We start from the raw sequence: 72,089 nt of genomic DNA, 5'->3' as shown, positions 1-72,089 counted from the left end.
AACAATGGTAGGAACCAACCAAATGCCAAAGAAGACATCAACACCAATCTGTCCTTTTTTTTGTTTTGCCTTTCTGGTTAATTATAGTGTGAAATTGGAACCAATGGAAAAATTATTCATAACTTTTGTAGTATTTTCTTCATTACACCTCTCTAATAAAGAGTGACCCTTCTTGTCAACCATATTCTCAGCAACATTATCCTTGAAGCTTATGTGTAGCAGGCGAGAGCAAGTGTGTCACGATCAGATCCGGGGAGACCAAGTGCGTTGTGGTCAAATCTGGCAAGATGGAATGTATTTCAGTTAGATCTGATGAGTTGGACTACAGATCCGATGATATCGAGCTAAGTTATGGTCAGATTCAACAAGATCCACCTGTGCTGTAGCAGATCGGTGTTTAAGAGATGGTGAAACGAAGTTAGAGGAAGAAAGAGAGAGAGAGAGGGGGGGGGAGAATAAGGCTATGGAGAACGAAACCCATAGATCTGACCACAGAGAATGGCAGATCTAAACTACAACTGTAATCAACAGATAGTATCGGTCAACGACGATGGTGGACAACGTGGAGTTGATACGTGCGACAGTGGGAGGTTTAACGAGTGAGAGAGAGATCTGCGTGGGTCGTTGTGTGAGAATGAGTTGAAGTAAGAGAGGGACTATGAAGATGAGGTTGGCGGCTGAAATTTGAGAAAGAAGAAAAAAAATGACACCTTTACTTCCTTTCAAACACTAAAAATTGAGTAAGTTAGTGGATAAAATACGAATCTTTAATGTCGGTTTTTAACCACATTATAGGTATGCCTACAATGTTGGTTTAAAACCGACTTTAAAGATCCGCTGTTTTTTTTAGAAACCAACATTATACATCCGTTTTTAGTTTTTACAAGCGATATCAAAGCCCAAACTTTTTGCAATGTGCATTCCTTTTCTTACTTTCTTCTTAATTTTTCCAACCCTTTCACATTTTTTTGTTATTGGTGTTGTCTATTTAATTTTTTTTTCATATGAGATTTATGTTGAGATCTTACTTTGAAATTGGATGTCTCAGTGTCTCTCATTTAGTATAGAGAGCACTTTAGATTGGGTTTATGTATTTTTTTTTTATTGCATTCATTGTTGAGACTAGATCATAACTAAGGTTAATTTGTGTTTGTGTGTATTTTTTTGGAAAAAAAATCTTTATCGTATTTTTTTGTTGAGTCCATAGCACAATTTAGAGTTATGTGTATTTTTTTAAAAAAAAAAAAAAAAAAATTGTACTCCTTGTTAAGACTTGAGTCTAGACCTTATTATTATGTTATGATTTTTATTTTATCAAACTTTGATCTTAGAAATGTATATTAGTTCTCTTAAACTTTTGATTGTTTTCTTTAAACTTTTAAAAATTTCTAATAAGTTCTTAAGCTCTTAATTAAAATGGAGTATCATTGGATTCTCAATTTAAGTCAAAACCTCGTTCCACTATAAAAGACAAAAAAAAAAAAAAAAAAAAAAATTCTACAACTATTTTGACCAAAAGTCCAACAATGGAATGAAAATAAAAGATTTCATTTTTTTCTTTGTTAAAATATTAGATTTTGTATTCAAGTTTGTTTCAAAATATAAAATATCTACATTTTTTGTTTTGACAAAAAGTCCAATGAAATGAAGAAAAAAGATTTGATTTTCTCTTTTTGTTAAAAGATGAGATTTTTATTCAAGTTTGTTTCAAAATATATAAAATCTACAAATGTTTTGGTAAAAAGTCCAACTATAGAATGAAGATAGAAAAATTGATTTTTTTATTAGAAAATTAGATTTTGTATTCAAGTTTGTTTAAACTAGATTAGGTTTTTTTCCCCTTCAAATTAGATTGTGTATTTTAATTTTTGAAAATTAATTTTTTATTTTCTATTTCCTACTAATTAGAATATATATATATATATATATATATTCTGCCAATTAGATTATCTATTTTATTTTGTTGTGTAATATAGATTCTACATAAATTTGTTGTGAACTAATGTATGTATTTTTTAAATTTAGATTTATTATTGAAAAAGTATTGGTAGGACAATTTTTAACTAAAATTCTCTGAGACATTTACAAGGTAAATTTAGTATTTATATTATTAATGTTTTGAAGCTTATTTATGAAAAAATATTTGTATTATTTGCCTATATGGATCATCGTACTTTGAGATGGATGGATTATATTGTGACAATGTTAATTTGTGATATAGAATAAAATATTAAATTAATAAAGATTAATTGGTTGAAAAAATAACATATAAAAATAAATTTAAACTAATAAAAAACAAATATGTTATATAAATTCGAATTATATTAAATTAATGAGAAAATTACATGAATAATCGTGTGGACATTATTGGAATACTAGTAAATTTGAGAGATTCCATGTATAAATCCTGCAAAAACAAATACAGTTATCAAATTTTCAGGCATTCATAAAACATAATCTACAAAACAAACATGACTTTCTAAAGATTCGGGACATCTGTAATTTCAGTTACCTATAATTAGATTCCAATAATTTACGTTCCAAAAAAACAAACCGCCTCTAAAGATTTTTCTTTTCTTTTGGGATAATCATCTCTCAATTATTTCTTCAAAACTAGTAATTTTTAAATGGTTAAATTACTATTTTTTTTTTTCATTACTATTATTTTTGTCTCTTTTTTTTTCTGCTCCGTTTAATATAATTAGTTAGTTAGATTGAAGTTAACTTTTGTTTAACTTTGTAAAATAATAATAATAACTCTTATATGAAAAGACATAATATGAGTACAATTTTCCAAGTTTTATATGTGAAAGACTGATGGAGACTAGATTATTTTTTAAAAAAAATAACAATAAACTAACATAAGGATATAGGCTAACTTTAAGATATATATAATATAGTCTAAATATAGACATCTGAAAATGATGAAACTAAAATAGAACCAGTTCTAAAGTAACCAAAATGCTATTTTAGCATTTTTAAAATTTTCAATATTTAAAGTTATTTCTATTTTAAAGATTTTTTTAGAGAACATTTTAGTCATTTGTAACTTAATATATAGTCTAAATATAGGCATCTGAAAATTATGAAACTAAAACAGAACGGGTTCAAAAGTAACCAAATGGTATTTTAACATTTTAAAATTAATTCAATATTTAAAATTATTCTTACTTTTTAAGATTTTGTTAGAGAACACTTTAATAATTTGTAACTTAAAAATCACTCTAAGTAGTAATTGTTATGGATTTGAATTAAAGGGTCTAATCGACATCTAACAATAACAAAAATAACAAAGAAGAAGATGACATAATTTAGACTAAAAATTGCAATATAGAATGAAAGTGGGCCTAGAAAAGAAGACTGGCTTGGGCCAAACCCAAGCCTAGCATACTCGACTGAAGTCGAGCCTCACAAAACATCAAATGGGACATGATTTATACATGCTCTGATCCAAGGGATCATCTTAGGTCCAAGATATGGCTAAGAGAAGGTGTTCGGCCATGATTGAGATTGATCTTAGCAAAATACCAAACTGGGCACGTCCCTTGCACACCCCCAACTCAATAAGTTGAAGGATAATCTTAACTCTAAAATCCTAGGAAAAGGTCCTAGGTCAAGTACATCCTTAAATATATCATAATAGTTTCATGAAGAAGTAAATCTATTCTAATACTCAAACTCTCTTCTTGTTATACAGTTACAATTTCTTACTTAAGTATATTGAAATCTCTATTGCAAGCACCATGACAATGTATAAATCTTTCCATCTTGTAAGTCACGTTGATCTTCTCCAAATTATAAATTTAACATTATTACATAAAATATAGTTAAGTGTATTTGATTTGTATCCAGATTTTGGCTTCAACAATGATCAATTAGAATCGATATAATTTCTTAATTCATGAAAGGAATAATATTGTTTGCGGATTTTTTCTGGAGGAAAAAAAAAAAGATAATTACAGGGAAGGGTTATTTGAACATAGACAATAAGGTCAAGCTAAATTATGGTGAGTTAGAGCAATAAGATTTTTGCTGAAAACAAGTAACTCTTCAACATTAATAAGCTTTGCTTGGAAACAATCCCTCTTAACTAAATCCATGCAAGCAATTGAGAATTGCAGAAGTTAGTAAATGTTGCATTGAATTTTATTGCAAATCAGAAAAGTAAGAACACCACATAAAGAGACTTTCATAATTTTAGTACTATGAAACTACAAAGTACCCAAACATTTGTACTATTCCTTCATGGACTTCAATATCCTATTCAATGATTTCTCCATTATTTTTCATCTCCCAAATAATCGATATATAAAAAAATTTTCTTAAAGAAAAAAAAGATATTATAGAAAGTAATTGATAGGGAAAAAAATGCATTTTCCATCCTGTTTCAATGAGGGGTTTCATATATTTATCAATAAAGAAAGAAACTATTGATCATAAAATGTAGTAAATAAATCTGTTTTTATTCGTGATGTAATATTAGGTAAATTATTCTATTAAGTTCATTTGTAATAAATATGAAATATGAAAAGAGTTATGTATAAAAATTAAAATAAGTTGATAAAAAGGAAAGGAAAAGAAAAGAAAAAGATAGGCACGTGATTGTCATTTTGCATTAAATTAAATACAACTGGCCTCTCCAATAATGTAAAAAATTTCTAGAATTGGATATGCATCCTATTCCTATATATAGCACTTAGCTGTTGTCCATTTGAAAAGACCCATATTTTATCATCCAACAACACCAACAAATATACTCCATCTCCCAATGAAAATATTTCACTAAACCAAATAATATTCATCATTAATTTTCCACATTTTGTTTCAAACATGGGAAAATTTTACCATATATTTTACTCCAATCATACTCTCTTATTTCTTATCCCTTTCGTATGTATTTTCACAAACCCTACAGGTTTTTTTAAATTCGTTAAAATCATTTTTTTTTCTAAAATTAAATATACTTTTAATCATTCCACATTCATTTTGATAATATATTAAATTTATATTTAAAAGTGTAAATTTGAATAATTAAATATATTTTTCAAAGTAATGTTAAGCAAGTTGCATTTTGGGTCCATGAACTTTAAACCTTAACAATTTTACAGTAGCATTATTGGATCTTCAGTAAATTTTTCTATTAATTACTAATGAAAAGCTTATGTGATACATATTTTTATATTAAAATAATATTTTTTAATTTTCAATTCTTAAAATTAAAAAATATAATGTCTTCATTTTTATTTCTTTTTAAAACTAAAATTAAGAAATTAGAAAAAAAAATTATTCATACAATATGTGTCACGTCAACTTTATTGTCAGTAATTAACCAGAAAAATGATAAAGTAATTAAAAGTGTGATCAAATGCAAACTTTCAAAAATAAAATTGTTGTGTTTGAAAACACAACTGCTAAAATGTAATAGATAAAAAAAATATTTTCAAATAAATAAAATAAATTCACTTATTTACAAATATAGTAAAATATTATTATTTATTAATGAAAGAAGTCTATCGTGATCTACCACGGATAAACAAACAATATTTTGTCATACTTGAAATTTTTTTCAACAATTTTACCATTTAAAACAATCCATCATAAAAAAGTAATTTTCATTAAAAATAATAACTATTTAAACTATTTTAAATGATAATCAGTGTCAAATGGTACTCGATTATTAAAAACTATTTGGATCGGGTTAATAAACATTTGGGACCCACCTAACTCTTTGAATTGGTTATTCGTCCAACCTTAATTTCCCCCACCCACCAAGACAATAGAGGAAAAAAAAAGAAAAAGAAAAAAACTTATGTTGCAATAGTTTAAAGATTTACCTTAATCCCTTTATTTAGGTGTGAAATTGAGTTATAACTCAATTAATATATGAGTGTATCAGTAACTTCGAGACATGTGGTATCAATCTCTCTATTCTCATTGTACTAAAAAAATCTCTTTATTTAAGTAACATAATTTTCTTTATTTACTAAAAAAAAATCAAATGCTATTCTTTTATAAATTTTTAGTAAAATGGAAAAATAAATGTGGAGCTAAATAAATTAAAAGAGACATGTACGTAATTGAGTTTTTCACATCTAAATGAGACGGCCTTTAGGGGGAAAAAGTTGATATTAGAGATGTTAACAACGTATTATATTTCTAACCAATGGAGAAAAATATTTGATTTATAAATAAGAAGAGTATTATTGACCAAAGACCTTTTGAATATTAACCAATGGAGAAAAATATATTTTTCCCACACGTTCATATAAATTATAATACTCTAATTTAGCTAAGAGTGGGCAAAGAGAAGAAAAAACAGTAGCATGGTTTAATTTATTTCCTGCATAATTAAGAAAAACTATTAATGTTGATAAGTTTTTTATCTGAATCGTTATAAAATAATCACTTTCAAAGAAAACCTAACACCATTGAATAGGATCTAAGCAATAAACCCCATATCTAAATCTAAATTTGAATTTCTTAAAATTTTATAATCGTCAAAAAGAGAGAAAAAAACGAATCTAAATGTTAAACCAAAAAAAAATCCAAAGAAAACAGAATAACTAATTATCCAAAATGAGGTTGACTGAAATCTAGGTTTCTTTTTTATATTCGAAAATGAGGACAAGTGTCATTATTGCAAAGGTTGCGTTCTTATCCTCAAAACTTTTTTTTTTTTTTTTTTCTTTTATGAGTTTTTGAGAGGTCACACATGAAAGACGCCTCTCTTATTCTTCTGAGTTTGAAAACAAAAGAATTGTCGTTTTCTTTCACATAATATTAATAAATTAAATCCATCTTTATTATTAATCTTCAATCTTTCATATATATATATATATATATATTTTTGGGTTGGTGGATTTGAATCACAAGCTTCAAATTTCTCCTTTCTTTCCCCTTCATTTTCTCCTTTGCAATGCGATCACTCCTTTTTATTCTCAATTTTACTTAAATGTAAAACAAGAAGTAACTATAAAGTTAGACTCAAAAATTAGTATATCACAATTGTAGTAATTTTATTCTCAATTTTACATCTACAATTCAATGTTTCATTATATTAAAAATCAACTACACTATTTGTTTTCTTTTTTTCTTTTTGGGTTTGATTACAAAACTACATTTATTTATTACTTTTAAATCTTCTTTTAGTTTTTGAAATTTCATTGTCATTTTTAAATTAATTTTAAATTAGGTTACAAAATGAGGAGATCGTGAAGGACAAAAAAAAAAAAAAAACTTAAAAGCCGGATATTAATTTCAAATAATATAGTATGTGTTAAGAATTAATTGATAACTTGTCTTAATCAATTAAACTATTTTCAATTTGAAAATAACTTTTTATTCCTAAAAAAAAAGACTCATTAATAACTAGAATTAGTTGTATGGAAGAAAATGTTTGATTAAATTTTTTTTTTAAGTAACTAATGATTAACTTAAATGTTAATCAAGACAATCAACAATAACCATTGATTGATTGTGTGTTTTTCTACATTATTTTACAACTTATTGTATTTCTAACTGTTTTTAGTTGTTATATCTATAATATCAAAAACTTTATTAGCCGGCTCCACTAATTAATTTTAGAATAATTATGAACGTTTTTTTTTTTTTTTTTTTTAATGAAGCAAAGTAATTTGTATAAGACTGAAAGGCCGATTTTTACTATATTACCATGATTGACACATTTTTCGATGCATAGAAACTAAAGTACAATAATCATCCAACTTTAGGAAAGACAAATGTGTGGACATGCATACCATCTTATTCAACTCATTTGGAAATTGATGTGATAAATTTTTCATCCAATTAAACCATACCTTACGTTTTTCCCAAATTTGACTTGTCTTTACATTTTACTTTTGGTCACAGCCAAATCCCATTTGTGACATACATACATACATACATTTATACCTATATATCCAATCCAACAATTTTCTCCCACATTTCCCTTTTCTATATATTTTTTTGTCCAAATATATTCCTTTGAGTTAATGCATAAAGAAGTAATCTTCAATTAGTTTGGTTTTAAATCAAGTTTTATATCTCCTTCTTTCGTAAGATATTTATGTTATAAGCATTCTTTTAGTTTAGATTAAAAAGGGAAAAATACTTCGATCAATAAAGAGTAGTTTCTTTTTGTATTAGTTAACCTAACATATTTATTGATATAAGAAAGTAATCCTTCTAACTAGTTAATCTAATGTATTTTATTAACTCTCGATCAATGTCTTTTATTTAATAAATACATACTCCTCTCAGCGAATTTCATGGAATCTAATGTAAGTTATGTTGTCACATGACCTTGAGTCAATAAAAATACTACTATTTGACTAGTGATGAACAATGTAAATGGAGATAAATGTAAATTTTGAGATCCAAGCAAAGCAAATTGAGGAATGTTTGGGGTTAAAATTAGAAGAGAGAGAGAGGAATAATATAGTGGGCCTAGTGGGCTACCCCCAACAAAATGAGAGGTGGGTCTGGGCTGGGTCCACTATGAGGTATTATATACACTTGGAGAATCCACCCTCTAATGTCTTGGCCTCGTCCCCCTTTCCATTATGGGAAGGTCGCTCACGTGTTTCTCACGAGACAAACAATTGAGGTTTTTCGGTTCGAAATTTTTGGGCTTCTTTTGAGAATTCATCGGTTGCCGTTGACGTGGCTTCTTCTTTTGGCTGACTATTATTATTATTATTATTATTATTATTATAGGCTTTCTTGTCTATTCCAAATAATATTAATTCTCTCTACTTTTCTAATCTATTCTACTCCTTTATTATTTATCTTTTAAACCTATCTTAATCGGAAATTCGCTCTTCCTTCTTTTAAAAAATATAAATAAATAAATAAATTACGCAGCTTCAATACCATAAATATTAAATTATAGATGTGAAGCATCCAGTCCCAACTCATTCCCTCTATTTTATATTGTAATTTAATGTTCACAGAATATTGGAAAATTATTGCAATAGTGAGTTATAATTCATAAGAAAAATATTCCAAAAATAGAATATAATATTGTGGATGATGTCAAGGATGATGTATCTCTCTAAATCCTGCAAATCTATTGTTTTATCGTATGGTCGAGATGCCTTTGAGAGGTTTTTAGTCAAGGGTTATTACTACGCGACTTCTATTCCGTGTCTTCCACGCTCCTCACCTCATACATACATATATATATATATTTTTAATTTTATTCCCAAACAACTTGTCTTATCTATTTTTGGTGAAACAATATAAAGAAACTTTGTTTCTGTTTATTTTTCTAGGATAGTTGTGTTACTTTATCTAGTGAGCACTCAATTATGGATTACTTTTTATTTTCATGCTTTCTTCCAAATGAATTATGTATATTTTATTCATTTGGTTCATGGGAGACTTTCCAAAGATCTTAGACTTATTACTTTTTGTGTATAGGTTATATATCTTATTTGGTGAGATGCTAGAGCAAGAATGTCATTTCACCTAAGTATAACATATCATTTGTTTGCAATTACTACTTTCTTTCCGGTTGAATATGTGTATGGTCTAATAATGCATAAGATGAGATTTTATTTCATATATATATATATGGGGACAATTAAAATACTAAATCAAAAAATTTAGCATTCCTATTTTGAAAACTAGTTTAACTTTGAAATGTGGCATTTTTGTTACAATATTGACATCTATATCTATTTAAATTAGATATTTAGTAAAATAACGTTGATAAACATGCAAAATATCGAGACCCATTGAAACTTTAATACAAGTATTCTATGATGTGTAAACAAATTATATATATTGTATATTAAAATAATGAAATGGGTGTAACTTAAATTGCAATTAAGGAGTAAAATGAATTATGATATGTTAGTTAAGGTAATGATTAAAGGTTGATAAAAAGAAAAAGAAAAAGAAAAAGAGAGAGGGAGTGAGATGGGATTGAGGTGAAAAAGATTGGGGAATTCAATGATTGCACAAAAACTAGAAATGTAAAAGTTGGATATATTTAGCAAACCCAGTTTCCAATTGGGAAAGAACAAAAATGTAAACAGAGATTAAAAGAGGAAAAATAATTATATTAAAATTTTTTGAAAAAAGAAAATAAATAAAAATAAAAAAAGAGACAGAGAAGCGCGTGGGAAAGAAATACGAGGAAGAAAATAGAGAAAATAAGAGGGAATTGATGGGAAGGAAAGAAAATAGGATGGGAACTTTTTTCTTTCTTTATTCCCATTTCTTCCTTCTCATTTCTTTCTTTTTTTTAAAAAAATAAATAATTAAAGACATGTAATAATGAAGTCAATATAGAATTTTTTTTTGTTTGATTTTATTGAATTCATGTTTCCACACGCACAAATATAATCAAACGTAAAATCTATCTCATTACGATGAATTGTGTTTATCACACTTTACAATGGAAATCAAATGTGAGTCTCACTCTCTAATGTATAATTATGTCATAAAAAACAGTCTTCAAGTCCATTCTCATTTTTCATTGATTATTACAAGAGACTCGCATCATTCTTTTAATTTACTTTCCTCTCCTTGTTATTTTATCCCTAAATTTTTATAATTAGATAAAAGTTAAAATTATTAAATGCTTCCGATTATTCTTTATAAATTTATTAGATTTAATTTTTTAAAAAAATAAAAAAGTATAGTTGTTCAAGAAAAAACATTTTAATAACTCATAAACTAAATCATTACTTATTTTAACGAAAGAGATTAGAAATGGAAAGTTGGAATAGTTGGAAAGACAGAAAAAATTGTAATATATGAAATTTAAAGAAGACTGTATGGTTGGTTGAAGAAAGGATATATTTTGTAACGAGTAGGAGTGTGACAAGTGTGAAAGAATTAATCAAGTAGATAATTATGAGAAACAAACATATATTGTAAAAGACAAATTTAAATTCTTGCTTTTAATGTTGAAAAGGAAAAAAGAAAAGTGTTTGTGCCCAAATTATATGCAGACAACCTTTTCCCATTGCTTCTGTCTCTCTCTATTTGAAGGCAATCTTCCAGTTTTTATTTCAGACAACCTACGGTTCAGGATTATTATTATCATCTTAAATAATAATTGGAATTGTGCTACAATAATGTTCAGATTTTCCCCCCTTACAATTAATTCCCTTTTAAAGAAATTTGAAGATATATATATAATTTATAAAGGCCTTAGTTGTGAATAGATTTCTTAAAGGGAGGAGAAGGGTTGTGTGAATATAGAAAGGGTGTGTATGTAATGTAATTGTAAATTAGAAAGTTAAGGATATATGGTGGAGAGTAAAAAGTGTGAAAATGTTAATTTAATATGCCACCAGGTAACACAATCCAAAACTATATCTAAACTGCTAACCGTTTCATTTGTTTTTTAACCTCAATAAGTAATTTTTTTCTTTTATAATAATAATAAATAAGTAACTATTCTTGTTGGGGGTAAAATTGGAGATGCACATCTCATCGAATGCAAGTATTTTGAGTTGAGATTTTAATATCAAATTAATTACTTAAACTAATACAAGATTTCTGGATTAAGTAGAGGTTGCTGAATTTACCGAAATACCATCATTTTTGTGTATTAAGCTCTAATATAATTTATATTCTGACCTAAGTTCTTGAAATCTAATTAAATTTTTTTATTTGTTTTCAAGAAATTAAATAATGTAAATAACATGTTTAATTAGTCATTAAACTTCAAAGTTTGTGTCTATTTTAGTCACGAGCTTTTAATATTTAATATAATAAATCCTAAATTTTTAATTTTGTGTCTAATAGATTTCTAACAAATTCAAAATTGATTTAAATTTTATATTTCAATCCTACGCATCCAATTTGTGTCTTATATATCTATAAATTTTAAAAATTCTAAAATTAAAAAACCAAAATTATAATTCCAAAAGTTTTAAGACGAAATCAACACAAATATTAAGGTCTTGTTTGGTAACCATTTTATTTTTTGTTTTTGTTTTTGAAAACTAAGCCTATAGATATCACTTCCAACTCCAAACATTATAATAAAAAGAAACTCTCCTGATGCTAGAAACAATCGTCAGGAGTTTAAGAGCTAGGAGAAAGGTTGTCTCCTAACGTCGTAAAATACGAGCATTGGGAGTTCGTACAAACTCCCGATGCCGTATAGGTACTGTTAGGAATTTGGGTTCAAACTGCCCTAACTCCCAATGATTTAATTAACTCATCGAGAGTTAGAATAAACTCCCGACGGGTACAATAGCTTGTTCGGAGACCGGGCTTAAATTTTCCAAGTTGATTTCAGATCTAGAAATCGACAGAAGCTAGGGTTTTTTTTATTTCTCCATGTGCCTCTCTTTTCGTCTCATCTCTTCGATTGTTCGACTTCGATCGATCCATCTCTTCATCTCCAGTTGATTTGGTCTGTCTTCATTGCTAGCTGTCTTCTTCGCGTTGCCCTACTTCGAGCTAAGTTTCACCTCTTTATCTTCTCAATTTATTGGGAATTTTTTAAAATATTTATTTGTTTAATTTGATTGTTTTATACAATTTAGGTTTGGGAGGAGGTTCTTTGTTTTGGTTGGAGGTTGAGATTCATTTTTGGTGTGATTACTTTGTGTATAGCTAGTTCTTAACATATTCTTATGGTTGTCCGTCTATTATTGTTTATCTAAATTTTTTAATTAAATAATTGCAAGGTAGCAACTCATCAAGTTATCTATCCTAGAAATGCATGATATGGAAGTGAGGGAACTAAAAGCTAATTTTGAACAATCTCATCAAAGATTAAGGAATTTGAAGAATTTAAAAAACAAATGAAAGAGAATCATGCGAGACAGATGTAAGAAATGAAAAAAAATGATTGAACAAATAGTGCGATCACACAAAGAGAAGAACCATCAAATTAGGTATGACTACTTGATATTCTAATTGGTCAATATGTTGCTATCATGCAGTTATAGTAGTAAAGTAGGTATGTCTTACTATTAATTTTAGGATGATGAATTGTTGGTTGTCTTGTAGTTATGTTAGCCAATTTTGGTTATTAGAATTATTTTATAATATGCCTTGTTTCTAAGTCCAAGTTTTTGGTTTTTAGAAAGTGGTCGTATACTTTGTACCTAAGTCTAAGTTTATGATTTTTGTGTCTTCATGGAGGTTTAGGGTTGAAATTAGGATCGAAGTCATATAGCTTTGCCCAAGTTTGGTTGCTATAGCATTGCTTTTTGTGGGATTTACTAAAGTGGTACGCATAGTTCCTAAGTCCAACTTTTGTGGTTTTTACAAAGTGGCCTTATAGTTTGTTCTTAAGTCTTAAGTGTGTGGTTTTTATGTATTTGTGGAGGTTTAGGGTTGAACTCATGTACCTAAGTCCAAGTTTGTATTCCTAAGTCTCAACTTAAGTACATTGTAGGTAAATTTGATAATTTGGAGATGTCTTTTGGAGTCACAAGCTCACAACACATATTATCACACTTTCTTCTACATGTTTCTCAAGATATATTTGTGGACCACTATATCATATACGTTAATAGTATTCTCCAATAGACTTCTCTCTCTTTTATGTAATAAAGAATACTATCGACGACTTTATTTGATTTGAATTTATGTGAAAACTTTTGATTTGCTTAATTATCATGGTCTAAATTTTAGGTATTGAGATATAAAAAAAAAAAAAAAACGAATAGAGGAATTATCCAAAAAAAAAAAAAAAACTCATCTCCCGTACAATAACGCTGGGAGTTATGTTATCTCTGATCAGGCCCATTTGTTGTCGGGAGATTGTTCAGAAATTTAGTTTCAGAATCAAACCCCTGACGATACTGTACCCCGTCGGGATAAAGGTTAATACCCGACGGTTTCTCAATACTGTCAGAAGTCCTTATCTCTCGGTGGTGTATATCAAGCGTCGGGAGTTCGTGAGATTAACTCTCGATGGATATACTCTGACTATTCTCTCGACAATGCTAATGCATCAGGAAAGGATCTTTCGATGTGCTTTTAGCTATTTCGCGATAATTTTAGGCGTTGAAATTTCTTCATTTGTTATCTACTTTTTACCAATGGTTTAAAAAATTAACCAAATTTTGAAAACTAAAAAAAGTAGCTTTTAAAAATTTATTTTTGTTTTTGAAATTTGGCTAAGAATTCGACTATTGTACTTAAGAAGAATACAAATCATGGTAAGAAACAGAAAGAAAATATGCTTAATTTTTTTTAAAAAAAAAACAAAAAATGAAATAATTATCCAATGAAACCTAAAATTTAGAGATTAAATTTATAATTTAATTGAAGTCAAAGTGATAATTGAAAAGAGTATTAACTATCCTAGTTTAAACTTTCGATTTCTCAACTATAGATCAAGAACTCATGTTATCCAATGGGACCTGTTACACCTTTTTTTTTTTTTTTTTGAATAAAAATAATACAGTGCATCTCACATTGTTTTAGACAAGAACTCATTACAACCATATTAGTTATTCCGTTTCATGTTCCACATTCAAAAGAGTAAGTTAATTTTTGATAAAATAACATGCTCCATCTACAAAAATCTTGTTTAGCTAAGTACTCCTACTTTATAATTTAGGTAATTTCAATGATAACACTTTTAGATTAAATAATTAAGTATATGACAATATTTTTACAGAAATGTAAATATAAAAATAATCTATTATTGATAGATTCCTACCAACGATATAATTTAACCTTAAAAGACTCCAAAAAATAACTAAATTTTACTTTATCAATAAATTCTTTTATATTATATTATATCTACCAATATTTTGAGTCTAATCGCTAGTTTGGAACTTTTCCTTATAGTTTATATTAAGGTAACTCTCCTTTGAGTCCAATATAACTAAGTTTATTGATTTGATTGTGTCAATGTCCCGTTAAAAAACACCCAGCATTGACGCCAGCCTAATACCTTTTTAGACATATTTTTTATGTTACAGGTGATCAAATGTTGGCCTTTTTTGTCAACAAAGGAGCAACTAAAAATTTCGAAATTTATGAAGCTTCTCTTTAGTGCGAACTGTTGTTGATATTTTTGTCCAGCCTTTTTTTTTAGTTTAGAAACTTATAAAACTTTGTAGAACTCTAACTTTCTAGATTGGATGTACTCTACTCTTAAAAAGAATACTTGATTTGTTCATTTTTCTTTAATAAAGTTTTCTTTTTAAAAAAATGAGCGACTAAAAATTAACAATTCCTTTCCAAATTAAAAGAATTTCGTTCCAACATTCAATAAACTCTAATTTCATTGAGGTTCAAATTTACATTAATGTTTCTGTTAATTTTCTTAAAAATTTCAAAAGTTTCCGTTTCATTTATGATGTCTTTAACTTTTATGTATGTTGAAAATATATGTGTGTATTAATTCACCTTTTTAATATAAATTGGAGCGGTAGGATTTGAGCCACGAATCTCTTAATACTAGGAGTGGGTTATATTGAGTGAATCCATGAACTCATAAATTAACCCAACCCATAAAATTTTCATTCATTTGAACCCAACCCAACTCAAATGAATTGATAACCCAACCCAAACTGCACGGGTTGGGATGGGTTGGGGTGGATTGGGTTGATCGATTTTTTCGGGTCATCGAGTTTTTTGAACACCTCTACTTATTACTTTCTAAGTCACATGGATTTATAGTAACACTATATCAAGTTTTATTATCAACAAGAATATATTACTCAATAATTAAAAGTATTTCTACTTTCTTTTAAGAGTTGTAAATTCCAACTATCCCTCTAATATATATATGATGTGATATTCTAAAATAAAATCACCATTCTTTATTACATTACATTTAGATGGTGTTGACAACCCATATACAGAAGCAATTAGGATCTTAAATACTTTACTACGTTAATTTTAACCAACAAGCATGCATGGTAAAAAAATATCAAAGAAAATGCCACATAAATAGGTATAACTCCAATTTGCTCCAATCTACAACTTGATTCTCCTCTCTAATGACTTGTAGACCACCACAAGATCTTCCTTACTATCATCTGGTCTTAGATTGGATTGTGGGATCCAAAATGACAGTGAATTTTAGGGAAAACTTGGAGAGTTTTGAGTTTTGGTAATAGAAGTTTAGAAAACTAATTTTCTTCAAATTCTCTTCAAATCAGTCGAGTTTCATCATCCTCTTCAGCTGATTTCTCTTCCACTTTTATAGAAGAATACCATGCAACTTAATTACATGTGGGATTGACATCAAATCCACTCAATTTAGTAGAACTTGTAGGTGTTTAAAGTGGAAAAACCCCACTATTTTTCATTTTAAATATAATTTTAATTAAAAAAAAATCAATTTTCAATTTTGAATCTAATTTCAAAATTAAAATGAAAAATAATTTTATAAAATATTTATTCAATAATTAATATTTAAATAAAAATAATTAATTTTAAACCAAATTAATTCTAACAAATAATTTTAAATCAAATTAATTATAAATAATTTATTAAATTATTTGAATATCAAATATTAAATTAATTAAACATCACTTCTTAACATGAACCCCTATTCATATTTTTAATATTTAAATCATATTTAAATATTCTCCAACTTTTCAATCTTGTGTAATTCGATAATTAAACGTATAATTATATCGCATATAATTAACAATTCCCGTAATTCAAATTTGAACGTTTCAAATTCTTTCATCACACTATTCTAAGGTTTAATCCATTTATTAGCTAGCAAAGGGACCTAATGGACCTACAGATCATGAACTCCAACGATCCGAGATTAATTGACTAAGCTCTTTTAACCGAATTAACTAACATTCGTTAACCACCGGGTCACTCCACTAAAACCCGTAGCTGCACTCTCCTCATTGTAGATATATTTCTGTCTACTTGATTTAACCATGATCAATAAGTCGATCCTTCGTAGGTTGTTCGTATTTACAGTTGGGTCAAAATTACCGTTTTACCCTTGTAATACATATTGCTCCTTAAGTCTCTATCGATCCACCAATGAACAATTGGTTTATGATCCTACCAATAAACCGAGTCCCTCTCAGTTATAGAGAGGACAGAGCTCCTTATTCAAGACTAGGAGTCAGTACTTAAGGGAACAACCTGTCTACTAATCTTGAAATCGGGTAGAAGTGAATTTCATTTTGTAGGACTATGTCTCTAGCTATCTACCCGATCTTATCCCTGAAATGGGAGGCTTATTGAGCAGCGATGTTGAGCCACTCTCACCATTGCAAATTAAAGAATAATCCTAAATAAATAAGAGTTCATAGTTAGCTCAGGATTGAGATCGAGTTACCTTAGGCCATCGAGTTGAAATAGTCAATTTTAACAGTAAATGACATTATAAGAAAAAGTGACTATTTCGTGGTCCGGTCTTATGAAAACATCTTTTGCATAGGATGCCTCCACTTGCTTCTCTCCACATGAACGATTTTGGGATCACATTTGCATGTCTCCACATGAACGATTTTGGGATCACACTGTTTGTATCAAATACAAAGTGGATCACATCCATATTGTCCTCAAAATAAGGTACCCAACCATATTCTTATACTTATAGACCGTTTTGCTTATATACTCAAACTTGATCCTCTTTTATGTCTCTACATAAAGTTTAAGCATTCATGCTATAGCTAGAGATTTGATAGTTTATTGGATTTAGGCTTTGCAAGTGTAATTTACATGTTCAATAACAACTTTATCAAATAAACCTTGATAACAATTTTATTGCAAATAGAAATGTTTAAAGATTACAAACTGCGAGTTTTAAGATATATAACCCAACACATTTAATAATTTGTAAATGGAAGAGTACACTGAGTTTAATTAATTAAAATATAGGAATAAAAGCATAAGCAAACTAGTAATTAAGAAATTATTTAGGCTCCATTTGGTAACAAGTTTGTTTTTTGTTTTTGTTTTTGAAAATTTAGTCTATATCATCCACATTTCTTATCATGATTTACATATTTCTTAAGTACAATGATTGAATTCTTAGCCAAATTCCAAAAAACAAAAACAACTTTTTGAAAGCTATTTTTTTTTTAGTTCTCAAAATTTGGCTTGTTTTATTAAATCATTGATGGAAAATAGATAGCTAAGGAATAAATTTGGAATTTGAAGTAGAAGTAGTGTCCATAAACTTAATTTTTAAAAGCAAAAACAAAAAACAAATTGATTACCAAACGGGCCTTAAATTTTCAATAAATTATGCAACCTAGGTTTTTTTTTTTTAAAAAAAAGAAATTGTCTTTAGTACACACAACCTAGTTGGAACTAATAGAATTGACGTAACATTAGGACTAGCATTGCTATAGTTACGGATATTTATTGATTTGAACAATAAAGTCAGTGATTAAAAATCAAAACTCCACCCAACAAAGTCAAATATACATATAATCAGTGAAAATAGTTATATAGAAATTGTGTTAAGTTTTCTTAAGCCATTGATATATAATGTCTTTTTCCCACACTTGAATGTAAAATATTTTTACCAACTTGATCGTAGATTATTTAGTTGTGACATTTATTTTCGACCAAAAAGTCAATTGAAAAAGGACTATAAAAAGGACAAATAAAGAATTTAGAAATTTATCCTCGATTGAGAAAGGACTAAAAAAATAAAAACTATGTTAAAAAATATTTAGCTATTATAAATATCATAATATATGTGTAAAATAGATACTCATTCTTAATGAAAAAGGAAGAAGTGACATTTGTCTATTACTCTAGGGGGTATTTGGCTCACCATGAATTGAGTTGAGTTGGTATATTTGGCCCACCAATTTTAAATGTTGGTGGAGTTTGAGTTAGTATATTTTACCAACTCATTCCAACTTTCTATTCTTCTAATGTTTTCAATGGCTCCACTCATCGGCTACTGTCGGCGACAATCGCTATCACACTCCGAGTACCAACTTCAGGCTCCAACAACCACCTCTAATGACAACTCCAACGACCAACTCCAGGCTCTGAAAACCTTCACGCGACCAACTCCGACAACCAATTTCGAGCTTCGACAACCACCTCTGATGACAACTTTGGTGATCTAACTTCGACGACCACCTTGACCCAACCAATTTTAGACTCCGAAAACCACCTCCGACAACAAACTTCGATGACCAACTCCAAATATCACTTTCATAGACTTTGACAACCACCTCCACCCACAAACTCCAACAAAAATCACATTCGATGATCAACTCCGATGACCACCTTGAGCAAGCAACCCTGACGACTAACTCGGGGCTTCAACAACCATCTCTGATGACAAACTTCGGCAACCAACTTTAATACTACCTTCATGCGATCAACTTGGGCTTCGACTAAAAACTCCAGCGAAAATCATCGTCGATGATCAACTTCGCGACCACCTATGCGTGACCAATTTCGTGCTCCGAAAACCACATTCGACTACAAACACCAATGATCAACTCCAATACCACCTTCATGCAACCGACTTCAGACTCCAACAACCACCCCCGACTACAAACTCTAGCGAAAATCATCTTTGATAGTCAACTTCGACCACCACTTCCGACTATTATGAGACTGATGACTGTTAAAGAATATTGTAGGGTTGCTGATTATATAAATAATAGTATTTTTGTGTACATTAAATGCAATATTTATATATAAAAATCTGATATTTTTATTTAATTGATTCACATATCAAATGAATGTTAAAAATATTTAGACGAAAAGTATGCATGTAGTTGAAAAGTATGTAACATATAATTAAAAAAAATCATAAAATGAAGATTTTTTCTTGGAACATTTTCCAGCAAGAATTAGTGAAAAATGGAAGATTTGTTCTTTGATGATCCTTCAAATTTGGAGGAATTGAAAGTGAAGTTATTGAAGAAATGTGGTGACATTCTACTGGTTACTAAAATGATGAGGGAGATTCAATTAAAAAAAATCATGACAGAATAAAAATACAAAACAGCAACATGAAAAAGAATAAAAAGAAGAAGATGATAATGGAATTTAAGGAGAAAAATTAGGATCAAAAGTTTTGATTTCTATTTGGTTTCTCATTGTATTTAACCATATTTCTACGAAAAAATATAATGAGTTAATTGTTGTTCATTGTCCAAAAAAAGAAAGAAAGAAAGAAAGAAAGGCTTTAAAAATTAAAAGAAAAACAAATTGCAATCCATATTTTATTCAAACAAAGATGGTAGAATTATGGGATAAATAAGTTTTAAAACAAAAATAGTAATAATAAAAACATATTATTTGGAATTTGATACCTTAGACATATGAACTCAACTCTATACCCCCAACAAAACATATAAACTCAGATCAAATAATTTTGTACCTCAAATACAACCATATGAACTCTAGACATCTTATCTTAACTCAACACCTCAACCAACCTCTATTTGTTGTTCATGTGTCTCAAGATTACACATTAATAGTGTCCATGTAATCCATTTCCTATTTGTCAAATTGCTTATAAATAGTCGTATTTGGTGGGTTTTGTGATAGGGTGCATTGGTGAGAAATCCAAATAATTTGGAGCCAATTTCTTGTTTTTCTTATTTTCTGATTTTTAGTTATTTATTTTATATATTTAAGTATTATATTATTTTATATTTCTCGATATCTGTGTTCCTGTATGCCTCGTTTTGCTACTTAATTTCACAACACGTTATCAACACGAGTTTCTATTTATTCCCATGCTGAAGGTAGGCCTTAAAAACAGGTCGTTTTCTCCACTTTGTTATAATTAATAAATTAGATAACGTTTTTCAAAAGTTGAAAAATTGTCAAACTATTTACAGAAATAATAATAAACAAAAAAAACACTGATATACACTAATAAACTTTTATCAGTATCTACCAGTGATAGACTTCTATTAGTTTCTATCACTGATAGACACTAGTAGACTTCTATCAACCTCTATAAAAAAAGATTAAAATTTTGCCATTTTGTATAAATAATTCCTTGCTTTTCTATTTTATAAAATCTCCTAAATTAAATGTTATTTTGCATATATTAATTTTCCAATATAAATACAATGTTTTTTTATAGTGTTACCATGAAAAAACTTACGAAATTAGAATTCACAGCCCTTGACATAAATGACAATAATTATTTGTCATGGGTGCTCGATGCCGAAACCCACCTAGATGTTGTGAAACTTAGGGAAATAATTAAAGAAGAAAATATGACATCTAGTTAGGACAAGCAAAAAATATGATTTTCCTTCATCATCATCTCCATGAAAGATTGAAAATGAAGTATTTTACAATAAAACATTCTCGTATCTTGTGGAAAAATTAGAAAGAGAAAAATGATCATAAAAAAACAGTTATTCTCCTTAAAGCTTGATATGAGTGGATGCATTTGAGACTACAAGATTTTAAATCAGTAAGTGATTATAACTCCACATTATTTAAAATCAATTCAAAAATGTTGTTACGCGAAAAGAAAATTGTTGATATTGATATATTAGAGAATACATTTCTACCTTTCATATCTTGAATATGTTTTTTGCAACAACAATATTGGGAGAAAAAATTTAAACAATATTCTAAACTAATTTCATGTTCTCTCGTGACCGAACAAAATAAGAAGTTACTGATGAAAAATCATGAATCTTGACCAACCGGAACAACACCATTTCCTGAAATGAATGCTATGAATTTAATAATAATGGTAGTCGAGGTTGTGACTGCGGTAGAGGAAGAAGTAATTTTTCTTTTCATGATGGACGTTATAATCATCCAAATTTCGAGATAACCACATAAAATGATGATCATAAAAAAAAAAAAGGCTCCACAAGATAAGAGTTCAAGAAATATTGAACATGAATGCTTCTGATGTGGTATTACTGGTCATTGGGCATGTATATGTCGTACATCATAACAATTAGTTGATCTTTATCAAGCTTCTTTGAAGGAAAAAGGAAAAATGGGGAAACAAATTTTGCATACCAGGATAATAATATGTTTAATCCACCATATGAAAAATTTAGATGTGGCGAACTTCTTTAGATCTCCTGAAGAGAAAATTAACACTAGTGATGGCATAGCAGGTGATTCTTTTGATTTTGAGAATATTTAGTATTAATGTTGTATGTTTTATTTTATTTTATTTTCTCTTCATTTTTTTTCTTAATTAATGTTAACTTTTGTATATTTCAAGTGTTGTTTTTCTTATTATAATTTTCTTCTTTTAGTAAAGCAACATAGATCATTTTCATATGTTGGATGATTAAAAAATGAGCAAAGAAGATCCATGTTTGGCAAAGAGTGCAATTACACATGCAATACTTACAAGAAAAAAATATTGTTCTAAATGGTTAATGCTGAAAGCAAAAGTCAATATGATATCAAGCTCTACAAATTTAATTGAAGGGTTTGAAAAAAAAAAATATTATTTTGCCTAGAGGAACATAATTTACGATTGATAATTCATTGTTCTATAGTCAATCAAAGAGAAAAATTCTAAGTTTTAAAGATATACGTTGTAATGGTTATCATATTGAGACCGATAGAAAAAAATAAGATAAGATATCTTTATATTATATCTACCATCTCACATAAAAAACATATACTGGAAAAGTTGTCTGCTTTATCATATGGATTATATTATATTCATATACAAGTAATTGAAACATATGCAACGATGAATCTAGAGTTCATCAATCCAAACATATTTACAATTTTTCATGACCGATTGGGTCATCTAAGATCTATAATGATGAGAAAAATTATTGAGAATTCACATGGACATTCATTGAAGAGCCAAAAGATTATTCAATCTAATGAATTATCATGTGATGTTTGTTTTCAAATTAATTATTAGACCATCACTAATCAAAGTAGAAACTGAATCACCTGCATTTTTAGAACAAATTCATTGTGATATACGTGGTTCTATTAACCCACCAAGTGGACCATTTAGATATTTTATGATATTAATAGACATATCCAGTAGATGGTTACACATGTGCTTATTATCATGTTGAAATCTTGCATTTGCAAGATTACTTACTCAAATAATTAAGTTAAAAGAATAATTTCCTGATTATACAATTAAGACCATTTGTCTTGATAATGATGATGAATTTACATCCCAAACTTTTGAAAATTATTGTGTGTCAATTGGGATAAGCGTTGAGCATCTTGTAATCTATATTCATATACAAAATAGTTTAGTAGAATTATTTATAAAACTTTTGCAATTAGTTGTTAGACCATTGTTTGCTTCCTACATTTATATGGGGTCATGTTATTTTGCTTCCTACATTTGTATGGGGTCATGTTATTTTGCATGCTACGTCACTTGTACGTATTAGACCAGTAGTTTATCATAAGTATTCACCATTACAATTAGTTTATGGCCATGAGCTAAATATTTCTCATATGAGAATTTTAATTTTCAGATGTGCAGTATATGTTATAATTGCTCTACCATGGATCCTCAAAGGAGGTTAGGAATATATGTTGGATATAATTCCCCCATCAATTATTAAATATCTCAAACCCTTGATGAATGATTTATTTATTGCACAATTTGCTGGTTGTCAGTTTAATGAGACAATTTTTTCAATATTATGGAGAGGAATTATGAAGTTAGAAAAAGAAATTATATGGAATGCATCGTTATTGTCTCATCTAGATCACTGTACAAATCAATGTGAACTTTAAGTTCAAAAGATAATTCATTTGCAAAATATAGAAAATTAGTTACTAGATACACTTATAGATACAAAGAAAGTAACTAAGTCACATATACCAATTGCAAATATTTTATTTGAAAATTGATTTCACAGTATAGTAAGTTGTCACTAATGAATTTATAACACGTCAGAAGTGTGGTAGAGCACAAGTTCCAAAGATAAAAATCATCAAAAACGAAAAATAGTAAATAGTAAAAAAAAAAAAAAAATTGATTGAAGATGTAAATATCCATGAAGAAACTTTGGACATGACTGATAGTTGAATTAGTGAAGAAGGTAAAATATCTAAAGATAATAATAAGATTTCAATAAACTATATCATGATAGGGAAAAAATGGAACCGAACTAATATAGTTATTAACAATATTTTTATGTTTAATGTTGCTCTTGATATTATGTATGAAAATGAGTATTCATTAGGATTTTTAGAAGTATAAATTATATGAAATATGTAATTTTTTTTTCATTAGAATTTTTTTCCATTGGATTTTTTTCTTACTAAAGTTTTAATGAGATATATTTCATATATATATATATATATTAGGTATCTAAAAAGGAGTATTATAAATAACATAGTATATGTGTAAAATAGATACCCATTCTTAGTGTCAAAGGATCAAATAATATTTATCCATTACTCCATATGTTACTGTCTCAAGATTATACACTATTGGTATCCATGTAATCAACGATTAGGAAACAAAAAAATAAAAAGAAAACTTGTTACTGTTATGAAGTTAATCACGAGTTAATTTTTTAAAATGCTACTGTTAGACTTGACTAAATATACTTTTTTCCCCTCAAGTTCATAGATGAGAGTGATGGATTAAAACATTTGACATTTAATTGATGATATATGTTTAATTAAATTAATTGGACTATGTTGAAGTTGGCTAAAAAATTAAATATATTTATAGTTACTTTGATAAAAAAGATATAAATATTAAATAACAAATTTAGTCCGGAACTTTCCAATGTGATTGCAACAAATCCTTGAGAATAGTTAGAAAAATTTCAATTTTGTATGTAATTGGTTATTTAACATTTTTTAAAATCAATAAATTTAGTAGATATAAAATTAAATTGTATATATAGCCAAACAATAAACTTTTAATTTTTATCAAGATTTATTAGACAAATTTATAGATTTACTAAAACTTTTGGTTTATTATTACTATTAAAAAAAAAAAAAAGCATCAGGGTTAAGGTAAAAATGAAAAGGGGGAAGAAAAGAAGATATAATATATATATTAATTATATATATATATAAAGAATAGAAAAGAATAGAAAAATAGGGAAATGGTATATGTTTTTTTTAAAAAATAAAAAAAAGGAAGAGCGTAATAGGAAGTGAGTTAGAGGTGAATGATGAATGATTAATTAGATATTTTAGGAAATTGAGTAATTAGCTATCTTTCTTAGTCCTTCCGCTGTCTATTTCCATTATTGGGTAACACAAATGGAGTAGGAGAGAGAGAGCTTTTTCGATTTGGCTAACGTGGGAAAGTTGTGTAAGAAAGAGATGGTTCTTTTTTTTTTTCTTTTTAAATTAAATTTCTCCTTCACTCTCTCAAATGGCAATTGTAATTGTAATTATAATTGTAGTTGTAGCTGATAGATGTTTTTCCAATAAGAAAAAAGAAACCAAGCTGGTAGATGCAAAGCAAAGGTAACATAACACACAAATAAATACATTTGGTTTAGGTTTACACAAACACAATTCCCCATCTCCCTCTCCTCCCATTTTCCTTCCTTTCTATAAATTTCATTTGGCAAAAGAAAATTAAAAAAAAAAGAAACAAAGAAACAAAGAAGGGTATTAAGGATGGATGGGGTGTGAGGCTTTCGGGTGATTAAAAGCCCACAAAAAAGAGAGAGACTAAAAACTCAGCCTTGGAAAAAGCGCAAAAGAAGAAGAAGAAGAAGAAGAAGAAGAAGAAGAAGAAGAAGAAGAAGAAATGTGGGATCTGAACGATTGGCCTGATGTGAGGGAAGAGGATGAATGTTCCTCCGCTAAGACATCGATTGAAGGAGAAGGAGAAGAGGAGAAAGGGAAAAGAGTGGGATCGGTTTCAAATTCAAGTTCTTCGGCTGTGGTTATGGAGGAGGAGGAAATGGAAGTGGAAGGATCCGATGAGGAGGAACCCACGCCCACGCCCATGGTCACTCGCCAGTTTTTCCCAATGGAAGAAACTGAAGAAATCCAACCTCCCCTTCATCCTCCGACTACTAATAATACTTCTGCCGCCTTCCCTCGGGCTCACTGGGTTGGAGTCAAATTTGGTCATCCCGATCCTCTTGCCCCTCCTAATAATTCTATTATTCCCACCGACCTCTCTCACCCCATTAAGAAGAGCCGCCGCGGCCCAAGGTCCCGTAGCTCCCAGTACCGCGGCGTCACTTTCTACCGGAGAACCGGCCGTTGGGAGTCTCATATTTGGTCCGCCCCCCTCCCTTTACTCTTCTTCTTTTTTCTTTTTCTTTTTTTTTTTTTTAAAAAAAACATATATATTTATACTCCCTCTCTCTCTCTCTACTGCAATTTCTGTTTCCCAAAACCCACTTCTGCTTTTGGAATTGTGCAAGCAACTGAATTCAATTTAATTGATTTGGTTTTGGTTTTAATTTTTTTCTTTGGTTCTTGCTCTTTGCAGGGACTGTGGAAAGCAAGTCTATCTCGGTATGTTTGGTTTGCTATTGGTTACCTTTTTTTTTTTTTTTTGTCAATTCATTTCGTGTCTTCTAACAAAGAGAGGTGGGATTGGTTTTTTTTTTTTTCTCCTCCACCGCATCAAATGAATTGGTTACAGGTGGATTCGATACGGCACATGCAGCTGCTCGGTGAGCACTCCCGGTTTCCGTTTCTGCTCTCTCTCTCTCTCTCAAGCTCAAACAGAATTCGAAATTGAAATGGGAATTTTTATTTTAATTTTGTTGTTGTTTGTTCAGTGCTTACGATAGAGCGGCCATTAAATTCCGAGGAGTGGAAGCGGACATAAACTTCAGCATCGAAGATTACGAGGACGATTTAAAGCAGGTTTATTGAATTATCGGTCTCGGAAATTCTTCTTAATTATCAATTATACAGAGTTGGTTTTGAAATTGTAGAAATATTAATTATTATGGTGGATGATGAACAGATGGGAAATTTAACGAAGGAGGAATTTGTGCATGTACTTCGCCGACAAAGCACTGGGTTCCCCAGAGGAAGCTCCAAGTATAGAGGTGTAACACTTCACAAGTGTGGAAGATGGGAGGCTCGAATGGGCCAATTTCTTGGCAAAAAGTAATTATTTTCCCCTCCTTCTTAATTTCCATTCCTTCTTTTCTTTTACCCAGTCAATTACCCAATCTCCAATTTTATAACAGGTATGTCTATTTGGGTTTGTTCGATACGGAGATTGAAGCCGCAAGGTCTGTTTCTCTTTTCTTTTTTTCTTTTTGTTCATCTCTCTGGACAGCTAATTATTAATTTGGTTAAATAAACAATTAAATCCGGTGCACATGATGATGATAACGATAGGGCTTATGATAAAGCTGCAATCAAATGTAATGGCAAAGAAGCTGTCACCAATTTCGATCCCAGCATCTACGAGAATGAACTCAATCCGACGACTGGTAAAAAAAAAAAAAAAAAAAAAAACAACACAACACACAATCACAGACAGATTAATGTTTTTAACTTGTTGTAAATGATTTTTGTTTTTTGTTTTTTTTTTGTTTGATTTCATAATATATATATATTTATATAAATATACAGATTCAAGTAGCAATTTGGCGGATCATAGTCTTGATTTGAGTTTAGGAAATTCAAGCTCAAAACAAAACGACAGCCCAAATGGTTCCATAGCTCCACACCATTCTGATTGGCAACGTAGTCAAGGATTTAGACCTCTTCAGGTTCTTTTCAAATTTCCATATTAATTAAACTTTATGGGTCGTCATTTTTTTTCCCGATTTAATGAAATTTATGGGATGTGTATTATGTTAAAGCTAAATTTGGAAAATGGAGGAAGTGGAAACAAAAACTACAACAATTATGTAGAGAGAAGAAATAGATACCTGGAGAGTGAAACCATGCAGCTGCTGAGTCAAACGCACATTCAATCTCCAGCTTCATTTGAAATGCAAAGACACGGTCAAGCTCAATTCAGCCGCCCGCAGACGGTTGGTGGTGCGGCAGATCAGCCCCACTCCCAGATATTGCTTCACAATCACAATCACAATCACAATCCAACCTTCAACTATCAAGTATGGCTTATCTAAATAATTGTGTACAACGCTAATGCTAATGCTAATGCTTGATGTTCTAATTTTGGTTCGTTGTTTTTTGAAGATTCAGTTTTCAAGCAGCAGTAATGGAGGCCGAATAGTAGGAAATGATCTATCACTATCTTTAAATGATCAACTTCAATCGGGGCCATCTCAAGTTCTTACAACTGCTGCAGCATCATCAGGATTCGCACCCCAGATTAGACCTTCCAAAAATTGGCTGCAGACAACTATGCCAGCCGTTATTCTTGGCTCTGTTACGAAAGAAAGTGGTAGACTCCCCTAATGAGGGATTTTAGGAGAAGACTGTGGTTCTCCTTTCTCTCCTCCACCCATTCTCATCACTCTGCAGATATTTCCAGATTGCGAGACATAATGTTCTCTTCGACATTGGAATCGATTTCTGCCATTTTCAGAAAGTGAACACCGTCCTTCCCCTTCTCACAATGTTTCCGAACTTGATTAGACAATGGCTTTCATTGTCTCATGAGACCATCTTGACATCTAAACATAATTTTTCCTCCTATTTCCCCATCAACAAACTTCTCCCCTCCCAAAAAGAGAGAAAAAAAAAAAAAATCATGAAAGCTTAATTTTGTTACTTTTGTTTTTCTCTCTCTCCATTTCCCGATGAGAATTTAGAAAGAAAGGAAAAATGAAGTCCCCCCAAAAAGAAAAAAAGTTAGTAAAAATTGAAGGTAATGGATGGAGAAAAAGCTATTTTTTTTTTTTTTTTTATATAATATTTTTTAAATTCTGACCGAGGATTCATTGTGTGCATTAGCAGCAATTCCCAATTCCTTAGACATTTGCTTTGTTTTGTCTACCTACGCGCTCTATATTTACCCTATATTTGAACTCTCTTTTTGAGTAATACAAATAAATATTTGTTAGAAAAAAGCGGCAAGAGGGTGGTAGTGTTGTCTACACTTTGTAGCTCATCAAATTGAATGATCATTTTCCAACGATTGTCATTTTCTTTTTATTGGGAGAGATTCCCTTTGTGTTGTCTCAAATAGAATATATAACCAAGTATAATAAAATATAAAGAGCTCACATTTGGGGTTAGTTTTTGTAGCAATGAGATGAGACAGAAAATAAGTGGGTTTTAATATAACTATGAATTTCTTTTTTAAAAAATAAACAAATAGTAATAATAATTGTGTGTTTTAGAGAGTGTCTTGGAAATGTCACTGAATGGCAATGAATAGTCAGCATCATAGTGTCCTTTGAATCAATTCTCTTCTCTCCCTCAGCCAAAAGCAGTCAGACAGTGCTATTATGACGATTGGTTCCTTTCATCCTTACCCCAAACCCCCCCACCCCCCGTCCTCTGTTTTCTTGCGTTTACCATCACTAATTAAAACACACATAATCAAAATTTTAATTCGCATAATCTCCTTGTATTTAAAATAACTTGGGTTTATGATCTCGGGAAAAAGGATTCAATTTCTTTTTGCAACCGTTTCCCCCATTGGGTAACAGAAAATGGTTTAACTTTCAAGGGATGGGATTCGGAGAGTTTTAATAATATTTAATCAGCTTTACTCACACTTCCCTCTCAGTTAAATCACAGAGTGGGAAGGGTTTGTACAGAACTTGCATGTGAAGCAAAAGCAAACCGAGAACTTGAGAGCATACGAGGAAACTAACAAACATTGTCAATTTGTTTAATCATTTTATTTTATTTGTTTGTTTTTCCCCCCCCCCCCCAAGTTCCAATTAGGATTTGATTATTTCGATGACAGTGGGATTATTCAAACCAAAACCCCTGTTTGGGATATATATAAATTAATATTATTTGTAAAGTTTGGTAGAAATTGATATAATATTTGGTTACAATTTCGTCACTCACTCCGTCATCACTCATTATTTTAATCCGTTTCTGTAATCAAGTGTGGAAAGGTGAACACCACATCCAGCAATTTGTGGGGATTAATTAAAAAAAAGAAATGAATAATTTATGTAGTCAACCAATGGATTTGAGATATGATTATGTGTTATTTATTTAATTTTATTAAAGAAGCGAAAGATATAATTAAATAGAAATGAGGAGCTGAGTTAATGTGGAGTTGGTTGACGAAAGAAGAAAGAGGAAGAGGTTGGGGGTTGGGAGAGAAGTGATCGGTTAATACTTAATAATGCCAATTAATTGATGAGTAATAGATATGATATCTAGTTTTAGTGTGTTTGAATTGGGTATGAAATAATTTGGGAGAGAGGGAGAGAGAAGTTAAAAACGGAAGAAGGGACTGGTCCAGTGAGTATACCATTACCATATTCCACGAATGTCTTTCATTCAAGGCCTTGGTTTACAACACACTTACTCATTCCTTCTCATTTTATCAAATGCAAAGGGAACAAACTGAACACTTTTTTTTTTTTTTTTTTTTAAAAAAAATTGATTTTATTTAATTTTGATTGGGGAAGAATGGTTTTGCATCGAATCTACAGAACACTGCAAAAAGCTCAGATGGACACAGATTAAAAAATCTCACTCTACCTATGACCCTATGAATAATTAGCTTACCTTTTACCGTTGAAAATTATTGTCCCACACCCACAGCGAAGAGAGAACACAGCACAGGACAGATTACCAAATGCTACATATATATCTGAAAGAGAAACACATTCCCCATTGGGGAAAAACTTCAAAGTTTTATTATTATTTTATTTTTTTTAAAAAAAAGAAAAGAAAAGAAAAAGATGATGAGTCTGTTTTGTTGGGAGTTGGGAAAATAGAAAATATATATTATTGTTTGAAAATGATAAAATAGAAGAAGAGGAGGGGTTTTCCTGAAATGTATGATATAATTAATAAAAGAGAAGTGAGGAATAGTGGATTAGTGAAGTAGCGTAAAAAAAGAAGGGAGGGAAGGGAGCATTGAGTGGAGTGTGTTAGATCGTTTTCATTGATTGGGTTTGATAGAGAGAAAAGTTAAAGGGGGAGAAAATGGTTTCCGTTTGTGAGAGGAAGGGGTTTCATAAATAGAGACTGTGTATTTCCATTTATGGCATTTCATGGCCCTTTCATCTTCTCCACTCTAATTACACTCTGCTTTTCCTTTTTCTTCTTTCCCCTTCGCCCAGTCCCTTTCTCTGACCCTCTACACTTTTCTTTTCTTTTTCTTTCCTTTCTTCTTCTTATCATTTCCCTCTTCCTCTTTCTCTTTTAACCTTCTTCCTCGTCTAATTTACTCACTCTTACCTATTTCATTTTCATTCATTTTTCCGCAATTAAATATAAACAACTCATTCCAATTACTATCTTACCTAATAACCTATCAAAATAATCGCTTACCTATTATTATTATTATGAAACAAATTACATACATTTGATTTAACATTTGTTCTATATATATTTTTGGTGGTATTAGGTATATATGACAATAAACCCCCCCCCCCCAAAAAAAAAAAAAAAAACATAGTCACAAATGAAAAGACAGATTATTAAAATTTCCAGATAGTGTTGATTTTAAGAATGAAAAGATATATATATATATATATTTTCTAAAGAGAGAGAGAGAAAGTATGTTTGGACATGAAAACCTAACAAACAAGTATAAATGAATGAGAGAAGGGGGCATCTTAAAGTGAAGGGAAAAGGGGGTTAGGAGTTAGGCTTAGGACCACGAAAATGAAAAGAAAAAAAAAGAGGTATTTTTGTATAAGATTGAAGGGGTTGTAGGGTAAGGTATGTAGGTAATCTAGGTGGGTTCTCCACCCACTTTGTGTAAAGGATATATCTTGTCTAAGGAAAGGGAATGCTTCTCATATAACTATCTTTCATTTCATTCATTTTCTATATAAATCATATACATCCCTTCAATATTTCTCTCTCTCTATCTTTCTACTCAACCCTTATATAATTAATCCTTCAATAAGATTATGGAAACATGCCTCTAAACTTTATGATACTTTCAACTTTTAAAATATTCTATTTTACTTTTCAACTTTAAACTTGTTTCAAAATTACCCCTTTCATCAACTCTTCCACTGAAATAAAGATCCAAAAGTGGTGTAGCGATGACTTGTAAGATGCTGACACATATGGTAAATGTGGCAACTCGATTTTAATTGTCATTCAACTTTAGTTTATGTTTCAAACAATTAGATCTTATTTATCATTAACTATCGAACTTATTTTATTAACTTTTCATTTAAAACAAAGCTGAAAATATGACCCATGGCGAGTAATAAAGAACATTAGTCATTTTCTAGATGCTACGCAATTTGGAGGCCGAAGAGAATGAAGTTGGAAATTATGTTAATTGAGATATTATTTTCCTCCTCTCATGATCAAAAGAATTATGGGGTAAATAACCATGAAGGATAGACGAAATTTGGGATCTCTACTCTATCTCTAATCAAATTAAGGAAAATTAATGTTAGGGCATATATCAAGAAGAGATACAGACAAAGAAATAAAGACAATCCAAGCTAGAGATCATTGTTTCTCGATATATTTCTTACATATGAGGAAGAATAAATTGTCGACTTTTCTCATAATACGTGGCTTCTCCCAATATGTTAACAAAACTTGTTTATCCTTCTAAAATTATGCGTTTCCTTTTCTTATTGAGATTTTTATCCTCGAATGTGGTCTTTGATCTAAGGAGTTAAGAAGTAGGAGTTTGTAAACTATGCTCCCTGCCATTACTAAAATACATCAATTTTATATCTTATTGACTTCTTACATTATGGACCTCAAAAGTCCACAACTTCCTAGACTTTACAACTCCTTATTCTTTACAATTCAACTTCTTACCTCAAACACCTCCTTAATTTTTCTCACAACTCTTGCTAAAATACACGGAAATAATATAACCTTTCTTTTTCAACTAATTGTTACACTATATTTTTGCCTTCATTTTAAAGAGGAAGCTAATGTATGGTTTTATTTATTTATTTTTTTTAAACAATTCCAAAGGTTAAGGGTCAAGATGGAAAATTTTGAAACAATAAAAGGCATAATTGAAACCTAATTTAAAGTTCAAGGACATAAATAAAGCATGTCACCCATGAGTTACATCTTTCATTTTTCAGTCTTCACTATAACAAAAAAGGTTGATTGAAAAGTTATTTTAAAACAAATTTAAAGTTCAAAGGTAATTAAAAAAGAAAGCGAAAATTATAAATATAGCAATCATGCCCGAAGTATTTGCACAATGCAAAAAAATTGTAGATATAGCAAAATTTAGATTTTGCTTTTGAAGTATATTAGTGATAGACCATATTGCTAGCAGGGGTTTATCAGTGATGGACCATATCACTGGTAGAAGTCTATTAACAATATAGTCTATTATTTAGATTTTGCTATATCTGCAATTTTTTTTTTTAAAATGATGTTATATACTCAATTATTATATTTAAAAATGCTACTCAATGTAATTACCCAAAAGAAAGTTGGAAAAGTTTAGGATTTATTTTTTTATTTTTTATATGTGTGTGTGTAGAAGCTAACCTAAAAGGCTATAATTAATAACCAATTGTTGACCAAACTCATAAGATTAATGAAATGTAGCTCAAATTACGGAATTATATGTGTACATTATAAGCAAAGATATGTCACCACTAACTCCAAAAAAGGAAATATTGCATTCAATATTTCACACTGAGGACCACATTATTAGGTTTCCATCTATGATATTTTCTTTCACATCTTAATGCAAACTGTCCTTTTCTTCTCTAAATAATCAAGGTCCCATTTGACAGTGATTTTTTTTTTTTTTTTTTTTTTCTTGTGTAAAAGTTAGTTTGTTTACTAAATATTTTATGTTCTATTTTTCATATGTTTAGAAAAATGTTGGTCAAAATACTGTTGTTTGAGAAGTAGATAACTTTGAAATGCTATAAAAGGGGTAACATTCATGGGAAGAAAAGAGGGAGATTTGAATAGACAAAAACCAGGATTGATAAATTTGGTATATTTTTTAATGGATGCAAATACAATGTAATCTTCAGGATTTACAAAATTTTCATAGCCTGAAATAAGAGGGGAAAAGTCTGAATCCTAAAGTTGTGCAATAAAACATTAGACTTGATTAAAATTTTGTTTGGGTAAAGTCAATGGGTGTCATTTTATACATATGAATTAGGACCACAGAAGATGATGGTGAACATTTTTAACTCATCTATCTTTCCCATTCTCATGTTTATAATGCCTCATCTCAAAAGTCACCCACTAGTCTTTTTCAACTTCTCTATTCATTTCTAACTTGTACATTTATTACATTTTAGTTTCTTAACTTTCAAAATGAAAATTATCATCACCTTTTTATTTGCTTTCTTAAAAAAGCAATTATTATTATTTTGGTCCCAATTTTCAAATAATATATATATATATAGCTATTTTGGTCCTTAAAATACAAAATAGACCATCTTGATTATTGTTTATATCAATCAACTTAATCAACTCCTTGGTAGAGTATTCTACCCAAAAAACTCCTATCAATATATCATACATGTATGTTACACATAAGTACGTGCAGTATCAACATTCATTATATATGTATTTTATTAATAGTAAATTGTGTATACATTTTAATTTATTTGTATATTAGTATTCATTTAACGTGTATTTCATGTATAAGATTTTGATATACCTACATTTATTTCACATGCAATTCAATAGTAAATTAGGTATTGCATTGATGGATTGCCACTCATTTAACATGCATTTAAGGTCAATAATTAGCATGTAGATCAGGTAGCTAGATTCATTCTTGCATCAAAATTCATTTAACATGTGTATTTCATATGTAATATTATTAATTGAATGTATAATTGGTGTATAAGTATCGATTTAACGCGTATTTTAGTATTGATGAAAACAATATGCATACAAAACCTAGCTTCTACATTTGGAATGTAATCTTGACTTTAAAAAATAAAAAAGAAAAGGGAAAAAGAAAATTCTGATATAGAAAAAATAAGTTTGGCACAATTTGTTCCTATGTTGAGAATAATCAAGGTGACATAATAAGTAAACAAATTAAAGCAAATGAAAGAGAAAAAAAAAATTATTTAGTTATATTGAAGTATATGCTTAATTACAAATTTCTCCTTGGAGGAAGAAAAAAGGCTATTTTCCCTTTTTAGAAAGTAAAATTTCTAAAGGGAGGATGGTCACACTTCTTTAAATTTGAAAGTAGGTTCCCATGAATCAAAAGATGCCCTAATACAAATCCAGAATAAGATGGAAATGAAAGTTGTCATCTTTTATAGATGCTTTTTTCTTGAAATAACTAGATCAAGATGACAAAAGAAAATATATAGAGAAACAAAAAGACATTTATGACCCTATTAGATAGGAAGGGCTAGAATATAGGTAACACAACATATTAACTTCACTGATGCATATAGCTTATCTTGTCTTTACTAAGAACTTCATGGTGGGTCATTCTCACTTTTCTTGTTTTTAGGAAAAAGAAGAACAACAAAGCAATGCCATAATTGAATTCTCCCAAACTTACATCTTTGCAAATCAAATAAAAGTTTTGAGAGGAGACGAAAGCTGCAATGGACTGAGTAGCTTTGTTCGCCTCAATGAACAATATTAACGGCGTTCCCAAAATGAAAAGAAAAGGAGGATGATTCTGAGTTCTAATCAATATGGTATATTAACCATACGAACAAAATTTGTAATAGATAGATGGATGAATAGATATTGTTAGTTGTGGGAAGTTGCATGTGTAAAGAATTGAATGTGGGAGTGAAAATTGAAGAAAAATAAATGTGAAGTGAAGTAATAGTGAGAGTAGGTAGGGTATATGCACATGGTAGAATTATTGCATTTAGACCCAGAGGAGTGAATGGAGGCTATTCCATTATACACAAAACACAATCCCTACATATGATTTCCATAATATTTCAGTTTCCCAACTGAAGACTTTCCTGTTTTGGAAAGTTTGGCAGAGTGGATTTGTTGAGATTTTAAATTAAAGGGACGACTCAACTCTCTCACCTATGGACCAACCAATTTGTTTCCTCCTTTAATTACAATCCTTCAATGCCCAAAAAGCTACAATTAAACTTTTTATGTAACCATTTCATCTAACACTTTATGTTAATTAGGTTAAGGTACATTTTCCCTCTCTATTCATTATTCAACCTTTTTGCCTTTCCAATTAATTTTACTTTCCTATTACCTGCTTCTCAGTTCTGCTTCCATCCTTGGGACCAGAAAACTTTCCTTCATTTTTCGCCTCTCTCTTCAATTTCATTACTTCTTTCTAATTACAAAAAAAAAAAAAAAAAAAAAAAAAATTCCCTTTCAATTACTTTTTTTCCCCACTACATCGTCTTACTTTCCCATACATAAAGGTTAACTTGGTATTAAAAAAAAAATTCATAAAACTTTTGAATTTCTCCCTCTTTTACTCTAATACCATGTTAAATTATAGATCAACTCAACTAAATTTGATTTGATTAATTAATTATTTTTTTAATACTTGGAGTGTGATATATATAATGTGTGCAGGAAGGGTAGATAGTACATCTGTTGTATTGGATTAAAGCTGTTTATTGTTTACCTCAAATGAGGAAACTGGCTAGATTTCATTGTGCATTCAAGTCAGAAATTTTGAATTGACCTTTTTCCTTGTCTAAATATGAACATCTCCACCTATTTCTTTCCTCTCTAATTTTTGGGCATCTAAACAGTGAGATTCCATTTCATTAACCATTTCCTTTTATCTTTTAATTTTATTTTTTCTTTTTTTTTTTAAAAAAATCATGTATCTTTTGCATTTTTAAGTTAGTAGCCAAAAAAAAAGTTTTTTAAAAATAAAAATTTAATTGAAACACCGTTGAATAACTGTGTTTTTTTTTTTTTTTTCCCAATTAATTTTCTTTTGTGCGTCTCCCCGGAGAACCTAATTCTTAAAATAAATGAAGCTATTTCCTCTTTTAGAATTATGGTCCTTAACAACAAACGCCACCAATGATCCATAGTAATACTAATATTAGGTCATCTAATTACAATTTTAAAAATTTTGGTAAGAAAAAAAGGTTAGAGGTAAAGGATGAGCATTTTTTAGTCAAACAAGCCATGTAATTTATAATAATTACACAAATTACAGATCTTCAAAATCAAAATTACAAAAGGTTTTCCAATTTCAGGTTTTGTTACCTACCATTGAGTTTTTGAGGACAACAATATTGGAGTAAGGATATCAACATCTAACCTATAATCTTGACATCATTAAAATTACAAAAATATCATATTAATTGGATGTTAATAAAATGGGAATTTAGTGGTAAATTCAAAATGTATAATTAGGGGTATGCCTTTAGAAAATTGTACCTACAATAGATTTTCAAATTCAAATTTGCGTTTATTCGATATTCCAATTTTGCCCTCTTAACATACTCACATTTCTTGGTATATTACTCAACTAATATACCACATTTAAAGTATATCAATTGTGTATTTTTTTCCATTAATTTGTATACTTTATATATATATATTAATAGCAATACGAGTTATTACTCACTTTAATTTCTGTATTTGCTACATTTTCTTTATCCAATTTGTAATTTTTTTCCTTTTTTTTTTTTAATAAAAAAATGATGTTTCTTTCATTTTTAAGAATAAATGTACAATAGATTCAACTTAAAGCTCACTAGCACTCAGTTTAGTATACTTATTTTGACAATTTAGACATGTTTGGAAAAACTAGAGAAAAAAATGTTTTAAAAAAAATCATTTTTATGAATATTTTTAAACACCTAAATAACTAGTCATTTTTAACCGTGTATCAATAGTATATTAAATTGTTATCAATAGTGTATCGGCAATGTATCAAGTGTATCAGACATATACTAGTAGTGTATCAATTGTATATCAATAATATATCAAGTATATAAAGTGGGTTGAACTTGTTTTTTTTTTTTTTTTTTTTTTTTTGCTATTTTTGTAAAAGTAATAAGTAAGGGCTATTGACCTAATTTTTAAAACTTATTTTACTAAATCTACAGCAAGTCCTAATAAAATTGATGGTTTGGTCGCAGGTGTTTTGTATCCTATTGATAATGACTCATTGATAAAGTATTCACTACACAGTCTTGTCAAATTTCCACCAAACAATACATCAAGTTTGGTCGATCACAAAATTAATCAATCAATTGTAACATGATGCCAAATTTAAATTTGATAGTTATCATAAAATTGGTCGATATACATGTGTGTTCAATTCGAAGTGGTGGTTCTCCACCTAGAGGCTCAAATAGAGAAGCCAGTACGAAAAAAAGTTGTCAAAATTAAAAATATCAAATGCTTCGATATAGCACATATATATGTATGGAGTTTTTAATCCACTCATAAATTAAGGTCATATTTGGTTTAACTTTTCAATTTTGTTAGAATCATTTAAAAAGAAGATGAATTGTTTGGCAATTAAAAATAATTTTTGAAAATCTGAGTTTATTTTTTTATTTTATATCCGTGAGTATCAGGACTAGCTTACACGCACTTCGACTGATCTTATGGAACAACCTGTTTGACCTTACAACATTTGGGTGTTAAAGAAACCCGTAAGATATTAAATTCTAGATAGGTGACCACACTGGAATAAATCTATGACTCCTTAATTCTTTGACTTTTTTTTTATGTTCTCACTACCACAAAATAGGAGTTTATGAAATATATTGATTTGAGAAAAATACTTGAAATCAACTTTTAAGAAGAAAAAATGTTTTCGAGTGTTTATTGGTTAATCTATCTCCAATTTGTATAATATATAAAATTACCAAAATATATTCACTAACCATTTACCTCATTTTCACCATAATTGCTGCTAACTACCATCACCCTCTGCCTGCCACTTGCGGCGACGACCACCACCGACAACCTATAAGGTGATAAGCACCACTAACTCCAATGACAATAATCTTTGGTGGCCACATCCAGCAACAACTCCAACGACCACCTCTCGCAGTAACTTTGACAATTACCTCCAATGACAAACTACTCTAGTGACTAAATTCGTCAACTAATTGCATCGATAATTTCTAACTATCGACTCTACTAACTAACTTTGTTGGCCAATTTCATCAGTTGCATGCTAAAAAGGCAAAAACAAAAATTCGGATGTGAAAATGTTTTTGAATTAAGATTCGAAATTATTTTTTCATACTATTTATAGTCAACTTTTATAATACTTCAACATTGATAGAAACAATTTTTGTATATAACAAATCACACAAACTTGCATATAAAAGAAATTTTTGTAAAAATGTGATTAAACACATTAGTGTCTTTATAAAAATCGTACAAATAAAAATGAATTTGGAAAAACATTTTTTTTTTGGGTAATTTAAACTGGTCCTAAGTAATTTTTTTTCCGAAGATAAATTAAGTACTTTTTTTTTTTTTTTAAGAAGTTACCAAACAAAACTTAATTAATCCATGGTTAAAAGAACAGTCAAGTTTCTTAATCAAGTCTGGAAAGGCTAATTTATTTTCATTTTTCCTTTAAAAGAGATAAAAAAGAAAAGAAAACTTACGTTTAAAGGAAGATGACAAGAAAATTAAAGGCTCAATTGTTTGTTGTCAAATGGTAAGTCGCCAGAATTTTGTTAATAAAAAAGAAATAAATAAAACAAGTTTTGCAAATAAAGGCAGTGGGAGTGAGAGGGTACATTACGAGTTTATAAATTTGGAAAGAAATGCGTTTTCATCATACTAATTGTTTGCCATTTTAGGTTATTAGGCAATTTCACAGTCAATGTTTGATCTAATCCAATTTGTTTGATTCCTCTCTTTTCCTCCAAAGTAGGAAGTTTTTTGAACTCCAAATCATTTTCAATTATGGAAAAAGATGCAAAATTTATGAGACTAGTGATTGATGATATAATGGGGGGGAAAATGAAGATAAGTTTAGCTTTGAACAAGACAATATGATCAAAATAGATTATTTAATTATGTGATTGTCAAATACTTATCAACATGAAAATAAACTAATGATCAAAATGGAGTGTTTTTAACGTATTATTTTCTCATTTTTCCTAACTTCACCTCTTATTTAGCAAGTTTTCTTTTCTCAACTTTCTCTTTTTAGAGACGACAAAGAAATCATGCGACTTGTGAGATACCATTATGAAATGGAAATTATGGTGGCGATGGAACAAGAAGCTTTTAAATTTATTTTCTCTAAAAAATATCAAGGAACTTCCCGTCTCAGACCCTTTGCAGAAAGAGGATTTTTTTTTTTTTTTTTTTTTTTTTTTTTTTTTAAAATTAATAATATAATTATTAATTATTTTTAAAAAATTACAAAATTTGTTCCTCAGTCTGAACTTTTAGGTTATTTCTTTCCCAACTTTCAAAATTGCATACTTAGTCTTTGAACTTTGATATTTTCTAAAACTCATGAATCTACCAAACACAAAATTGAAAAGTAAGACCCCATTTGATAATCATTTGATTTTTATTTTTGATTTTTAAAAATTAAATTTTATAAACTATTTCACCTACATTGCATACTTGTTAATTTTTTTTTATTTTGATTATAAAATCAAATGTTTCTTTAAAAAGGCAAATTATTAATTGAAAAGGAAAAAAAAACAAAATTTAAAAACAAGAAAACAAAATTGTTATCAAACAATAAAAAATTATGTGATATTTGTTTTTAACAAAAAAAAAAAAAAAAACTAAAAACTGAAATGATTATCAAACAGGGATTTAAATAATATTCAATTTCAATCTAGTAGATAAATAACTTTTTAACCAAAAAAAACAAAAAGGTCCTGCAGTTTATTAAATAGTTTGGGATGCGCAGAAAAAGACAATTTACATAGTTGATTCATTGTGAAACGCATTTATATTGTGAATGTAATATTAAGAAAGCAAAATACAAAATGAGCACATTGAAAGAGATAAGTAGAGACGATTTATTGGACGTCGTTGTGAGTAGCACAGTTAGTACAAAGGCTCCCTCGAAGGACCATTGGACAAGTTACCATGTGCCCTGCCCCCTGCTGCACCACGCAAACGTTTTGTCAATTAACATACAGACATCTTTTTCCTTTGTGTGTAAACCTACCAACATTCATCACCTTCTTTCTTTCTGAAGGTACATGGTAAGTGCTGCCACTATATTCTATATTCTTTACAACAAATTTAATGCTTCATTCATCACACATCATGGATCTTAAGTCTGTCTCCATTGCTTGCAATAAGAATTTCAAGCCTACCCTTTCAAATTGGACATTCTAATCTTCAATTCATTCTACATATTGAGGTGAAGAATTATTCAGAGACTATTAACCAATCCTTAAAATGAAAAAAAATAAAAATAAAAAGGGTAATGCATGCAATCACATCAATAGAAGAGAGCTCCTGTCCAGCTGCTGCTATGTTTACAAGAGCAAGGAGTACAGTGCAAACAAGATGTAGAAATGAGGTCTCCTTAAAATGCAACAAACAACTGTTGTTCTCAAACATTGGAATGGAACCCAAAGGATGCTTCTGCAGTTTATGATTGAACTTGCTAATCTCGGTTCCAAACACTTGCCAATTTGAACTGACTCAACTCTTCCCGGACATGGTAGTTTCGGGATTCAAGCTTCACAGGAGCCCCAAAAACCTAGAGAGAGTAAAGGGCAGGCAATACTTTTTCTTGGAGGCTCGGTGACCAAGAAACCAAGAGAGAAAACGGTCTGTGAATCATAGCTCGGTATACAATTCAATTGAATGCAAGAATAACGGAGCCACATAAAAGTTTACGCAGCAGATAATTACACACATACTACTACAGAATGCAAAAGTGCACAAGGAATAAATTTCGAAATGCTAGCTTTCCTTAATAGTCCAAGACACAAGTGAAAGCATATAAATCTCATCAATCTTTTCTTGATTGATATAATAATTTTTTGCATTTTCTCAAATCTGCCACTTCCATGAATACAGGAAAACTTGAAATCAATGTTTTGTGTATGTAGTGGGTGCGAAATTTCACTTGTTCCATTTCACGATACTATTAACTGAAGATATTGATCGTGGGTTGATTGGCAGATTAACCATACTATAATTTCAAATGTACTGTGGTTACGATTGCAACATTAATTCCTGGAGGTGGGTGAATTTGAACTTTGGCAAGGATTGGCAGCACACATTCATTTTTGTGAGCTACTGCTTCTATACTTCAAGTCCAGTTGGCTTCAGCAAACATCCAGCCTTCCATAGACGTACAAAGGGGAAGCCATCATTCTTCATTTTCCCAGTAACCACTGGCTCATTGTAGAAGGAAAATACCACAACCAATCAGTGATAGATTACACCATCATATATCCCCAACTTGAAGACATCAGTATGATGCAAATTTTGATTATGTAAAAACAGCTATTTTAAACATAATGAAGGGAAGCCCTGCAAAGAAAATGGGGTCATCCATATATGGACAGACACAGTGCTCCACAATTACGGGAAAGTGAATAAAAAGTAAACATAAAAAGCAATAGAATTACAGTTCACGATATAAAAAATCTAAATTGAATAGTAAGCATTTTCATTTTTCTTAGTTTCTGCAATACTTGAGGTTTGAACAAAGAAAAAAAATGGTATGAAAAACACCATACCAGTGGATAGAAATAAGAAAATATTTCGAGACAAGTTTGATGTCGTGAGTCAGGTTGAACTAGACTCAAGGTTTATACTTGTCTATGAAGCACAGCATCGAATCCATTAATGTCATCCTCCTAAACGAAGTTTAATAATAAATGTAATACCTTTACTGTTCTTTTTTGTAACTAGTCTTTTTTCTTCCTTTTCGAAATGTTTTGTCATTATCCTATTTGATTGTACCCCCTATTTTCCAAATACAGTTGTATCCTTTATCAAAAACAACAACCGTGATAAGAGTTGGGAGGAGAAAAGATCCTTCAACTGTGCGAAATTTGCTGGTAAACATCGGTCACAAAACCACATAAAGGAACCGTTGAAAAAGAGGTAGACTATTTTATGTCACTGACCTGTGATTCCAAACTCTCTTTAAGCTGCGGCAAAAATGCCTCCTGAAACAAAATAAAGTAATGTTCTCAATACAAAGTTACTGAGAAACGAATGAGACAACATTAATCAATTAAATGGCTTCATACGGCCAGATGAAGATCAAATGCAAAGAGCTCCCAAGTCATGTGGCAATCCATCAGATCCGGAGGACACTTCAACTTTAGCAGGTCCACCTTTCTTGCCCGCTTTCCTTTCCTTTCTAGTCTTCTTGGAGTCAATAGTTTTATTCCTGTTACAAGAAAAGCTTCGTATTACACATACACTCTTTTAAAAACTCAAATTCCATGTCTTCTCTTTTGATGTGTGCAGGTGGAGAATCATACACTATATACTTGCCAGACGAACTGGCAGCAAGTGATCCACAGCAAGCTTTATGTTTCTTTTTTGAGCCACATGGGCAGACTTTATTCCTTGGGATCCTCTGATAAGAGAAGGGGAGAAATATCAGCAGCTACGGCCACTGTAATAAGAACAAGAGGGTGGGAGGAGATCATAACTAGCAAAGAAAAAAGACCTTGTCATTGGATTGAAAACTGCTGCAGTTAGAATGTTTAGTGTTGTGACTAGAAGAATCAACTTTGTCATGCTTCTCTTCTCTTTGCTCTTCCAATTGCTCATAATCTTTTGTTTCATCAATACCTGAAGATTTTCAGAAATCTTGATACATATTGAAGGAAAATTATGGAATCCAATGATGACAAGAACATTGCAAAAGTGTTGTCTCCAGAAAAACAAAATTCTTTTTTCTGGCATTTTCTTCCCGCAGAGTGAAGGCACATGAAAGGAAAATGAGATGTAAACTTATCCACCTTCATTTATATGATAGACAAAACTCAAATTGAAGTTTTCTGAAACCAAGGCAATAAGAGCATAAGAGGGCATAACTCCAAACCATGAGTCATTGCTAAATTATCAGGGAAGCATTAATGCTATCTGCATTTCAAGTTTTTCGTCACAAATTCCAGGAGGGGAAAAAAATCTATCTTCCACTTTTTATGCAGATAGTGCACAAGTGTTAGAATATCTTGACAAAGTAAAATTTAATATTGTCTACTAATTTTAAATTATTCTAGAAAGGAAGGAAATTGATGATCCGACATTACCAAAAGAAGAATCCATATGACACGAAGTCGATTCAGTTGGCTCTTCGTGTTCTTTTGCTGCTTGTTCTGCCACCAGAAACTCTACTGCAGCATCAACATCACCATCAACTTGGACCAAAACCTCCCAAAATATGAAAAGGGCAACAACTCGTAACTAAATAGTAAATAAGTTGTAAGAGAATCAATTAGATGGACATGGGAAACCAGCAAATAGCATGATGTAATCACCTTTTCAACTTTTTTAGAATCTTGACAACCACTACCTGCCATAACTAATTTAACATTTCCAGGACTAGTAGCACTTTCACCTCTCTTTTGAGAATTAGAGAGAACTTTTCTTTGAAGTGAGCTTGCTGAAGGAACAGTATCACCCTTCCAAAGAAAAACAAGTAAATAGGCTACTAATACATTGCTTTTAATCTCAGTTAAAATAAGCATAGCTTCTATAAGAAATATATATACAGGGGAAAAAAGAAAAAGAGAATGAGAAACTGACTTTGATTATGATTAACCTGGCTGGGCCAGCACATGTGTCTTCCTTCGACCGCACACTATTATAATGTTCCTCGTCATGATAAGATCTGGGCAAAAATTTCAACTGGAAGTCAACAAATAGATCATGCAAGCCAAATCATCATAATACTGGTAGATTTTAGGCACTAACAACCAGAATCCCAAATACATTGCCATAAGAAGCACAGATAATATTGACAGGTCATACTACTACCCCACACTATGATGTTACATATAACATCAATGATAAATGCAACCAACATGATCAGAAAAAGAGGATTTCAGATTGATATTTTCAAATACCAGCGTTAACATCAGTGTTCTTATGTTTGGATATGTTGTGAAGATAAAAGAAACTAGAACCTTACAAACACCCACTTCAAAACTTTTTTCAGTCATGTTAATTTTCTCTTTCTTACTTATTTTAATATCTAAAAAGAAGTATCATTCGCATTTCCAACTCATTTTGCTAACAGCTGGTCCTAAGAGTTGAATGATTGTAAATTTTCGATCTTGTCAGAAACTGATCAGTAGAACAACAAATTTACAATTGTATTTTGTAATAGCTACTTCAAGGCATATGTTTCGAAATACGATGTAATTTAAGTTTACAATAAGAAGCTATTAGCATCTATTTTAAGAATATCTCTTACCATTCACATAAATACAGCACCAAACACATTGCACCTAATTAGATTCATATTCAAAATTTCTTCAGACCTATTCAATCAACTATAGGAAAATTTAATGGCAAAGGCACAATAACAATCATCGAACACTTACAAGTGAACCATACGAGCTTCTCGATCCTCAAAATTTCGTATGTACCATCGAGGTGATGACATCTATACAGTTACAAGCAAACAGTAAACAACGGTTCTGGCCAGCTAATATTATATAACTCATGATGTCTATTTGGTAGCCGATAAATCAAAATTTTAGCTGAGGAACGGCTTTGAATAGTAATAATAATTAAAGTCAATTATACACAAAATATACACAGGGTCACCAATATAAATACTAAATACAATAATCGGCCGTCATGAGTTCCAGGATAGACACTTAAATACATGTCTTGTTAAGTATTAAACAATTTCTAGTAAATACAGGCTTACAGCAGAGGAAGCACCCTTTTGTTCTGTATTACATAGTTAGCACTACATTGGTCATCATATTTGCTCAAAGAATGGAACGTGGTGTTGGTTATTCAATTTGGAAGATAACATGGAAAAGTACAGTACAGGAAAGAAACAATGGATTCAAGAGTTTCAAGAGAGTTCTCACCCGGTGAATGCATATATTACAATGAGTAACAAGAGAAGCAGCCTGCAGTTCTAGATGTCCTGCCCAGGTACCATCCTTTTCCATGGAATCACAATATTCATCAAATGGGACATCATCCTCAATAAATGGCTCAAACATTTCACGGTTCTTCTGTTAATGACATTTTATAATTCATATTACGAAAAAGATTCGTAGGAAGCAGGGGGAAGACAGAGAGGAGACAATTCCAATGAAACAAAGTGTGAATTTATATGAATCCAAGTGACTTGAGCCAAATTGCAGCATAATTGGATGACAACATAGAATCAACTGCAGACAGAACTAATCCACAGAAATTTTGCAAGGTATTAATAACAAAATTATGGATTGCAGACCAAATAAAAGATTCGGCAATTTTTCTAATCTAGTCAGATATTGTAATGAACAGTGCATAAGGAATACTAATGTACTGTAGTTACTATAAAAGGTTAAAAAAATAATGTCTACTAGGAACATTTTATACCCATCATAAGAAAGTATGTTTAAGTACAATGCCAGAGTTCACAGGAGAAGCTAGTTCCTCATACATACCAAAATATATTGAACAACCATCTTCCGATACTTTCCATGTTCCTCTTGATCGCCATCTAACTGATCTGCAAGGGCCCTGCATCTTATTGATATTAATACATGAGTACTTTTAGATAGAACATAATCCAAATAAAAAATCTCTTGAAAATATGAGCATAAGACAAGTCAATTGATAAGCATGCAAACCATTTGCAACCAAAATGAATGAATATCTCATAAGTTTAGAGCTATATGCATCGTGCAGTATATGTATACAATACATTGATTGAAGGAAGAGGTACACATGAAACCACCAAGAAAATATGACATCTCCCCAGCTGTATCCTCGGGCAGTTACTAGTCATATATGATTCTCAACAAGAACAAGATGCATTCATCTAATTATTCCTGACCTGAAAAAACAATTACCATCTGCAGTCACTTGAACAATTTGGAGGTTTAATAAGTCAAGCTGAGCACGAAACTGAGAAATATCAGGTGACTTTCCAGACCTTTTGTTCTGCCAATAAAAACCGTTTTCATAGAACACTAGTATTAGAAGAAAATATGACCATCCAGCACATAAAATCAAACTCGAGGAATTAGAGAGTGAACATATTGAAGAAGAAGAAGAGACTATAATGTAAAGAGTGAACATATTGATATACATTTCGGTGCACTGAAGTGAAGCTACTAATTAGTTATTTTGTCAAAAATTGGATCTGAACGGAGGAATGGAATTTGCCTAGTTTTCAGCCATCAACTAATGTTACCTTTAACCTCGAAAAGTATCTTGCAAAGAAATATTCTTCCCTTTAAGTAACCCAAGACTTCTTGCTAGGCAACAATTCTTATTTTTCATTTTTCTCTTACCATTGCAGCTGTGAACAGTTAACCTTTAGAGAAGGTTGCTAGTGACTTATTAACTGTTACGTATGTTGACTAAACTTAAAAGCTACCATTAAACAAACTGACAACACTTATCCTTGTTAAATTACCCCTGACCCTAAAAACTCTGGCCCATAAATCAGAGTATATTTAATGGTTTTAGTATATTCTTTAACTCCCGCAAACTAAAAGAACTCACTATTAATATCAAATAAGATTAGATTGATATAGCAGGATATTTGAATTCAAAAGTTCCTGCTCTGATACTACATTTCAGTATCACTAAACGCAAATGATAGGCTATAATATATTTTTAAACTTCTTAGAAGTGAAAATAAGTGAGGACAATTATCTACATTGATATGAGGCATTTTGGGTGAAACCAAAAGTAAAGTTATGAGGGTTTATGTCCATGAAAGACAATATCATACCAATGTGGAAATAGTTGAAGGTTCATTGTCTCCTTATAAATTGGCATCAAACGATCTAAACCTAATTGTGTGTCAAAAAAAAATCCACAGATTCCGAAGAGAATTAACAAAGTCTCATTGCTAACATTGTGGATGAATATCTGGATGGAACAAAAGTGCTTGAGTGACAAGCATAACTCTTCTATCAGGTAGAGGAGTAGATCTTTGTTTGAGGATAGAAGATTAAAGGTGTGTTTGGAATACATTTTCAAGTTTTTAATTTAAAAAAATAAGTTACTTTGGAAGAAATTAAAGTGCTTAGCAATCACTCAAAATAACTTTTTACGTATATTTTAATCAGTTTTTATCAAAAGTGTTTAAATAAAAATGAGTTTTTTAAAAAACGTTTTTTTCTAGAGTCAATCCAAATAGGCCCTAAAGAGTGCAAGAACTAGTCAGCCTCAAGAACATTCTACAATATGATCTGTGGTCGTGTTCTACATGGCTTTACTCTAGGCTTTCATAAGAGGAAAATCTCGTAAGTGATTAGGAGTGGCCAGATGAGGAGAGACTCAAGAGTGGTATTTTGTTCTAGGAAAATACTGCTAGAGTGTAAACAAAATCCGCTAGGGAAGGAAGTGATCATAAGTATATAGCTCCAAGTGAACAATACCATACCAATTTCAATTTGGAGATAGGTGGAGGTTTTATTGACCATGTCACCACTATGCTTAAAAAAAAAAAAAAGAAAGAAAGAAAGAAAGACAAAATCAACAATAATAAAACTGGAAATTTGTAAAATTAAATAATGATGAAGCTAGTTCAGAAAATTGGGGTAAATTGAACCCCAATGAGAACTTGGGATGAGGCAGCATAAGCATATATTTGGACGCTAATTACCGAATCCGTGTAAGCTTGCATTAGGAATAGAACAGAAACAAGAAAATGATGGAAGGCGTAGAGTTGAGAAAACGAGAGACAGAAGGAATTACTTGTGGGTGTCGCTTAGAGTTGAACTTTTGGTGCTTGGTTTTAACCATTCCCACCAAACCCTGAACAACGCTTTCCGCGGCTTAATGACTCGCAGTCGCAGCCGACCAGTCGACCACCGTGTGTTTGCTGTGTTGGATTCCAAAGGTTGCGGCCTGAGTTACCAACAATTGTTCGTTATCGTTACTGGGTTAGGCGGCGCTGTTCAAACGGAAATGCTCCGATCTCTCCCGTTTCTAAATTCTCTAGGCTCTACCGTACCAGAATACGAAATCATACTTAATGTATGATTTGATTTGGGATATTTACCGCAAATACCAACTACCAAATATTAGGGGAAATTAAAAATATATATATTCCACTAAAGATTAGGGGCGGTTTGGGAAATCAAAACCACTTCCAATTTTCGGATATAAACCGTCTGTAGCCATTGATTTCAAAACCAAACATTTATGGTTCAGCTTTTAATTAACATAATCTTCAAATTTCTAGGAATCCGAAGTTTGATCCTTCATGAATTGTTGTATTTTTTAGGAGAAAAAAAAAAAATGAAAGAAAGACATTTGTGTTATATTCAATATTTCTTCACGTGTGAAGGATAGTAGATTCAAAAATTGCATTTCAAATCCAATCAAAGTTGTTCAAAATATGTTTGGTTACATATGTATAAACAATAAAAATAATTAGAATTACTGTCAACATGAATCTAACTCATATATAAATCATACTACCAATTAAGAGTTTGATTGAATCTCAACTACTATTGTGAATTCCACTTCGATCAAGAGGTTAAATTTGGAATCCTTACCCTTAATTATTCGAACATACCTTGTCAATAATTTTATATAATAAAGTTGAGCGCTACAAACCTTATTAAATTATTAATTGTTACTCGAACAATCATTCTATTAAAAAATTTTACTTTATTACATAAAATTATTAACTTTAAAATTAAAACAGGCATAGTTCAATTGAATTTGAAGCTACTAATCGCATTACCTCTCTTAATTCAATAAAAATAGAACACATACAAAATAAAGTAAGAACTTTAATCAACATTCCAACTTTTTTTTTAATTGAAGTGTACATTGAGTTATTATTCATTTGTCTAAAAACGTTCGATCAAACTTTAGGACAAATTATAAATTTAGTACATTCAAATGGTTAAAACATTACATTGTTGATTAAAAAGATAGACCACACAAATTTTTGAAAATTTTGAAGTAAGAAATTGAGAATATAAATTAGGCCATGTTCACCAAACAGTAATGAAAATTAGTATAATTATAATAGAATTTTATTGATGGATCAATTATAGTGAGCTTGAATCGTAAGATTGCTTTTGATCGTGTTTACTTAAAATTATAAATTTTTGTCATATTTACTGTTACGGTTATCGTTACCGTTATCTTTGAGGGTCAAACGGTAACAGTAACAGTAAAGATGTTAAAATTCATAATTTTTCCTCTGGAATAATAACAATGGTAACGCTAACAGTAATGATAAGACGTAATTTTCAGATGCAATTGGATTGAGCACACTCTCATCGTCAATTAATTTGTATTTTTTTATTATATATTTGGAAGTGGACCACATGTTCAGTACAGATGCAAATCACAAGGAAACAACACCAAAAGTAATCAAATGGGATCAACTTTTCACATTATCATTGATTTATTAACTTTTCATTGGGATAAACATGGCCTTAAGTGAGAAGGAGGAGAATGAGCATTGATTAGGTGATACACCGACACAAAATAATCTCATCTCCCACTGTAAGGTGAGAAACCTCAATCCTAGGATCAGCTGCCCGTGCTTGGTTGAACTCCAACACAAAACCCTTTACAATACCTAATGTAGCTTTTAGGGGGTCTTAAATCATCGATTGTCCCAAAAGCTTAAGCTAGTAGGTGAAGGTAAATTCGATTAAGGATTATTATAAATTTGATCCATTTTCAAAATTTATTTTCATAAATGTCCAAATTTTTTGATAGTATGTAAGGTTTAATGAAATTTTCGGACTAAAATACCCTTGAGTGTGGTGGATGACTGGAGAGATAATATGGCATTGGAACAAAAATTCATATTTATAAAGTACACTAAACTTAGAGAGAAAATACATTTATTTGTTGAGATTTTATTTTTTTTAATTGGAGAGAGAAAATACATTTATTTGTTAGAGATTTTATTTCTTTGTTTATTGGAGAGAGAATATGCATTTAATGAAAATTTATTTTCAATTGATTTCACATACTAACTTATTGGTTTTTATGATGAATTCCTTTTCATTGTGAAATTCTTTATTATATATAGATGATGAAAACAGACTACTATACAGCTGTCTTAAGTTCGGGTCAGATGGATCACTCAATGCAAGTGTATTAATTTCATTTGGATTTGTCAATCAAGTTGGAATAGAATAATCAATCCTGGCTAGCTTTCAGGACCAATTGAAGGCCCCCCGGCCGGAATGCGGTAGGCGAATGTTCCCATAGAAGCAACTTGGACACTACTTTGGAGGCGCCCGGTTGATTGATCTCTAGAGTCTCCGCTTTCGCTCGGGTAGGCTCAAGATCAGTATACTTAAAAAAAGAAATTTGCTGCCGGTGGACTGCCGAGCTACAAGTCCCACGACACAGGAGCGGGATTCTCTAAAAAGCCAAGGTCGCGGGTGGCCAAGAGGGCCCACTTGGAGACTTGGGATCTCAGCAAGAAATGCGAAGGTTGCAATAATGAAAGTCGGCCGGCCGATAAGCGAAAGAGAATCTACTAGTTTAGTTCAGATTTGAGTAGGCTGATAATAGGGAAATACGTCTAACCCTGGGAACCGGATCAGATGCCCGGCTCAAATTTTTATCAACAAGTTGGAGGTATGGCTGAGTGGCTAAAGGCATAACCCCCCTCATTACCGTACGTGCGACTCTCACCGCATACGCTCGCACAAAGACTCCTAAATCCATCCCGAGCCTTTTCTTCCACCTCTCCTCTCCAATCCTCGATCAAACTTGTGTTCCCCAGGCGCTATGAAATGAAGGTCTTTCCTTCGCCTATCGTATGTATTGGCTTGGCTTCGGATAAATAAGAAAGTAATCGTTGGCGTTTTTCGAGAATTTTATGTAGACCTCTTTGAGATAAATAGTCTTTTTTGTGCAATTCCAAATGTGAAGTAAGTCTTCGTATCTTATTGGTGAAATTGACTACTTGAAATTCAACCCAACAGTGTTCTGTCTCATTGGTCCTCTCATGCTAGAATTGGCTAACCATTTCTACTTCTCAAAAAAAGAATACCAAGACAGCTAATTATTTGTCAAAAATCAAATAAATAGAGAAACGACTTCTTACCCTTTTTTCAAAGGTCACCGATCTATCACGTCGTAGGAACTTCCCTTTATGACTAAAATGAAAGGAAAGGTTCTATTTCTGTAGAACAAATCAAGAATCAAGAAAGGAACTTGTGCTAAACTTGCTTTCCTTTCTCATTACCTTGGACTATCGGTTGAGACTCTCCGACATCCGTCAAACTCTTGGTCTATTCCTTAGTTCCATTTCCTTCTAACCCTGTCCCTTTGAGTAGTGCTTGACGATAGAAGCAAACAAGTTGGCTATGATAGATTGGGCATGGTAAGGAACGAGATGAATACAGAGGTTAAACAAGCATCCCACACCCAAAAGGTGCCCCACATAGGTCTTCCTCGAAACCCCCCAGTCACTAAAGTAAACAACGTAAAAAAAACACCCATTTCTGTACCGGTTCTGGAAGGGCTTGGTGGGTTAGGAACGTTTTCAATATGATGATTTTTCCGTATTTGTTTGATGAGAAATGCGAGACAAAAAGGGAACTCATCTTTGCTTGAGAGAACCATGTCGAAGGAACTCGACAAAATGACCCCGTAACTCATGGTTATTTTAAATACCTTAGAACATTTTGTTAGGTATTTGAAAATATTCTAACCAATATATGAAATATACTACCGTTTATAAATTAGAGATTGACTTAATGTTTAACATTAATCACAGTATAAATCAATATATGAAATATACCATGGTATACAAATCTCATATTGGCTTATTGTTCGACATAAATCACAATGTATATCATAATTTACATCACAATATATATATCATATATACCATTTAAGTAGTCAGAAATCCCAACCAAAAATTTGTATATATATCATAATACATGAAACATAAAAAAACACATGAAGCATAAAAAAAAACTCTCATTTATATCAAATAAACGAATAAATATATCACACTATATATCAAATTTCCTACAAAAGCTAAAGAAGAAATGGAGAAAAAGTATATAAATCATAGTATATATGAAAAAAAATATGAAAAAAGTTCTTAGGTTTGCATATGCAAGAACCCTCCCCCATCTTCATCTATTTTTCCTCTTTGTGATACCTTACCACTGTCGCTATCACAAATAAAACATGAAGAGAAGGAACCCGATTAAAGAAGAGAAATCTGAAAAAGGAGCCTGATCAGAGTAGTCTGTTTTCTTAGAAGGAACTCGATTCGGCCATTCGTCGTCCATCGTTTGTCATTCCTCATTTGCTCAGAGTCAGCCATTTATCCGCTTTGAGTCCACCATTTGTCCGCTTCGAGTCCACCATTGTCGTTCATTTGCTCTGAGCCTGCCATTGTTGTTCGTCCGCTCTGAGTCCGGTGTTTGTCGTCCAGTGTGGTCACCGGTGGGCTGCTGTGAAGGTGGAGAGAACAAAAGATAGAGAGCGAATAAGTGGGGGGTTTTGAAAAAAATGGTTAAAATAAATCTTGCATGTGAATCAAGGAAATTTTTTAGTTTTCTTTTTTAAAACATGTGCAATTGGTTATAGGTTGAGGATAAAAACGTAATTGTGTTGGAGTCGATGCCCTAAATCTCATGGTTTCGTAGTTTGTAAACTTTGTACACAAATTATTTATTTAATAAAATAAGATGTTATTCTATTCGACATTTAGTTGCAATAACCTAATCCAATAAACTAAGATCCAAGGTTATTTAATGTAATTTAAACATGTAGGTAGATCATATTTAATAATAACCTAAATGGTTTATAGTATATGGATAAGGTTAGGTACCTTATCTTTGTAACACTACCGATATAACCCACTTTTAAATTATTACAATAGTTGTGAAGTATTATAAACGATTTTATTTTAATCGTTCATGTAGAGACATGTAAGTAGGGGTATCCTATACAAAGATTTTGTATAAGACCAGACCGTGAAATGATTAGTCTCTCTTTATAACGCTGTTAGTTGAAGAGATTAACATTTCACTAGGATGGCCATAGGTGACTTTGAAGGGATCGAATCCCACAGCGGAAGCGTTTTGTTAGAACGTCTTACATCCTGCAATCGATTTTATATTAAATAAAATCATTATACAAAAAAAAATATATGAACATGTAAACTAGCATGCATTACGGAAAAGATTAGAACGATTCTTACCTTTGTAGATTTTCAAGTACCACGAACAATCCTCTCATAGTTCCAATGAACGGATCTCCAACGATCTTGATCACAAATAATTTATTGAACAATCTTTAACACTACCACGAGAGTAACCTCGTTATTCTGGGATTCTAATTGAGGGATAGGTGGTATCCAACTATTGAGAGAGGGAGAGTAGAAAAGGAGTTTTGGAGATTAGAGAAGATTTTCTTTATGGCTTAGAGAAAATTATGCACAATAACACTATGGTGTTGTTTATTGTGTTCTGTGCGTGTTCCCAAAAGGCCATAGAGAGGTCTTTATAGAAAGGTCGAGTCTTTTTTTCTAATATTTTCCTTTTCCATAATTAATTAAATAATATTTATTTCATTAATTAGCCAATTTAATTAAATAACACTTATTTAATTTTAATTTTCATAATAATTAAACAATTATTTATACATTAAGCTCAATTTAATGTATATATTTAATTATCATAAACATCCCATATATATGTGCAAAACTTTTCTATTAATTAGTTCTTTATGATTCATTTGAATTAATTAATTTGAATCTTATTTAAATATTACCTTCCAATTTAATTATAGATCATATCCATAATTAATTATATATTAATCACATTAATATATAGTTTCCTCAAATTAATTCGAACAATTCAAATTATCCCTCTTAAGTATCCTCTAGTGAGCTAACGAGAGGACCTTTTGTAGATCAGAAGCTCCAACAATATGAGATTAATTGGCTAAACTCATTAACCAAATTAATCAATATTTGTTAATTGCGGGTATACTCCACTAAAGACCTACAGTGTTCGCCTGGAGATTCGGACATTGTTTATTCCCAAACTCCAACGAAACAAAAGAAAATTTGTAAATACCGAACTATCCTATTACTACTAAAACGTAGCAACAGTGGTAAGTCTTAGTCGATCTGCAGGGAAGCGCGATTTGTTTCGTTAAGTTAATTTTCTAACCAGAGCGATAAATGGGGGGTTTTGGTGTGGAAGAGATAAATGCGTGAAATTGAAATAAAATGGTAAATGTAATCTAGGATAGGAGTCTATCTAATTTCTAGAGCAAGAGAGAGTTCCTATGCAATTTCTTTCATTAGACATAAATTAATTATACTGAATCTATCAATCCCTTAATCTATTAGAAAATCTAATAGCCCAATTAGCCAATTTTGATAAAAATCCAAACCAGCCTTAATTCAGTCTACAATTCTTTCTTTTTATCGACATACAAGTTAAAATTGAATTGCATTACGAAAAGATTCAATTGTTGAGACATACTACAAGCTGGAAAGCCATATCTTATAGCATGATTTATTTGGGAAAGGTTATACTAGGGCATACATGAGTTTGGCCAGAAAAAGTCTAGACTTCACACATGCGATCCTAATATGTGCAACTAAATCGATCAATATATACATAGGCTAGAATGATATTGCATACAAGAATTTCAAAAAATTAATTTGTCAGAAAAATTCATAGAAACTCTATTAATATTAAAGCAAATCCATATAAAGAATTCACATGGGTTCAATTAAATTAATTAAAAAATCTTCAAGAAATTAAACATAGGGTTCTTGCTCAAAGAAATTAGATAGAAATTACCTCTCAATTCACAGTCAAATCTGAGATATACATCCAATCCGTCGATTACAACCCAAAATAAAAAAAAAACTAACATAAAGATACCAAATTTTGTAGGGAAAGGAAGAAGAATGAAGTTTTACTTCTGAAGGAACTCTAAAATTAGAGGATCAGTGAGCGGAAGCGGATCATTCCAAGCCCCATTGTGAAAGAACACATACATTTATAGTCATACAAACATTGTTATGCATTAAGGACTAAATTGCAACATGCTTCATAAATTAAATACTAAGGATCGAGAAGAAAATACCTATGAAAAACCCTTTCTTCACGTATCCATCGATCGATCACCAACGCATCCAACAACATGAATGCAACGAGCCTCTAGAAGATCCTCGATCATCAGTGAGTACAACTCGATCCTCGACCCTCAAATAGAATTGGACACAACCACTCGATTACCTTGATATTCTCAGTGTGAGAATCCAGGAGTTGTGAGCTCTGTATGAATTTGGATAGAGGGATGGAGGAATGGAAGAGGAAACAATCGAGTAGATGATCGAGTATTAAACAAAAGGAAGAAGTATATCGTATAGACATGATACTCGATCATGTAGTAGAAGGCACTATCGTATAGTCTTGATACTGGATCGTGTAGCAACGAGTTATATCGTATAGAAAACTCGATAACTCTTGTTTAGTCTCTCGAAAGTAATCTGATTACTTGATGCGTGAAGCATGAAATGAATGAATGAAAAACCATTTTGCTTCTTTATCCCATTTAGCCATAAACCATCTAAAAACCACCCACTAAGGTCAATTATTGGAGAAAAAAAATATTAATTATCTCATAATTAATAATTTATAAATAAATACAATAACTAACTTGTCATATTATATTTATAATCTATAGTTTTAATATTGCATCATATGCAACACATAAACCATAGTTCTTTTTCTCTTTTATGCCATTTAATATAAATCATATTTATATTAATTCCTATAATCAAATACATCAAATCAATTATATCATATATAATTGAATTAATTTAATTATATCGTATAGAATCAAATTCCCTCTTGTTAATTTGAACATTTCAAACTAACCCAAAAACTGATTCTCAACATGAATTCATTAAGCTACCAAGGAGACTTTATAGACTAGTAGTTTGAAGCTCCAACGGTACGTGAATAACTGATTAAACTCTTTAATCACGATATCCACCATTCGTTAACTGTCGGACACTCCACTAAAGACTGGCAGCTGCACTCTTCGCACTACATATATATTTCTATGTCCATTGGATATAACCAATCAATAGTACGATGACCTTTCACAAATAGCTCGTAAGTACAGCTGGGCAATTTACCATTTTACCCCTGTAGTTATATCTAATTTCTTAAATACCACTGATTCCTCTAATGAACAATATATCATAGTCCCACTATGACTAAACCCTTCTCGTGCCAAGAGAAATTGTGGTGCATATTGTTCAAGCCCTTAAGGGAGCAATTTATCTACTTACCCTTGCTTCGGGGAAGGAGTAAATTTTATCTTGTGTAGCTGAGTTCCGAGTTTCCCAATCAGATGAATCCCCAACGTGGTAGGTTTGAGTCGGCGATTTAGCCACTGCACCCATGCAAATTAAAGGACCGCCCTCAAAGGCAAGAGTTCACAACTCACTCAGGATTAAGGTCATGTTACCTATGGTCATCCTAGTGAAATCAAAGTCTCAATTATGAACGACCTTATATAATGAAACTAAACATTTCATGGTCCGGTCTTATACAAACTCCTTTTTATAGAGCATCCCCGCTCGCATGTCTAATACACGAATGATCAGGATCAGATCATTTGTAGTACTTTACAACATTTGTAACACCTACAAAGCGAGCAAAACTCGAAGTGTCACCAAGATAATGTATCCCTCATTTATTAATATACTACAGACCATTTAGGTTATCACTTAAAGTATGATCCACTTGTATGTCTCCACATACATGCTTAAGTTACAATGATAACCATGGATCTTAGTTTATTGGTTTGTGGTTAATGCAACTATAATATCTCATATTTCATAGACTGAAGTGAATAAAATATCTCATATTATAAATCATAAAGTGTTTGTTCATACATGTGTTTACAAACTAAAGAACCCTATGAGATTTAGGGCATCAACCCCAACAATCTCCCATTTTTCCTAAAGCTAGTGGGGTGTACAAGATAATCTCATTACAAGTACACAAAACAATAAACTAGGGCACAAACACCCAGTACAACATCTCCCACTTGCCTTAGTCTAGTCGTGGTCGGTCCCATAGACCCATACTCTACAGGTGACCCTCAAACTGAAGGAAATCAGACATTTGAAGACTCATTCTTCAAACTCCCTTGATCAATACAAAATTACAACATGCTTTAAGATGAGATCAAGGGATAGAGTATGCATACATTTGAAGACTCATTCTTCAAACTCCCTTGATCAAACTCCATGCGTCCAAGACAGAAATACATGAACGTGCGAACAAAACAACTGCAACACAACACGATCAACAACGAATACGAACCCAATGATCACAATGATCACGAACCCAATGAACATCCTCCAAAACCACGAATTTAATCGAGTTGAGTGAGGACACCACCACAATGGTTACCTTGGTATTTTAGGTGTGAGAATCCAGGAGTTGTGGGCTCTGTATGATCTTGGTTAAAGGAAGAGATTGGAGGAACAACAATTGTGTAGACGATTGAGCAAGTGGGAGATGACATCTATCGTATAGACGATGTACTCAATCGTATAGAAGATGGCAGCCTATTATATAGACAATACCCCGCGATCATTTAGCTACGACCAGCTGATGAACTATCTTATAGATAATGTCCACGATCGTTTAGTCTCTCTACTAGCTATCACTTAGTGAAACATTTTCACTTAATAGTCTGTTCGTGAGTTTCTTTCCGAAAGTAGCAACTCTGCAAATTAGGAAAACATTTTTCTTTTTATCTCACGGTTACCATAAAACCAGCAATAACCTCTCACTCAATTGGTTATTAGAGAAAAAAAGATAATTATCTATTAATTAATATTATTATAAATATATATGATAATCAACTTACCATAGTATATTTATAACCTATAGTTTTAATATTTCATCTAATGAAACATATAAACAGTAGTTCTTTTTCTATTTTATGGTACTTAATGTAAATCATATTTACTTTAATCCTCCACTTGATGTATCTCATATATCACACCAATTATATCATATAATTGAATTTCCTCTTGTCAATTTGAACATTTTAAATCAACTATAAGAACTGATTCTCAACTTGAATCCATTGAGCTACTAAGGGGACCTTATGGACTTGTAGCTTGAAGCTCCAACGGTACATGAATAACTGACTAAACTCTTTAGTCACAAGATTCACCATTTGTTAACTGTCGGGCACTCCACTAAAGATCGAAAACTGCACTCTTCTCACTACAGTTATATTTTGTGTCCATATCAACCAATCAACAATGCGATAACCCTTCATAGATCGCTCGTAAGTACAGTTGGGCCAATTTACCATCTTGCCCCTATAGTTACATCTAACTCCTTAAGTACCACTAATCCCTCTAATAAACATAAGTCATAGTTCTACTATGACTGAGTCCTCTCTTCCGAAGAGAAGTTGTGGCCACTATGTTCAAGACCCGGAATAAGCTCTGAAGGGAGAAATTTATCTACGTACCCCTACTTCGGAGAAGGAGTGAATTCCATCTTGTGTAACTGAGTTCCCAGCTCTCTAATATGAAAAATCCCCAAAAAGGTAGGCTTGTTGAGTTGGCAATCTGGCCACTCTCACCCATACTAATCAAAGGATCACCCTTAAAGGCAGAAGTTCTAAAAACACTTAGGATTAAGGTCATATCACCTATGGTCGTTTATGTGAGATGTAAGTCTCAAGTATCGATGGCGTTATATAAAGAGATGAATCATCTCATGGTTCGGTCTTATACAAACTCTTTGTATAGGACACCCCCCGCTCGCATGTCTCCATATGAATGGTTAGGATCGGACCATCTATAGTAGTTCACAACACTTGTAAACCTCTATAAAGCGGGCCGTAACCATGGTGTCACCAGAATAAGGTATCTCTCCTTTAATCCTTATACTACATACCTTTTTAGGTTATCACTTAAGGCATGATCCACTTCTATATCTCATATACATGCTTAAATTTACATACAATAACCATGGAGCTTTGTTTATTGGTTATGAGTAAATGCAAAATAAAATAATTCTTATTTTATTCATAACAATGTGTACAGTGTTTACAAACTACGAGACTCCGGGAGAATTAGGACACCAATCTCAACACAAACATTGTAGTCGTGAGGGCCTTTGTAAACGGATCAGCAACGTTGTGGTCCAAAGCTATCTTCGTGATAATCACGTCCCCTCGATGTACAATCTCTCGAATGAGACAATATTTTTGCTCTATGTGCTTGCTGCACTTATGATTCCGAGGCTCATGGGAATTCACCACAGCACCACTATTATTACAATAAAGGGTGATGGGTCTAGACTTGTCTGGAACAACTTCCAGATCAGTCAGGTACTTCCTAAGCCAAACGACCTTCTTAACAGCTTCACAAGCCGCTACATACTCGGCCTCCACAGTAGAGTCAGCAATGCACCCCTACTTGGTACTTTGCCATACTACAACCCCTTCGTTAAGAGTGAACACTGATCCTGAAGTGGATTTTCGAGAATCCTTATCAGTCTGAAAATCAGAGTCTGTGTATCTTGTAAGAATTAAATCCTTAGAACCATACTCAAGCATGTAGTCTCTCGTTCTCTGAAGATACTTAAGAATGTTCTTGACGGCTATCCAGTGACCTTGTCCTGGATTAAACTGATATCTACTGACTATCCCCACTGCATAGCAGATGTCAGGTCTAATATATAACATCGCGTACATCAAACTGCCCATGACAGATGCATAGGGGATTCGTCTCATTTCCTCAAACTCTTGAGGTGTCTTAAGACACTATTCCTTAGACAATGTAACTCTATGCCGAAAAGGCAATAGACCTCTCTCGAAGTTGTGCATCGAGTACTTGATCAACATCTTGTCAATGTATGATGCTTGAGATAGTGCTAGCATTTTGTTCTTTCGATCCCGAAAGATCTGAATCCCAAGAACAAACCGAGTCTCTCCCAAATCTTTCATTTGGAATTGGGTTGCTAGCCAGTTTTGAACTGAAGTTAGTAAGTCTACATCCTGTCTCTTATACACATCTAGATGTGTATAAGAGACAGGTTTTGGTTAAAGCCACAAGATTTGACCGCAGTATCAAACCTTATGTTCTAAGATGGAGATGCCTGGTTCAATCCATAAATGGTCTGATTCAGCTTGCAAACTTTTTGCTCTTGACCTTGGCCTATGAATCCCTCGGGTTGCACCATATAAATGGTCTCCTCAAGATTGTCATTCAGAAAAGCAATCTTGACATCCATTTGCCATATCTCATAGTCATAATATGAGGTAATGGATAGGAGGATGCGTATAGACTTTAGCATGGCAACATGCAAGAAAGTCTCCTTATAGTCAACTCCCTCTACCTGGGTATAACCCTTTACTACGAGTCTAGCCTCGAAGGTTTGCACTTTCCCATCAGTGCCCCGTTTCCTCTTGTAAATCAATTTGCAACCTATAGGTGTAACCCCATCAGGTTGATCTATAGGATCCCAAACTGAGTTGAAGTACATAGACTCCATCTTGACATCCATGGCTTTGATCCATTCATCTCTGTCAACATCCTCCATTGCCTTCTTGTAAGACAACGGATCCTCAATCTCGCATTTAGCTACCATAACTAGGATTTTAGTTAAACCCATATATCGAATAGGTGGGTTCGCAACCCTCCCACTACGCTGAGGTTCCCTCAACACTTGAGGTGGATTTGACCTACTAGATGAACTCATATCAACAACTCTTATTGAGGTAGCAGTCTCTTCAACAACTCTTGTTGAAGTTTTAGTAGTTTCTTTGGAAAGCTCACTCAACATGACTTTACTTCTAGGACTGTACTCCCTTATATGATCCTCCTCAAGAAAGTAGTGTTTGTCGATACAAACACTTTGTTTTCCTTAGGATATAAAAGTAACCCCCTTGTCCCTTTAGGGTAGCTACAAATAGGCACAATCTCGAACGTGCTTCCAATTTCTTAAGATTAACCTCAAGCATATGTGCTGGGCAACCCTTGATGCGGAAATGATGTAAACTAGCTTTATGCCCATTCCACAACTCCAAGGGTGTTATGGAAACACTATTGGAGGGAACATAGTTGAGGATGTAAGCTGTAGTTTCTACAGCAAAACCCCAAAACGAGTCTGGTATGGAAGTGTAACTCATCATCGACCAAACCATGTCCAATAGGGTTTGATTTCTCCTCTCCAATACACCAATCTACTGAGGTGTACCAGGTTCTGAGAGTTGGAAAATGATTCCACGTTCTATCATATAGTTCTAGAACTCAGAATAAAAAAACTCTCCGTCGCGATCAAATCAAAGTGTTTTAATCGTTTTACTTAATGCGTTTTCAACTTCAACCTTGAACTGTTTGAACTTTTCAAAGGACTCAGACTTATGTTGCATTAATAAATGTACCCATACCTTGAATAATCATCAGTAAAAGCGATGAAGTATTCGTAGACTCCCCTATCTCGCACATTCATCGGACCACAAAGGTCTGAATGTACTAACTCTAGAGGCTCTTTGGCCCTATAGCCTTTTCCGGTAAAAGGTCTTTTAGTCATTTTGCCTTCAAGGCATGACTCGCGCACAGGTAAAGAATTTTCTTCTAACTTGTTTAGAAGTCCATTCCTCACCAACCTCTCAATCATATTGTGATTATTGTACCACAAACGTAGGTGCCAAAGTTGAGCATTTTCTTTAGGAGAAACTTTAAGTCGTTTATTTTGAGTTACGATAAACATCTCTATGTTATGGAGGGAATTTGTTGCTAACAGACTTAGCACATACAAATTATTTTCCAGTTTAGCTGAACATATATCAACACCATATTTCAGAATAAACACTTTATTAACCAAAAAATTCAAGGTGTATTTACATTCAAGCAACGACTTTAGAGAAATTAAGTTCCTCTTTAACTTGGGAACCATATATACATCATTCAAAATGATAAACCTATTATGTAAAGTTAACCGAAGACCTCTCACTGCCACAACTGAGACAACGTGTCCGGTTCCAACTCGCATCTGAAAGAACTCTTATCAAAGAGACCAGTGAGCGAAAGCGAGATCGTTTCAAACCCCGTTGTGGTAGAACATACACATTTACAATCAAACAGTAACAGTTATGCATAAACTCTAAATTACAACATACTTCAAAAGAAAAATACTAAGGATCAAAAGAATTTACCCTTGAAGAACTTTTCTTCTTGTTTCCCTCAATCTAACAGCATGAACGTTCGACAGCACGAACTTCATGCCTCAGCAATCTCCTCAAAAAAGAAAAAATAACACTCTACCTTCGAACAAGAAGTAGAAACCACTAGAAGGTTACCTTGGCATTCTCAGTGTGAGAATCCAGCAGTTATGGGCTCTGTATGGATTTGGTAGAGGGAAGGAGGAAATGATAGATCGGTTAGACGATCGAGTAAGGGGGAGATGACTAAAGTCTATCATATAGACTGAGTACTCGATCGTTTAGAAAACAAGTGTCTATCGTATAGCAAACTCATTGTATGATCGTTTATGCTCTCAAGCTATCGTATAGCTATTTCTTTTGTGCGTCCGATTATCAATCGCTTAATGATTGCATCGTGAAAAAAATGAAAATAATTTTTATTTTATCCATCAGTTACTGTAACTGATCACAACTTCCTATTAAGTTGGTTATTGGGAGAAAAAAATCGAAACCAATTATCCCATAATTGATTTAATTACAAATAAATAATATATTCATAACCTATAGTTTTAATATCACATCTCATGCAATATCTAAACCATAGTTCTTTTTCTTCTTTATAGTGTATAATAATAATTCCTCCAATTAATGTATCTAATACATTAAATCAATTATATCTCATATAATTGATGCAATTTAATTATATCATATATAATCAAATTCCTCTTGTTAATTTGAACACTTCAAACTAACCCAAAAACTGATTCTCAACATGAATCCATTAAGCTACCAAGGGACCTTATGAACCTATAGCTTGAAGCTCCAATGGTACGTGAATAACTGACTAAACTCTTTAATCACGATATCCACCATCCATTAACTATCGGACATTCTACTAAAGATTGACAACTGCACTCTTCGCGCTACAGATATATTTATGTGTCCATTGGATATAACCAATCAACAGTACAATGACCCTTCACAAATCGCTCGTAAGTATAGCTGGACCAATTTACCGTTTTGCCCCTATAATTACATCTAACTCTTTAAGTACCATTTATTCCTCTAATGAACAATACATCATAGTCCTACTATGAGTAAATCCTTATCGGGCCAAGAGAAGGTATGGTGCCACATTTTTCAAGTCCCGGAATCAGCCCTTAAGGGATTAATTTATCTACTTATTTCTGAATTGGGGAATGAGTGAATTCTGTCTTGTGTAGCTGAGTTTCTAGCTCCCCAATTAGACGAATCCTCAAAGTGGTAGGTTTGAGTCGGCGATCTGGCCATTCGCACCCATACAAATCAAAGGACTACCCTTATAGGCAGGAGTTCCTAACCCACACAAGATCAAGGTCATGTAACCTATGGTCATCCTAGTGAAATTAAAGTCTTTGTCATGAACAATTTTATCTAGCGAGACTAAGCATTTCATGGTCCAGTCTTATACAAACTCTTTTGTATAGAGCATCCACGTTCACATGTCTAATACGTGAATGGTCAGGATCAGACCATTTGTAGCACTTTACAACACTTGTAACATCTACAAAATGGGCCACACTCGTAGTGTCAACAGGATAAGTTTCCCTCCTTTATTCATATACCACAGACTATTTAGGTTATCACTTAAAGCATGATCCATTTGTATGTTATCACTTAATGCAACTAAAATATCTCATATTTCAAAGACAGTAGTGAATAAAATATCTCATATTAATATAGGTGTTACGAACTACTGGACCCTTTAAGATTTAGGGTATCAACCCCCACAACATCGTCATCTCACCAGCCTCAAGCTTCCGCCAGGAACTAATTCCTTGAGATGAAAAACAAACATTATTAGTTGCCACAGAGACTATAATCCAGGCAGAATCATTATTCTCCACTAAAAAAGTCTCCAAAACCAGTAAATCACATTTACCTTGTTTTGCCTTCTTCTTCTTAGCCAAATAACGTGGGTAGTTCCACTTTAAGTGCCTGTTCTAGTTGCAGTAGAAACACTTTCCTTTGTCAACTGGCGTTGGTCGCCTACCCCGCGGAGCACCAGGCTGTGGGTTAGCAAGCGCCTTCCCCTTCCCCTTATTACCCTTCTTCTTTTTCCACTTGCTGGTGCCGGAAGAAAAGGTGCAGATTAGTTCTTGAGGTCGAACCTCGGTAGAACTTCTTTGATGAGGAAGCAACATTTGCCTCACAAACCTTCTTTTCCTTGCTTTTCAGCAAAGATTGGAATGTCTGTAACTCGTTGAGTAGAGTTGTAAGATTGTAATGAACCCTGTTCAAAAGAGCGTTGCTAACAAAATGAAGGAAGCTTTCTGGTAACGACTCCAGAATTATGCTAACCTGGCTAGTCTCATCGATGCTAGACTCGTTCATCTCTACCATGTTAAAGTGGACCATAATGTTCAGGACATGTTCTCGAACAGATGTACTCTCCTTCATCTTGGAGTTGAAGATGAACTTAAGACCATCGTGCCTGAGCTGTGTGAATGGTTGTCTAAACATTCCCCTTAGGGACTCCATGATCTCGTGTGCAATGATCATGGGCTCATGCTTCTTGGCCAAAACGTCATTAAGGCTGGCCAAGATATATGTTTGGGCCTTCTCGCTAGCTTGTGTCCATTTCTTGTACGCCTCTCGAACATTTTGAGTGGTGTTGGTGTTGGATCGACACCATCACGTGGTGGAAGGGAACAGGATCCATAAGCACTCTAATTCATTAATTTTGGTTGAAAAGAAGCATGCTAAAAACAGAGTATAATAGGTTTCAAGAACATACCTTGGCCGAACCATCGAAATCTCTATTTCCAACTACTAAATCCTCTGAATCCTTGTGTAGAACACCACAAAATCTTTCCTACTATCCTCTTGATGTTCTAGATTGAGTTGTGGGACTTAAAATAAGCTGGAATCAAAGGGAATATGAAGAAAGCTTAATTAACCAACATATTGAATAACACCTTCTTCACTTGAATTTTTCAGCAAAAATTCAATCAGTTCATCCTCATTTTCTTCACTCCAATCTCTTCAATATATTGTAGACTATCATGCAAAGAGATGTGTTGTATGGGATGCAACTCATGCTTGGAGTAAACCAAAGGAAGAGGTGGTGGGTTCCTTGTAAGCTAGTTGAAGATGATTATGAAAATCCCATTTTCAATTTTGTGTAATTTTTCAATTTTCAAAAATGATTTTGATTTTAAAATCATATTTTATTTCTAAAATCAAAATTTGTTAATTTTAATAAATTAATTTTCTAATAAAATTTATAAATAATTATTTAAACAATTTAAATAATTTTAATTAATTTAATATCCAATATTAAAGTAATTTTACACAAATTCATCTTCATATATTTAAATCATATTTAAATATATGTTTTCCAATTCCGTTTGATTCTAATTTGAATGTTTCAAATTAACTTATCGCGTTACTCTAGAGTTAATCCATTTCCGAGCTAGTAGGGGGACCTTATTGACCTACAGATCATGGGCTCCAATGATCCGAGATTAATCGGCTAAACTCATTAGACCGATCTAACCCCCATTCGTTAACTAATGGGTCACTCCACTAAAGCCCATAGTTGAACTCCCCTAACTGTAGGTATATTATGTCCACTCGATATAACCTGTCTCTTATACACATCTAGATGTGTATAAGAGACAGGTCCAACATGAACGAATTAGGATCACTTCGTTTGTAGCACTTTACAACTCCTTGTACCAACTACAGAGCCTGTCTCTTATACACATCTAGATGTGTATAAGAGACAGTTCATATTGAGCCAGCACTGTTGAGCCAACCCTCACCTATGCAAATCTAAGGGTAATCCTGAATAAACAGGAGTTCATAGTTAGCTCAGGATTAAGGTCAAGTTACCTAGGTCATCGTTTTGAAATAGTCAGTCTTAAACAGTAAACAACTTTATAAAGTAAGAGTGACTCATTTTGTGGTCTGATCTTGTACAAACTCTTTTGCACAAGGACACCTCCACTTTTGATGTCCAACATGAACGAATTAGGATCACTTCGTTTGTAGCACTTTACAACTCCTTGTACCAACTACAGAGCAGGTCGTATCCAATAGTGTTACCAGAATAAGGTACCCAACCTTATTCATGTACTATAGATCATTTTGACTATTTACTTGAACCTGATCCACCTTTATGTCTCCACATAAAGTTCAAGTACTCATCCAATAGTCAAGGGACTTTTAAGTTTATTGGATTTCTATTCAATCAATAGATCTATTCAATAACACCTTTATTGAATTATTAGAATAAGCTTCATTGTTTACATACCACAAGTTTTAGAACATAAAACTCAACAGTTGGGAAGTGGAATAGGAGGACACTCCTTCATAAGGACGAACCTAAGGTCATCGATGATTAGTATCGTGTTAATCGTGTTTTTCCAACTAGCGTAGTTCTCGCTAGTCAGTTTATCAGTGGCTAAAAGTGGTAATGCAAGTAGACTCAGTAACCTACCACTTTTAACACCAATTAAGTTTTAGCAAAATAGTTCTATTGTACCCTAAGTGACATCTATTTTGCAATGATGTCCCAGTGAGGCAGGACAAAAGTCACCATTGAGGTGATCAAGTGCCCTTTCACTGGGATGAGACAATTTCAACCATTAGACAGAAACTACTCCTTGTAACTGAATCTGTTAACATCCTTAACAATTTCGTGTAAGTGTAGCCCCTCATTTTAGGCCCTAGAGTCTCGCCCTAATGCGCTCACTGTAGGGAAAAAGCAGATCAGGACAAGAGACTAAAGCAACCTTATCCATCTCTAAAGATCAGATAAAGAGTTGTGCAAATACAACCATTCTTTAGGGGGACACTCCTAGGGTGCCTCGAGGCGATGCACTAAAACGTTATCCAACCTAATGAAAGAGATTGTGGGATATGTTGTCACATGTCCCACTCCCACTTACTATGAACATTCTCTCCATTCACCTTGGTATTGACCTACCCAAACACTATCCTATAGGGGGACACTTCTAGGGTGCCTCGAGACCGAGGATAGATCTCACGGTGTGAACTTTTAGGGAGAAACGTGCAAAAGGTAAAGTGAAGTATCATATACCCCAATTACCTCCCACTGAATGTTCTACCTATGGATTCATTAACTTAGTAAATCCGACTACTGATTTTAACTAAGTGATATTTAATTTGCTAAAAAACAACACTTGCTTTTGATGATTAAATAAGTTTGATTCAAGTCTTATTAAACACTTTAACAAACTATCATCAAATTTTCATGCATGCAAAAAATCTATCTAATTCACCTTTCCAGTTAGGTTCCCAGGTAGGGGTGTTCCGTTTCTGTCAACTTAAATATCCCAGTCTTGCTAGAACCCACCTTAGACAAAAGGTCCCTTATAGATAGATTTGTTACATATTTAATCTTTTATTAGCCAATTTAATCCTATTAAACCAAAAGATTAAACTTAGGTATCTAATCTCATTAGAACTGTGATCTTAGGTCTATCTCAATCAAATTTTAAAACTCTTTTAAAACATGATTAAAGCCTAAGTTTGCATGCATGTCTTTCTTATTGATTTTAATTCTAATTTCATTAGTTATAACTCTTATAAAAAATGAAACAACTAAAATCAACCACATTGCTAAGCTAGACATCTACAAGGTATTTATAAATTTTATAAATAAACCTAAGTGTCATGCTTCATGCAATATTCATTCATTACTAAATATAACTTTTATATTTACAAGTAATGAACTATACTGTTCCATTTATTTCGTGATTCGAGCTCAGGAGTGTATTGTATAAAATAATTTGAAAAAATAAATTTTAAGTATGAATTATGCGTTGATGCATTGATGCGTTGATGTATGCGTAACATGTTGATGCGTTAGAGATGTGCAACAGAACGCATGACACTCCTTTATTGACGTTCAAGTTTTCCTAAATCAGATTCAAGTATAAATCCAATTTAGGTTCCTGGTAAGTCCAGGGTCGAACTCAGGGATTCATATTAAAGCTAACGCAGACCTTGCGTTATAACTGTTGTAGGGATATCCTAAATGTATGGAGAAATGCGTTATTTACACTAAGGTGTTGTGTGTGTACAAGAAGATACAAAAGGGTCGAGTAGACAATGATGGGTCGTGTGAAAATGGATTTTAATGCAAGTGGTATGCATCGATCTAAGTTGGATGTACACGAACTAGAATATGAAGTGAATGAGATGGTTTGTTTATCTTTGTTTATGCGTTAGACTCTACTCGACACTTCTCAATGCGAATATCATACAGTACCTATCTCTAGGATGTATGCGTCAAACACAGGATGCAATAAAACACCAGTGAGTCTATCTCTAGATGTACTAGGTGTTCCAACTTGATGTTGGCTTACTTATTCTCTCGAATAGTCTAAGCTAAAGATACTTTTACCAATTGATTTAGTTGGCTTAAGCGTTTGAAATGGATTTTTGCATGAAATATAGATGCATCCAACATAAACAAGAAACAAACAATGACAAAATATGATAGATCAAATATGTGAATTTATAAAGAAGCTGATTGTCTTTACAAAGAAATACTTAATCAGATGAAAGGATGAAAGTGATAAATAAGATGAAATGAAATGAGTCAAGCCACAGAGTACAATTTCTTGTCCTCTTTGGCTCAATTCTAGTTGTGTACAACCACTTGTGTAAGAGTTGGACAAAGTGTCTTTCTCGAGCTCGGCCTTCCTCCGCTCCATGATTGACGATGGTGGTGGTTCTCTTCCCTCTTGCTCTTCTCGACACCACAGTACAACTCTAAAGATCTAAAACTAAGACTAAGCTAATACTGAGACTAAAACTGAGAGTGAGAACTTGGAACTTCTCTACTTTTAAATCTAGTGAGATTTCTTCTATTTATAGGTGTCGGTCTTCTCCAGCTTGATGATGGGCAGCATTAAAGTCCATACCCTGGTCAGCCACTTAACACTCAGATGCTTTTCAGACGCCGCCTGCTGTAGGTGCCCATGCTTGCAAGTGGTGATTTGACACATAGCCTGAATCAATGAATCTTCCTTGCGTTGAATCCCTCCTACGCATGGCCCATGCGTTAGACTTTGCCTGTTACACTTTTCTTAATAATGCGTTAGCCTCTTGTTGAGATCCTACAATGTCACACGTTAGTGCCGCAATACTTTAGCAATAAACATTATTTTCCATAAGTATGATAATGTTCGAGTAATTCCATGCGTTTCTTATAAAAATGATGAGATTTTATCATTAAAAATCCTAATTGTTCCAACTTAAGAGCCACAATAACTTGTATTTCTAAAGTTATCACATACATGCTAACGTACACCCTATACTATAACACTTATAATATAAAGATCATGCATGAATATGCTTAATGCATGTATATATTATAACTCTTATATTATATGATGCATGAGCATGCTTTAATCTAATTTAATCATGCAAACTATTATATTATAACACTTATAATATAAAGATGATGCATGAATAAATGCATAACCAATGGTGGGTTTTAAAAACTATACGACATACATTATGACATATAATTAAACATACATCACATATACATTCATGAAAAAATTGATGAATCGAGATAATTAGCCTCAAAACTGGAAAAATAAAGCTAACGATTATATAAAGCACAGAGTCAACCGGTTCATATAGGTGAACCGGGTCTTGAACCGCCTGGGCGAAGCCTCGTCACTTGATCNTAACGATTATATAAAGCACAGAGTCAACCGGTTCATATAGGTGAACCGGGTCTTGAACCGCCTGGGCGAAGCCTCGTCACTTGATCATGTAGCAATTTCTTCAGATCTTCAAGTAACGCCTATCGAGTATAAACGATCGTGTAGCGTGGATCGAGTGCCTTTGAACTATGCAATGAGCATGAAGGCCATATGATCATGAAGTGCACATCGAGTAACGCATGTCATACAATCATTTAGACAACGACTATATGATGAGCATGATTGTCTAAACGATCGAGGAGCAAGTGTCAAGTATCCCATACCGTGTGATCGAGTAGCTAGTGACTATGCAATGAGCATGCTAGCTTACTTAATCGTATAGTGTGCGCGCCATGCGTTGAGTATCATATACTCAGAGATCGTTTACCCTGAGCGTTTACGCGATCGAGTAGCCAATGCAACACATAGCATCAACTATGCTCGTTTAGCAAATACTACATGATCGAATAGAAGTTTTCTACACGATCGCATAGCCAAATCTAAACGATCGTTTAGCCTGAGCTACAAGATGCGACCAACTGATTGGTCTTCCTCCTCGAAGGGAACAACATCTCCATGCGTCTGAATCTTCATCACGAATGACTCAAATGAAACAAACTTGAATACAGACTCGATAGCTTGTTAATTATGCCCAAAATGCAGGGGCCCTTACAAGTAAACTTTTTAAATGTAAAGAAAGCTTTAAAACAGAGGAAAACATTTGAAAATTATACATCAACCAAATCCACAACCATATCTAACACTTAAATGCATTGTAGAATTCATAAAACCCACCAAGATTGTAAATGAACTTCAATACAACAATGAAATTTGGAATATTAGAACAACCTGTCTCTGATACCAATTGAAGGTACTATAAAATTAGAGGACCAGGGAGCGGAAACAGATCATTTCAAACCCTATTATGAAAGAACACATACATTTATAGTCATACAGAAATAGTTATGCATTAAGGACTAAATTACAATATGCTTTATAAATTAAATACCTTTGAAGACAATACTTATGAAGAACCCTTTCTTCACGTATCCCTCGATCGATCACCAATGCGTCCTACAACATGAACGCAATGAGCATCTGGAAGATCCTCGATCACCAGCGAGTACAACTCGATCCTCGACCCTCGAACAGAACTGGACACCACCACTCGATTACCTTGGTATTATCGGTGTGAGAATCTAG

General features: G+C 32.1%; 2 protein-coding genes across 16 annotated transcripts; one reads left to right on the top strand and one right to left on the bottom strand.

Annotated features, from left to right (window-relative positions):
* Window positions 1-25,215: 25,215 nt before the first annotated feature.
* LOC120073850 (floral homeotic protein APETALA 2) lies at window positions 25,216-28,830 on the top strand. Of its 2 annotated transcripts, none has more exons than XM_039026733.1 (10): window positions 25,216-26,091; window positions 26,306-26,331; window positions 26,462-26,492; window positions 26,601-26,688; window positions 26,792-26,937; window positions 27,021-27,065; window positions 27,175-27,269; window positions 27,412-27,551; window positions 27,645-27,902; window positions 27,994-28,830. In XM_039026733.1, exons 1-10 carry the CDS (start codon window positions 25,610-25,612, stop codon window positions 28,207-28,209), a joined length of 1,527 nt encoding a protein of 508 aa, XP_038882661.1. In that variant the 5' UTR covers window positions 25,216-25,609; the 3' UTR covers window positions 28,210-28,830. The 2 variants fall into 2 exon arrangements, with proteins under 2 accessions (XP_038882661.1, XP_038882660.1); XM_039026732.1 differs by having other exon boundaries at window positions 25,223-26,091; window positions 27,988-28,830.
* A 12,878-nt stretch (window positions 28,831-41,708) lies between these two features.
* Window positions 41,709-49,087, bottom strand: LOC120074101 (OVARIAN TUMOR DOMAIN-containing deubiquitinating enzyme 7). Of its 14 annotated transcripts, none has more exons than XR_005480891.1 (13): window positions 48,676-49,069; window positions 46,799-46,905; window positions 46,407-46,482; window positions 45,837-45,986; window positions 45,336-45,397; window positions 44,536-44,620; window positions 44,268-44,411; window positions 44,040-44,160; window positions 43,451-43,575; window positions 43,260-43,357; window positions 43,023-43,165; window positions 42,897-42,938; window positions 41,709-42,155 (listed from the first exon to the last, which is right to left on the bottom strand). XR_005480891.1 is itself a non-coding variant. In XM_039027105.1 (13 exons), exons 1-13 carry the CDS (start codon window positions 48,721-48,723, stop codon window positions 42,268-42,270), a joined length of 1,203 nt encoding a protein of 400 aa, XP_038883033.1. In that variant the 5' UTR covers window positions 48,724-49,087; the 3' UTR covers window positions 41,709-42,267. The 14 variants fall into 14 exon arrangements, 11 of the variants coding, with proteins under 11 accessions (XP_038883033.1, XP_038883034.1, XP_038883041.1 ...); XR_005480890.1 differs by having other exon boundaries at window positions 41,709-42,294; window positions 46,407-46,488; window positions 48,676-49,067; XR_005480889.1 differs by having other exon boundaries at window positions 46,407-46,488; window positions 48,676-49,066.
* Window positions 49,088-72,089: the final 23,002 nt, after the last annotated feature.

Source organism: Benincasa hispida, chromosome 3, assembly GCF_009727055.1.
Source record: "Benincasa hispida cultivar B227 chromosome 3, ASM972705v1, whole genome shotgun sequence".
Taxonomy (NCBI): domain Eukaryota; kingdom Viridiplantae; phylum Streptophyta; class Magnoliopsida; order Cucurbitales; family Cucurbitaceae; genus Benincasa; species Benincasa hispida.
Note: the sequence above shows the minus strand (reverse complement) of the source record. Positions and strands in the feature narration are given on the sequence as shown.

Excerpts from the sequence above, each read along its gene's own strand:
- LOC120073850 (XM_039026732.1), top strand. The coding sequence starts at position 25,610 with ATGTGGGATCTGAACGATTGGCCTGATGTGAGGGAAGAGGATGAATGT. Across the intron at positions 26,332-26,461 it reads TGGAAAGCAAGTCTATCTCG|GTGGATTCGATACGGCACAT; the intron begins GTATGTTTGGTT and ends AATTGGTTACAG. Across the intron at positions 27,066-27,174 it reads ACGGAGATTGAAGCCGCAAG|GGCTTATGATAAAGCTGCAA; the intron begins GTCTGTTTCTCT and ends TGATAACGATAG.
- LOC120074101 (XM_039027102.1), bottom strand. The coding sequence starts at position 48,723 with ATGGTTAAAACCAAGCACCAAAAGTTCAACTCTAAGCGACACCCACAA. Across the intron at positions 45,987-46,406 it reads TGGTTGTTCAATATATTTTG|AAGAACCGTGAAATGTTTGA; the intron begins GTATGTATGAGG and ends TGTCATTAACAG. Across the intron at positions 44,161-44,267 it reads ATTCTAAAAAAGTTGAAAAG|GTTTTGGTCCAAGTTGATGG; the intron begins GTGATTACATCA and ends ATATTTTGGGAG.